Below are 72,089 nucleotides of genomic sequence, written 5' to 3' on the forward strand. Positions count from 1 at the left end.
TGATGTTCTCCCAATAAATAATTCGAAGTGTCGTGACTCCGTGAACGCATCTACCTAATCAACCTTGACATACAGGATACAATAGATACAGTCACGTCTGTCTAAAATATTGTCTTTCATCTCGAAATGACAATGAGCTTCGTTTGAAAACTGCATTTTACGACAAAAGAGATGAACGCCTGCATATGACGTATATATCTCACAGTTGATACGATATTCTAGTTGCTTGCATTTCATATCATGATTTTGTTGATAGAGGGTTGCTACTAACAAAGAAGCTATTAAAATGATAAGGCTGTTCTCAACCTACCCTCATTGTCAATTTCTAGATATAAGTCAAAATATGAGGCAAAAACAACTGTATCTGTTGTATCTTTTATTTCAAGATCGATGGAAAAGATGCATTTAAATGTTTACTAAAATTAAAATCTGATAATTTCAATTTGAGTTAATAAAACATGATGAATCGTAAAGCATTTAAACGTTTAAACATTTCACATAAGTTTTTTTTCACTATTTCTTTATTATATGCACGACTTTCCAATATAACATTCATCAGGCACGATCAAAACCTAATGTTTGGGGAAAACAAATACATAAAACATCAAAGGGAATTTTGAATGACGTGCCCAATAAGAACAATATCTACGATCAACCATGTTTGAGAACACTGTATCACTAGCTTTAGTAAAATATCCTTATGTGTACACCGACATTTCATGTAATCAAATCATGCTAATACTAGAGTTGTTAAGCTAAAAATACCGTTTCAGTGCTAAAAGTAGTAACCGTTGAGAGCAATTGTCATCTTGATGACTGACAATCAACCTGCATCGAAACTAACAAATTGGCCGTAGAATAGATTTATAATATTGAAAGCGAATACAAGAGCACATCATAACCTAACATTTATACATCATGACGTTATTTTGTTTTTAGGTTTGCGTGGTCCTGATGAAGGTAAATAGAGGAAAGCGCTTCGGACGCGAGAAAATAATAAAGTGTGTTATTTCATCTCAATTATCATGAGAAGTTTCAGTCCGTCAAAACGTTTTAGAGTTTGAATTGTTTTCAATTTATTTGACGAATTATGGCCTTTATATTAATACATGCCCCTTGTTGGCGTTTTGACAATGAACAATATAATATTATGTGCTTTTAAGATTTCAGTACACATATCAAATTGTAATGCAAATTAAAGGATGACAAGAAGGCAACAAGAACTGCGTACTTTTCGAACCACTAGAGTTCTTCAGTAGGTTTAAGTGGTTTTCCTTTAGCTCAGTCTCTAGTTATATGTTGATTTGTTCTTTTCGTCTTTTGTTTCGTTCGGCCGTAGTATATGTTTTTCTCTGGCAAATGATGCACTTTGTATCCTCATATTTTCCCTTTTTGTCAATTTAAGGATTTGCTCACCAATATAACTATTGAACTTGGTGACATGAATGATTCAGATTGTTATCAGTAATTCGTCAGGGACACAAACATTCATTTACTGGACTACATATATGTTGACCTTTCCTTATTTATTTGTTTCTAAGTGAGTTCACCTGATAAAACACCATTATGGATAACTTATTGATAATAAATTTATAGGTAAATATCCAATTAACTTCACAGACATATTTACAGTTGACATTTAGTCCCTCCTTGCAAAATTGTTATTTAATTATTTCAACAATTTATAATTTACTGTTTGAATACGGAGAACAACAAACATCTCTTTTCTTGTGATGTTAATAACATTCCTATTAAAAGTTACTACGAAAAGCAATTTTATTTGCATTAGATAGCATCCGAGATAAAATATTACTCGAATAGCGTGACAAATTCCTGTAGTGACAATGCTTGATTACACAATTTTTACCTGATTGACGCTTTATGACATCACTGTTTTCATTCGTACCCGGCTATATTTTTAAATTTGTCAAGGTCATGTATTTTTTTGCAAACTGATGACTTCATCTTTTTCATTACTACATAAAACGGTTCCAGGATATTTATTGCTGTGTTACATGCAATCACGCCGAGAATGATGCAACGGCTCCTGCTGTTGTTTGCATGAGTGTTTACAAAATTCAATATTTGCCCGAACAAATATACTCACAGAGTGAGAAATGACCGAGTTTGGTCACAATGACGTGTTCTTGAATACGAAAACAAAGACTGTACTGAATTTAAGACAAGAAGGAACCTTATTACAGAACATACGAAACTCACATAAATCCATAATACGAAGAAGTTGGAAATTAAAAATACACACTTGCATTCAATGCTATCGAAAAAAATGTCATGAGAAATAGAAAATTGCAATTCGTTTCTTAATATATTACCTGCACTACACATGATACAAACACACGAATAGATACAGAAATAAACAAACAAATAAATGATAAAAAATAAACCAACAGGAAATGACAACTAGATGATTAACAAAAATACTATGAGAGAACTCATAATATACAACTATACACGAAACATAACCAAGATTAATGAAAAGATAATGTGCCTATGTGTGACATCCGTTTAATTACTAAGAAGTAAAACTAGTGGTCCAGTAATGGTACATATGATTTATATCATAATAGAATTATCAGGAAATTTTTTTTTTATCTCTGATACTTTATGAGCCATCTCAACCTGTACCTGACCGACTTGCTAATAATCCAGTCACAAAATAAATCAAAGGTTAACTGAATACAGTGCTCAGGCTCTCAGGAATCATGTCACCGATTATTTTTGAGTCACTTTTTGACACCGACCCATTCATTGTCGCTGTCCTAATACTTATGTAAATGACATTAACTTAGGCTTTACAGACATGAATTAATAATAAGATTGTGGTGTACCGTATTGTAGTATGGGGTGTATGCAAAATATTCATGCTTTGCCAAAATGTTGTTTATATCGTGTTTGTTTCAATATATGATACAAATTATAGATCAACAAGCTTTTAGAAAATGAGTGGAATACATAGGGTCAACGTGCTTTGTGTCTTGCTAAAAATAATATAGAACAATTTCTTTTCATTTCTTTTTAAAATTGAATTATTTAAGTTATGTCGCTGTATACAGATTGGTTTTTAGATTTTTGAAACAATGATATATATTCCGTATTTGTAAAACAGTCGTAAAGATAAGATACAAGTACATATTTCATTTCATTTAAATAAAAAGTCTGACAACTGAATTGCAATCCTGCTTCAAAATGAGCTTATTTTATTATAAACAAGGTATTTATTGTTCATAAAACATATGTCAACATGAAAGATTTTATAATTAGTCTCCAGTTGATCTATCTGTCGTGTCGCCAAATAGTTAGTGTGTTATAAAGACACCGAATTGACTGTGTAAAAAGAGAAACTATAATGACGGATATCCATAACAATCACAAGATCCGATACAATCCCATACAAGGCAACACTATTTTGTCCAATTCTAACGCCTACATTATATAGTAAGAACATCAAGTGTTCCTGAATGGAAAGTACATCTTGCCAATTGTGGATTGAGTGGCATTTGTCAGAATTTAAAGTCATCAATCTGATATATCCGGTAAGGGAACAACTTTGTTGTGCCTTTAATTCACCGAGCTTTAAACTCAGTAGAACATATAATTGTATTGGATATTAAGAAAAAAGAAATTTCATGATTTGCACTATACTTTTGAGCAAGCGTAACTATCAGCCGAGTTTTAATTACAACGTGGTAAAAAAAAAAACGCAATTTTATATAACCGGTATAAAAACGACAGAGAAAATAAGACAACATTATACCATTACGGTTTCGAACAATAATCGTATTTACTGAAAGCAAGTTCAAAGTATATAACTTCATTATATCAAAATAATGTCATCTTACACTCTACTATCATCGGTTATATATTATATGCAGCAGCCCACAAACAGCGTAGTGAAACACGATTCTGCACAATTTTCAACGTATTTGTACACAATTTCAAAATGAAAATTGTATTTTATCTAAAAAAAAAGCAAAGGGAGGTTTTATTGTTGTTTTTAAATAAAAATATGCGAATTGATAGTTTGAATATAGATTCGTGTTAAAAAAATAAGATGAAATAAAAAAAAAAAAAAAAAAAAAAAAAACAGAATGTTTGAAAACAACATCATAGGTATAGCCTTTATGGATAACTTTATTAAGCCAAAAGATATATTTGGAGGGTAATTTCTATAATAAGAGTAACTTCTATCACAAGCTGGGTATGATTTATCCATTTTTATCAAAATCCGGCAAATCAAATTATACTTCCTCAATAAATGTGTATTTGTCCGAAAAAATTTAGTAAAGTGTTTTCCCAATTTGATTTTGATATGCTATCACTAACCATATTTTAAAAGATTTCGTTAATGAAAATATTATGTGCATTGTTATCGCAGACACAAAAATTTAAACAGGAGCATATGAAACCAGCCGGACAATTTACAATAAAAAAAGAGTTTATATCACATCACATCAAGGAGAGAAAATTTTAATATGAGCAAAGGAACGTGATCCAGTTTGTTATAATTGAGAAAAAATAATATTACCGTAAGGAATTTCATTATTAAAGAGAGAGAGAAGATACCTAGGTGGTAATATACATTCATAAGTCCAATAAAAACAGACAACAACATGGCCAAACCTAACAATGACGAAAAGACTCGCAGCAATAACAAAACATTTTACAGAGCAAAACTAGTCCAACCAAAAAACCGAGAGTTAACTCAGGTGCATTGGAAAGGTAAGTAGTTCCTCCTCCACATGTGGCACCCGTTCGTGTTGCTCTTGCAAGTACACATCGGTGGTAAGTCTCATTCGGGAATATCACACTCGAGGAAAATAGCACGGAATTGTTGTTATGACAAGTGTAGCATATCCGTGATCATCTGTGTTTTACAGATATTCAATAACGGTAAACCAAATCATTATGGCGCCCGTAAAACATTCAAAGTAATGATTCCAACTTCGACATCAAAGTATCAAAATGTAGAATATACAAAAAGAACGGTTTCACAGTTATTTCGTTGCATATCCGCTTCAACAGATAAAGTTACAAATGTTTATCGAAAGATGGAAGCTTTCTGTTTGAAAAGATTATATGGTAGTTTTGTATACAGAGTAGATAAACCGTAATTATTAATAGAATCGTAAATTATCAAAGGTTTTCCATATTATTTCTCCAGACATTCTTTCTAGGCAGAAGAACTTTGAAAAGTATGTAGCCTGTGCAATAAATGCCTTATTTGGCCCCAAATATCAATTCCATTATTTCAAGATAAAAAGTTAATTAAACATTTAAGAAAGTGATATAAAACGATTCTTGTCGTATTTTTCTAATGAAACGTTGACATCTACACCCCAAATAGTCCAAAATTAGAAATTTTGATAAAATTAGTCAAAATCATCTGAATTTCAACCGAAGGTAGGACCGAAAAACACAAAGCGCAATGTATGGAAAACTAATTATTCATGTTAAATATATCACTTGTTATAACGAACATAATGTTTCAAGATCTTTTTGTCAATGCATTCACTATATATGTTTATGGCCCTACAAATAAATGAATATTCGCTTGTTTTTTTTTTTATTTTGAGAAATTTGAAATGGATGCTAACTGTGACGTCGTAAAAGAACGCCGATACAGAAATGTTAAAATAGGGACACTTGGCATTGTTTTAACTATGATTCAATGTAATAATATCCAATACTTGCTCATTTGAAATTCTAGCTCAAAATAGGAACCATATAAAGGTATTTTTTAACAAACTTTTTTGTATGGTTTCATGTATAATTTAGGAAACCAATCCATAGTGTGGACCTTATTATGATCGGTAGAAGCATTGAGTTCAGTTAAAAAAAAACAACAAAAAAATATTTGACATGTTATTTATAAGGTGAACGATAATTTGTATACAAAATTCATAAGATATCGTTCTTGGTCACAGATAATACATGATGGTCTTGAATTATAGTTTCTAGGTTCTGACATTGTTTATCATCTGAATTACGTGTTATAGTGTTCTTTTTATTTGTCTTTGTATATTTTTTAACCTTGTCCAATTTTGGTAATATCATTTTGAAGTGGCTCGGTATTTATAAATCCCGCCATTGTGTTATTGTGAAATGGTCAATTTTTGTAATCTTATCTTTCATTTATGCTTATGTGCTTTGTCTATAGAGTGTCTATATACCATTTTGTTTTTCTTTGTTGACATAGTTGTTTGGTTGTATAATGATTAAGATTATAACACAATGTTTACTGCTGTACCCTCATTTTTGACATTTTTACTTATTATGTCTGTTTGTTTTGCTCACACATTGATGTCAATATAATGCAATTCTATGCGAATGTCATACAATTGAGAGGTTTAGCTAGCTATAAAACCAGGTTTAATCCACTATTTTTCTACATAAGGAAATGCCTGTACCAAGTCAGGAATATGACAGTTGTTTTCCATTCGTTTGATGTGTTTGAGCTTTTGATGTTGCCATTTGATAAAATACTTTCCGTTTTGAATTTTCCTTGGAGTTCGGTATTTTTGTTATTCTAATTTTTGGACAATGTTAAGGTATGGCCAAATGAATCAGAAATAGATAAAAAAAACTTGAATTATCAGTTTCATGAACTAGGATTGTTGTTTTCGATATCGATATCGGAAATAATTGAAATATATTAGAAAATTCCATTTTTGCTGCGGTTTTTTGTAAGTGTTCCGTATAAACGAGGCCCAAGCCTATAAATATTGCAATCTTTTAAAACAAGTCATTTATTCATTCACAAATAGAACAGCAGAAATAACAACTTCTGTCCTGTCCATATTAGGAAAAAACTAATAAAACAATAACTCCGATAATTTCTAAAGGGCATTGAAGAAAATATATTAGAACAATCTTGTAACTAAAAGTTGGAAGTAAACTATGTACTATGAGTATGAAACTGTGTTTACAACTTTTTGTTTTATGACAGTTAGGAGATTGATAAATCAATTATATATCAGGCCTGTTATCTTTGAAGAGTTTTTGTAACTACGTAGAAAGTAAGAGAGGGGATGGTGTAATTTCAAGATACCACAATTATAGACTTCGTTCATGCAAAGAGGAAACAAACCAGATATGCATAATGTTTCGTTGCGTTTAAAGTTCTAAGTAGCTATTTATCATATGTTCCGGGTTCATATCACGTGTGGTCAGTCTTAGAGGGTTATAATTTTTGACCTTGATAATGTAATTAAGTACCAATATAGATGAAAGGATGATCTACTCGTTCGATAGCAATGTTGAGCAACAAAGCAATATATTGGTATCAACATGGAAATGAAGGAGTGAAACACAAGCTACAAAATTATAGCTTAAATGGGTATATATTGGACAAGATCACATGGAACATCACTAGAAAGATAGTCTACTAAATTCCGGAGGAGTAGGTGAAAATTGAACAAAATCGAGTGTATTCTTAGTCGAGCATTAAGAGGACAATTGAAGACAATTACCTAGATAGAAACACATTGGGACTTTACAATTTGATGTGTGTTGAGTACAAATTGATAAAAATTCACATTTTTGACTATCAAATGTAGTTTAATCCATTGTTTTGTTGTTGCTGGAAAAAATATAATATCCAGAGTATAAGCAGGTCCGCGTGTAAAGTTGTATAACATTCATTCATTTAATCTTGTCTTTGGTAAAGGTCATGTATTCTTATAAATTTAATAAAAGTATTAAGTTAAACATATCATTGCATCTCATTTTGGACAATTTTTCTTATGTAGATTCAACATATATTGTATTAATGCACGTTAGTACTCCCAGTCACAATATGTGCAGTATCATACTGGATAGTCTCAGGTTTCTTAAATTAGATATGATTTTGAGAGTCCTGACTATTCAACGTTTGCATATTCGGAAATTGGTCGAATACATAATTTGTAATATATATTTTTGAGTAAACCTATCAAACTTACATTTTTTTATTTTCCTCATTATATTTAATCCCTTGTAAGATTTTGCTATTATGTATTCAGTATGGTTGTTCCAGTTACCGTTGTTGGAAGAAATAGACACCAAGATGATTGTTTTTATCTAATGTTTATAACGCTTGAGCATTTCGGCTAGAGGATAATAGGATTTATCTAATGTATATATGTCGTTATACATCATCCTAAACTCATATGAATATTTTCCAAATCATTTTTCAGAATTGTGGATGTTTCTTGTTTTTAATATAAGTAACAGTTTTAAATGATGGAAATAATTCAAAGCGAGCTTCAATGTCTTCGACTAAATCATTTATGAATGTAAAAAAGGAGAGGGACATGTTACCAGAATTTTAAGTGTTAAATACTACCTCTTTGTCTGTTTGACATTTAGAAAAGTTAAAACACATATTATTGTACAGTAAAATACATTTTTTCGAATAAGGATGACGCTGCATGTATATATGAAAAAAATCACTGGTTATAACAAAAATATAATAAATAAATGATTACGGTTTATTCACTTTTTACGTTGGTGAATAAATAAATTTAGTTATGGAGATTTACAAAGGTGCTATTTTCAGTCATAATATAAATAACCTGGAGAGTTGTCTCATTGACACTCATACCACATCTTCGTACATCTATGTACTGTTGCTGAATGCCATATCAAGTTAATTTTCTAAAAAAAACTGGAATTCTGATTTACTGTTAGATTACACTTGAGCAAACAGTAGTCTATCGATGTTCAAATATCATAAAACCATTTAGAAGATACAAATCAAGGTGAAAACAAATACTGATGGAATACTGATGGAATAAAAAATGTTATTCAAATTTTGTTTTGCCATTAAATTTGAGCTTAGACCTATTGCTTCTTTGTTGTCCATTCGGAGATTATTTCGACGATGAACATGATTATTAATGTTAAAATAAACGATTCCATATTTCTTAAATATAGATACCGTTTTGAATTTCTCTTGGAGTTCCATATTTTTGTTATTTTACTTTTTTCGTATCTCATTTGGCTTTTTAAAAACGTTTTTGATTCAGGCTTCACTAGTGAATCTTTTGCAGACGAAACGCGCGTCTGACGTACAAAATTGTAATCAGGGTATCTATGACGAGTTTTTTTGGACATTTAAAAAAGAAAGGAAGAAAAAGTAGAAGCGGGAATAAACCCTTATCGGTTAAATGGCTTTTATTTGCATAAATCTTTTTGTTTATTGTTTAATAGCAAAAATCATGGGAGCAATCAAATTTTATACACATAGGTCATGGTCCATAAAACCATTTCTGAATGGTTTTTCAATCTATTTCTACAATTGCAACAAATTAAATCCAGTACTATTTAAATAACAATGCAAACGGTTGCGAAACTGTAACTTTAATGGATTGGTTCGGCTGTGATTAAGTCAATAAAAGGTCAACTGATACTTCACTCCTACAGTATCATACTTATCTACATGCAAGGAGAAAATACATAAGGTTGGTAAAACTGTAATATCCAGAAAGTTCAAAGTCGAAATTTGATCAAGTGGATGTTACTCATTGTGTATATCCAACTCTTGGTTATTACACTTCCCTGTGTTTAGCAGACCGTTTTTTTTGTGTCAATGCAATGCTTTTTCACGTTATAGCAGAAATTATTTCAGCGACGTCAAAATTTGAGATCTTTAGCCCCGGGGTAAAGGACTATTTCTAAGGGAATAAAAAAAAATGACCTTGCTTTCTGTGTATATATCGCAAAATACCATCTATTCGACACAGTGTAAAACATTTTGGACCGATATGTACGCTCAGTGGACAAACTGCTTCACAATCTGATCTGACAAGGCATAATATTGTACGCTATAAATGTATAGAAAACCAAATAATCTTTTAGAACTGTGAACTGAAATAAGCTACACATTAACAGTGATAACCCTACTTTTTTGTCTGTGTGTCTCTATCTTTAAATAATGACGGTGACCATATGTTGTTTATTCAGCGGAAATGAAAAAATCACAACATATATAGGGGACAATAGCTGTCAAAATCATGTTCACCGATTTGACTCAAATTATCATATTTGATTTATAACATACTAAAACGCATAGTAGTATGCAAAGTTTAAAAAGTCCAAATGAAACAATTAATTATGCGCGTACTCGTTATAATGTGTCCGAATTCCGTGTTTAACTTAGACTAGACGCCAACTTATTAACCATCGATATAAACCCCGTAGAGTGCCGACGGTTTTAATGACCCCATGTAAATATAAATATGAAAAATACAGACAAGCACGTGAAATCGTATAATGTTGATTTTCCAGGTCTGTTTGATGTCATGTCATAGTTTCAAAAAATGATTCCATTATCGTTTTACTGCATAAGATTCTTAAGGGCATAATCAATCAACCAAATGGCTCACTTGTTTCACTTTTAAATCTTGATATTCTTCTCTTTCTTATAAAAAATATATATCTCTTATTTTTCTATACGAAAATGCTTAGCACATGCGTATTCCATCTAAAGCTAAGTGTCAAATACAAGGTCACAGGAAGACGAATTCAAAGGAGGTTGAAGATTGACTTACAAGCCAATAATACATAAGCGATGTTTTAAGTTTAATTTGACAAAATTGAACCAAACTGTAGTGGGATATTATTTTCAAATTTGCTTTTATAAGTGTTTGAAAAGATATCTATTCTGATTTTTGTCTAAATCTTAGCTAATGCCCCTTTAAGTAAACCCATTGAAGACTGTTGGTGCAAAATCAAGTACCAATTGGTTCAGCCGTTTCGACTTTCAAGTTGAAAATGTATAACCACAAACTATATAAGCCAGTTGATAAGAAAAGAAAGTTTTCATATGTTTTTAACGTTAAGCAATTAAAACAGATAAATCTGTCCATTACGTCAGGCGAGCTTACATATCAGCGTACAGAATACTAAAAGTATAATCGTACATTTTACATTTTGCTAGACTCTCTTGACCTTAAATGTGTACAATTAAATACTTATTTGCTTTCCAGTAAACAAACTGCCCACTGAATATTTTCTTTGACTAAGAACATGACGAAACTCGGCTGGTGGCCAACTAAAGCTGAAAGGAAATAAAAATCAAGCTGTATAAAACGCAACTTCCTGTAAACTTATTTCAGATGTACGTTTCATGTTTGAATTGTATGAAATCGATTAATAGATACTGAGTTTGCATTTTATAAATTACTTCATTTAGCACCTGAGTAACTTAAAGTTCTACCTGTTTTAAACGATCCTGATTCATTTGCTGTTAATGACTAATATAAAAATATTGGGAAAACATCAAAAACAAGTAGAAATTGACATTTGAATGTAGGTCGTTCACAGAAAAGATCTTGTCATTGCATTGATCTTGGGGTTGTAAACGTGATACTTGCAAAAAAATTAAGAATGTTATGTAAGTTGCATCATTATTTCAACTACGAAAATATATTAAACATTAGAGATATAACATTTAGAAAACCTTTCAGGAAAGGCCAATATCTTATTGATACATATACAAATTCTGGAAAAGGGTTGCATATTTTAATGATTCGTTGAAAAATGATAACAGCTTTATGGAGTTATAGGATAAAATTCTAAAATTTCAACTGTATACCACTCTATCATAACAAAAAAGACACAAACGACTCTCAAACAACCCATATAAGCACTAAATTCTGCATGGAAGTAATTGCAGTGAGAAACTAAGAAGAGGTATAATTTTTTTTTATTAGTTGTTATTGGCTTTGAACTAGTTGTCAGTAACTGCGAGTACTCTCAGATCTGTACTGTTTGTTGTAGGGATGTATAAGTACCCGTCCACATACACTCTGTGTTTTTGTTAGATGTATTTCTATTTGTATCCATCTGATGAGTTGAACTTTTTTCAACTGATTTTTATAGTTTGTTCTTATGTTGTACTGTTACACCACTGTCCCATGTTAGGGGAGGGTTGGCGCCTTCAAACTAGTTTAACCCCGCCACATTCTGTATGTGCCTGTCTTTGTAATTCAGTGGTTGTCGTTTGTTGCTGTGTTAAATATTTGTTTTTCGTTCGTTATTTTGTACATAAATTAGGCCGTTAGTTTTCTCGTTTGAATTGTTTTACATTTGTCATTTCGGGGACTTTTATAGCTGAATATGCAGTATGGGCTTTGCTCATTGTTGAAGGCCGTACGGTGACCTATAGTTGTTAATTTCTGTGTCATTTGGTCTCTTGTGGGAAGTTGTCTCATTGGCAATCATACCAGATTCTTTTTATATAAATGTGTTTCCTCGCTTTATGCATTTCATTGTGTACAAAGTATTCCAAGTCCTTTTCTCACCTGATAATAATTAAGCCCATTTATACGTAGTCCAACTTTCTTAAAAATGGGATACACCTACACCGCTTACTGCGAAACATTGGTTTTTATATAAAAATGAATTCTAGTCTTGTGCAGTTATATTTGAACAGTTATTGAAATGGATAAGGTATGAATTTAGGTAGGTACAACGGAACCGATATACACCAAGCATACGATAAACATAATCCGGTATAAATTATCTACCTTGAACTATGTATACCAGGTTTTCTTAATAGGCGCTCGTTGACCTAATGAGTTATGGAAATTACAGTTATTTGTTATATGCATAACAGATTATTTAAATGTGGACTCTGTTGCAAAGTATAATTTAGTACACTTTCCATATAAGAATCAAGCAAGAATTAATAGGCCGAAAAATGTTTCGAAAGTTTTATGAAATGCATTTACCACATCCTTAAACAATATATAATTCAATAAGAATGCTGTGAACTATGTCTGACGAAAAATATAATTCCCATTCATATCATAATAACCTCAATTTCTCTCCTTTAGAAAAAAACATATGCAGACATCAATCTGTATCTGAAATTTGTTTTCTCTAACATAATTGAGGAATAATTTTTACAAATCTTAAAAGAAAGGCATACCAAATTATCTTTGGTAAGTTTTTCCAACCATTGGTGTTGAACGTTTCGTTCCCGATGGCATCACCGGCCCAGTAGTCAGCACTTTTGTTTGGGCATGAAATATTCTTGATATGTTAATTTTCTTTAGATTTACTGTTCATAATATTTTAAATTATTCGAAGCACTAAGGATTTTCTACCCTTAAACATAGATTGCCTTAATTAGTCCTATTAGGCAAAACTTTTCACCATTTACGGTTATAAAGCCTTCAAACTACGTATTTGATTGTGGCTGTACAACTATTTTGATTCCAGGGTCACTGGTTGATTAGTCTTATGTAGAGGAAACATGCATCGGCATCCCAAATCATAAGCCTATTATCTTTGATGAGTTTTATTTCAATTGAAGATGGTGGGGGCGTCGAGTCTGGATGATGGTTGTGATTATTGTGAGAATGTCTGTTATTTCTTTGTTTTGATGCTGTCGTTGCAGCAGGTTTGCTTTTATTTTAAGTTTTAAGCAATTTAATTTAACAATGACTCTTAGCTGCTCCATTCCTGCTCATTTATGGAAGTGCTTTGTCTATAGCTGCTGCTCCTGTCACTCGAGGATAGACATTGTTGCTGCTGCTTGAGGACGGTAGATTGCTGTTGTTGTTTCTGCTTGGTGGTTGGAATATTGCAGCCGCCTCAGCTGCTCTTATATTGTTTGCAGTGTTGCTATTAATATGACATTAGTATTGTTGGTGAGATGCAGTTATAAGAAGTGATGAGGTAGTGATAACGAAGGTGATGATGTCCATTTCCTTCGCTTATGTTTTCTTCCATAATACTTTTCTTTTCAACTAATTATTCTGTTTCTATATATTTTCCATGCACAAATTCCAATGAAATTAAGGTTACTCCATATGTTTTCCACCTGTTCGAAATCAGTAAACTTATCTCTATCAAAATTCTTTTTTCATTATTCATCTATAATGATCACTCGTCGTTGAAAATGCCAATTTCCGTAACTCATGTTCTTATAGTTGATTTTTACAACGTTTCCCCAGGCGACTGCAACCTGATCCTGTTATGTTTCGGGTTGCCCCAGTCTGATCCCGATATTTTTAGTTGATCCGGTATCCTTCCGATAATTTCTAGTTGATCCATGATGTTCCCCATACTATTTGCTCTAGACTTCAGGCTTCTAGAGAAATATTACGATTGGACAGATGGTAACAGGTTGCAGGATGACTTTTGTAGATAACTTATATATGCTCTATTTGAAGGAGCCAAGACACGTTATGACCGCATTTCCTAACGACCTTACATCAACAGTATAATGCCTAAAAGCAAAAAGTAAATTTAACAAAAATACCGAACTCCAAGGAAAATTCAAAACGGACAGTCCTTTATCAAATGGCAAAATCAACAGCTCAAACACATCAAACGAATGGAAAACAACTGTCATATTCCTGACTTGGTACAGGCAAGAGAACATTAACTCATAAACTGAATGATACATGGAGTTTCATGAAATGACCCTTTTAATATGATGTATACGGATATATATGAGAAGGCAAACATACGAAAATAATCGAGCAACCTGGAGCTATTCGAAAAATATCGGCAACAGTCTGGAGCAAGTCGAAAAATATCAGGAGCAGCCAGAAGAAAATAACAAGATATCGGGATCAGACTGGACAAATTCGGAAAATTTGGGAGCAGGTTGAAGTCCCCGGCCAAAAAAAAAAAAAAAAATAGCAACAGTTTAAATTGACATGGGAATAAACATTAAAAAACCAACTAAGATACATAAGTCGGCATTTCAAACTACAAATGATAAGACACAGAAATATGTAAGTTAATTAATAAAACCATGAATGAATGGTAAACAATCGAAGTTTCATAAAGAATAGTAATTCAACTGAAAACACACAATTAAAATTATTAGTTGAAAACATAATTAATGTTTCCAAGGGTTATAACTCTTTTTTTTTTTAAATTGATCGGCACTAATTTTTGAAATCGTCAGAGACATTACTGATATTAAGCTACAATATAAGTTTCATAAAAATCTGGCAAGACTGGAAACACATGAGAGTGCTAACGATGCAATTTTTCATGTAATTAATGTTTCAAAGGGGCACAACTCTTTTAGAAATAATTAATCGGCACTGATTTTCGAACTCGTCCGAGACATTGCTGATATAAACCTACAATATAAGTTTCATAAAAATCTGGCAAGAATTGTACACATGAGAGTGCTAACGATGCAATTTTGCATATAATTAATGTTTCCAAGGGCATAACTCTTTTAAAAATAGTTCATCGGCACTGATTTTCGAACTCGTCCGAGACATTGCTGATATAAACCTATAATATAAGTTTTATAAAAATCTGCCAAGAATTGTACATGTGAGAGCGCTAGCAAGACCGGACGGACGCCCGGTATTTCTATGTCCCCCGCAACGCGTTGCGCGGGGGACAAAAAGTATGCGATGAAGAAAACCTAAGGGCAGAAGGAACGTGGCCCTATTGACTTCGATATCACTATGCAGCAACTTCTTATAAATGTCAAAAGCAAAAAGTTAAATCACAAAAATACTGAACTCCGAGCAAGCACAACCATCAATTTACATCCGAGAGGTAGCGGCGGAAGCTATATGCCGTCCCCAAGCAGCAACAATCCCTTGCCCTTAAGATAAAGCAGCTATTTCTGTCCTCTCAACAGCAGCAGCAGAACTTTCCTTTTTCTTTCAAAACAGTCACAGAAATTTCAATAACAAACATCTTTTAAAATGATAGAAATTATCATTTAAAACTTTAATTCTATGGTTGAACCATACTGCATAGCAAGCTATAAAAGGCTTCGTAATGACTAATGTATTATCATTAAAACAATAAAACTAACCACCAGATATATGTACCAAAAATAAGTAGGCTGTGCTTATTATATATATATATGGAATGAGCATCTAGTGCAATTAAATGCGCACCATTAATTTATTTTCATAGATATGAAACCAGTCTGAAATTCCAAAAGTCATTAAAAAAAATTCAGAATTTGGTCATATATTTTCAAGGATTGTTGGACAAATTGGTTGTTGGATAAATGGGCTGCAAAATCAATCCCAACCTTCCTATTGCAGTATGGAACCTTGTGCTAAAATTTCATAGAGATCCATACACTCATACTCAAGTTATTGTCTGCAAACCAGAAAAAAACTTGTGTTTTACACCTTTTTGACCCTTAATTACTAAATTACTACGACAACAACCCCAAAAATCAATCACAATCTTCCTATTGTGGTATGGAACCTAGTGCTAAAATTTCATAGAGATCCATACACTTAAACTCAAGTTATTGTCTATGAATCAAAATGTTTTTGGCCCCTAATTCCTAAACAATTTGGGCCATGACCCCCAAAATCAATCCCAACCTTCCTTTTGAGGTATGGAACCTTTTGGTACAATTTCATAGAGATCCATACACTTATGCACAAGTTATTGTCCTGAAACAAGAAAAATATTTGTTTTGGCCCCTTTATAGCCCCTTATTACTAAACAGCTGTGACAATAACCCTCAAAATCAATCTCAACCTTCCTTTTGTGGTATGGAACCTTCTGCTAAAATTTCATAGAGATCCATACACTTATACTCACGTTATTGTTTGCGAACCAAAATGTCCTCAGACGACGACGCAGACATCGCCATAGCATAATATGAATGCAAAAATTTTGCGATCGTATAAAAGCTTTAGTAACACTATGCATTGTTTCAGTCAGAAAGAAAAATCGTAGAAAATTGGACAAGACAAAAAGAATGTTGCCTCATTGATATCTAGACCACTTACACCTTAATTATTATATAATAAGAAAATTGACACTGAACGACATTTTATTTATTCTACAGAAGTCATGCAAACAAGCAGAATCACACAATCAACAAAGCACAAATAATATACATGTCTTTGTAACAGCACATAACAAAATTATTACCATGATATATAATAATACAACCATTTTAATCAGTGAATTAAGCTACACTTCATTCATACCAGTAGTCCTGCAGGGTAAAATTCAGATTGGGTCTATTGGTTATAGAATGACTACCATTTACTTTGATCAATATGGTTACAAGTCTGTCAGTCTGTCAATCAATTTCTGTTGTTTTGTTGGTAAGAGTTAGTGTGTTTTAACCTTTATTTTAGAATAATTTTAGTATGTGATATTATAAACTTTTACTTTCATAAAATAATGAATGTGTCAGAAAGACTTTTCTTGATTTACCTTAAGGAACACTCAATATGAATATTTGAAAGCCAAGGATGTATAAGAACCAAAACAGTTGAAGTGTTTAATGACCAAAAAGGATGTAAAAATAATAGCCAAATCCATCTATGGTCAACTTTGCCAGAGGATGTTGAAACCTTAGTTTCCTGATGATTTCTAAATTTATAAACGGACAATTTTAGAAAGGTTTGTTATTAATCATGTCAGTACCGAAGTACTGACTACAGAGACTTACAAATTCAAAAACTGTAAAGATGGCTATAGGAAGGCAGTGCCCAAAAATTATTTTTTTAATTCTTGCATTAGCCATTTGTCATGTTCCAACTACATTGGATAAGCATGGAGTTAAATTATACATCCAAAGGATGTTTGTTGCTATATCAATTAATATCTACAGAAAAAAATAAGTTTAAGGGCTCAGTTAATGGTAATAAATAACAAATCAAAATGAATGGAAGTTTTGCATTACTATTTGTATTAAATAATGTGGTTATAGTAAAGTGTAATTCTGAGGTTACAAATAATTACAATTCTAAGGTATTTCTAATGTTTACTTTTTCATCTCAGCATAAAACAAAGAAATTGAATATATGTCACTTTAATATTACTTAAGAAATTTCTGTTTCCTTAAATATATTGATACAATAAATTAATATGCTATCACTTACACCAAGTAGACTAAACTGGCATATTATTATGAATGAACAAATATGTAATAGCAACTAATTCAATCAAGTCACTTTTTAGAATATTTATTAGTTCTTGTCTTTATTTTAGAATCAATTTCTTTTCGCTTTGCTTTCAATTCTTGTCGGCCATCTTTGTACAATTCCTTAAAGCTTTCTCTTTCTGCTGGTTTGACCATTTTTCCAGATCTCTGCAGATATTTGATTGTTAAGTTAGTTCCAGCGAGAGTTACAGTGTATCTAGCAGGTGTAGCCAACTTGTATAACAAATATGCTACAGCTATTTCTCCAACATGGGATGATTTAAAAGGCTTCAGTATGGTTTCTCCAGCTCCCATTCTTTCTAACAATGGTACCACATCAATACCACTGAAATGAAAAAGGAATTTTCAAATAAGAAAACAACAAGAATGCAGGCATATAAATTAGGCCGTTAGTTAACTCAATTGAATGGTTTCATATTTTTCATGTCGGCTATGTAGTATGGGTTTTTCTTATTGTTGAAGGCCGTACAGTTGCCTATAATTGCTTACATCCACTTCAACTTTGGTGGATAGTTGTCTCATTGGCAATCATACCACATCTTCTTATTTCTATATAGTTGTGTTGAGCATATATGAACTAGTTATTCAAATTATCTGAAAACAGGCAGAGGTGTAAGACAGATCTAAAAAGTGCTCAACCATTACAACTCATCACTGTCAAGCTGCTGACTAAATACGAAATTGTTGTGTTTAACAGTAACTGAGAAAAGTTGGATGAAATTATATTTGTTAGACAAACAGAAAGAAAGATGGACAAACAGGTGATTGCAATACAGTAATCCTTAAAGGATATACGGATAACAAGATGAAAAACAGCAATTCTTTCACTAGTAAACGAAATTTAGTCTGAAACGTTCATTTTGATCTGAACAGCTCTTCAAAGACTGAACAACAAACTATTCTATCTTTTTCAGTTTTTCAATCAATTTTCAGACTTATCTACTGCGGTAAATACTAAATTCAGTACTGTTCAGACTGTTCAGTGGTTGTTATTTACCTTTACAGATCAACAACATACTGAATTATCTGAATTAAAAGCTACTGAACAGTACTGAATTTACTGCAAGGATTTGTCTGAACAATACTGAATTTAATGCAGTCGATAAATCTGTAAATTGATTGAAAGACTAAACATGACTTAATTATTTATTGTTCAGACTTTTCAGATGATGTTCTGATCAAAATTGCCATTTCAGACTAAAATTTGTTCACTTGTGTTTGATTCAGATTAAAGATTGACTTGAAGAGTTTAAAGAGTCTTGACCCCCAAATAATCTCAATGTATTGCTTATTTTGATCATAATCTTCTTATCTAATTAGATATAATTTTTTTTGTATGATAAAATTACCAAGATATATGAAATTATGCAAGGGGAGACAACTTTTATTTTATCAAACCAGCAAAATAAACAAATATCTTGATTTCTCTACATCTGTAATGATTTTTTGATAATGCTATTATTTGGAAACACATGTATTTTAAACATAATTGAGGTAAGCTAAGGAATTCTATTTTATAGCAAATCCACATTGAATTAGCCTTTTGACTACAAAATAAACATAAAAAAAATGAAAAAGTGGCATCCAAAAAACTAAATAACTATATATATATATGTTAAAATATACTTTTTCACTTTTTTGGTCTTTTGGAAAATGTTGTTTGTGCTGTATTTAGACCCCTCTAACAAGAAATTTGTTTTTGCATGCACACGTATAAAAATTGCGGTTTTTATCCAACGCAATCATAGGTTTGAACGTTGTTTTCAATTTAGACTTGTTTATATATATATATATATGTATATTAAAATTTATACATACCTTAATGCTAAATAATAAAAGGAACCAAACCAGAAAGTGGAAGTCACCAGGTGTACTCCAATAAGAACTTTTCCATGCTCCTTGTATGCTTTTTTAAATCTTTGAAATATTGTCAAATTTTGTTCAACACCATCTGAACTCTCTGTTTTGTCTGTGATTTCACTTTCAGCTGTTTCCTTGTCTTTTGATTTGTCTTTCTGAAAGTCAGCAGCACTTGTTGAAAATGATTGGTAAATAGTTGAACATGGATATATTTGAGAGCAATGCTGACCATTTGTCACTGAAAGACTGGAGCTTTTTACTATGCTACATGTAACTGAAAATATAAATTGCAAATCATATAGAAATTAAACTGTAAACAATAAATTCAAAACATACTAAAATAAACTGTTAACAGAGTGATATGTCTCACCTGTATATAATTGTGATAGTAGAATGTAAATGTTGAAATAAAAAATAGCAATACTTCAACATGTTAATTATGCAAACTCATGAAAATACTCAAAGTCAATGAACCATGACTGAAGGAACAATGCTAAATACTTTCTCAGATATTAGATATGCCAATGGTAATATAACTGCATATTAAATATCATTACTCATCACAAGTGGTTCCCTTAAGGAATAACACCACTAATTACTAGCCCCTTTGCCTCTATTCATAGCTACAACATATATTTTGTCTTAAGTTTAAATAAAGTGGCTATCATTTTATGTCAAAACTGTACCTTATCCTGACTTGTTATTCCTATAACTGAAAATCATGTGAAATTCCAACTAAAGAAAATATACCTTCAATGACTTTTTACTATGAAAATTGGTCACATTTGTTAGTAATGATGTTACATCAACTTTTTGTATGAAAAAAATATGCTGGTGTCAGATCACAGCTCTCAATCTAAAGGGTATTTCAGCCTTAATTGGTAAGTAAGCATGCAGGAGCAAACATTTTCCTGCAAGTTTGTATCTGTGGAGCATATGAGTCGCCAAAAATTTATATATATCCAATTACTGAAAAGTTTGATGAAAAAAAACATGTGCAAGATTTGCCTTCCAAGATTAATCACTGTACCAGCCGGGATTTTAACCTAGAATCCCTGGCACAGTAAGCCACTGCTCTACCAGCTGATCTAAAGGAGTACTCCACTAGCACAACTTAAGGAGGGCAGTTATTTATCTACGTGCCTCCACCTCAAGAGTCACGATATCTTCCATCACTTAATACATGTACCCTGGTTAGGTATAATTTTTCTAACAATGGATTTTTTAGTAAAGGACCAGTTTTGTTACCATAACTCTACCAACTGAGCTAAAGGAGTACTCAAATCGGCATCTATAGAAAAAGTCAAATCAGCACCTGGTCAAATTGGTATTTGGTTAGAAAATTTGACACTTAATATTATTTTAACCTTTAATGAACAATAAAAAAAATAAGAAATATGTTTGTTGTTTAAAGTTTTCTCATTATATTCTATTATTAATGTTTTGGTCCGTTTTCTTGTTAAATACTTAATAACTTAATAAACCTGTTTGTTATTTTAACAATTCTCCGTTACTTTTTGTTTTATATTTTAAAACCTTAAACAAAAACAAGATTTTATTGACTTACCCTTTTTGAATTTACCATGGAGTTTGGCTACATTTTTGTTAATACTTTTTTGTAGTCAATTAATTAAATTAATTAAATTGGCACCGATATTTGTATGTTTACTAGAACTGCATCTGCAGTATACTATCCATCTAATACTGATATTGTCAGAACAATCCTATGATATACTGTCAGAACAATCCTATGATATACTGTCACTGACATGGATAGTATTATGAACCTTGCTAGTAAACATACAAATCTTGGTACCAATGTAAATTATTGAATATAAATACATTGTAGACTGGTAGATAAGAAATACAAAAAAACAAAACAAATTAAATTACAATGATTTAAAGTGTTTTTATTCTCTTACTACAGAATCCCTGTATTTTAATCATGTGAAAAGTAATAGAGAGGCAAATTTTGAGTTATGGTATCTCTATCACATTGTCAGACGACAACTGAATAAAGTGTAACATAGTAGTTAGACCAAGTTAAGAGGCACTTCAGTGTAAAAAGTACATGTTCAGGCTGGCAGCACAGAACCTGTAACAGAATTTCAAACTCTACCCCAACATTATTATATTTTCTCTGTATTTAAACATGTTAAACACCCCATTATTCTTTATGTATTGTTTTAAGTGGGTCTAAAGTGACAATTGTAAAAAATATGAAAAAACAGATTACTCAGGTCCTAATCTAGGATTTTGAAGAGGGAGAAATGACTTCTCCTTCCACGAGAGAGTACAGAGAAGTGGTCAATTTCTTGGAGAAATGAAATTCCATTACCGTTTCGGTTGCATAGTGTTTTCGTGCTTATCACTATGGAAATTGTTTTATCATGTTTATATATGCAATAAAAAATATACTTGCAGTGTTTTTATATGATATTGTAAAAAACGTATGTATTGAAATTCTTTATAAAAAAAGTTTACAGAATATAGTTGTTATTTATTTATTCATACCATTTGTACAGTCAATTTGAATTTAAGTTTAAATGAAATTTGTTGCTTGCCTAGTAATATTATCATGCATTAATCTCATGTGCATCTGCCTCAATTTATTTTTAAATTTCTAGAAAACTATGACTCCCAGTTTATCTGATGACTTTTAAATGACTGGGCAATTTAATGTACATGTATATCACCACTAGTCATAATTTTGTAAAACAGTATTGAATGTCCAGGACATCATGTCAGTTGTAAATAGAGATTCTCATGAAAGATTGTTAGCCTATAAATGAAGATATCTGTCACCACATATTAATTAACCGATAAAGAGCTTATTTTATCATAAAAGATATATCCCTTATTAACAATTTGGTTTGTGAAAAAAAACACACTGCTGATGACAAGTTGGCCATGTGTCAAACGTTTGCATTCACAATATCCATCAGCAGTCTTTCTAGCTTTTAACAATCACCCGTTTATTCCCACTCTAAACCTACCGAATAGTACAACTGATCACCTCGTAATAAATAAAAATAAAACAAATCAGCTGAGTGATTATGCAACATCCTCAGATGAAAATCATCATAAATTGATAACTCAAACAGTCGCTCAGCTTCCAGTTTTAATAGTTTTGAATGTTAAATCCAAGGATGTTCAAATTTGCCATTGCATTTATTTCATTTAATCATCAACAGTAATAATCCTTGTTTGTTTCGAAAATTTTGAAAATCTCGATTTTCCTTGTCAATCGCCATTATTGTTTACCTGTTTGACTTGTAAATTTTAAGTTGTCTCCCTGATACCGATTTTGATAGCGATTTGACTTCGCTATGAAGTCAGTAGGCTGGCGAGTTTTATCGATTTGCAAAATTCTTTGGCAACTTATATTGTCATTTCGCCGTCAAGGTTATGGCCTGAAACAGATTACTTTACTTATCAAGAATCATGTTAACCAATGATGTATAAATAACTACCTTGGTTGCCAAATTAACCAGGTGCCGATTTGTCTGGGTACCAAATTTACTATACTGGGTGCCCAAATAATTATGACGTCTTGAAAGGCCATTTTATTTTTGCTGTGAGCCTTCCAGCAATGTGGCAAGAAGTCATCACATCAAAACATTAAAATAGCTTTTCAAGTCATCATAATTATTTGGACTAGATTAAACTATGACTATGTGCCATATTGCTATTTAAAAACTAGGAAAGGGGAAGCACCTATTTATATATAAGTGAGGTTATCAGGAAGCACCTGCCTCATATTATTTGTATTATTAATTACATTTTTTCTGGGGTCTGCAAAAACATTGCGACGAAAATGATGAAATATGACGAACTCTTGCAGGGCATGATGATTGCAGCTTCCCTAGTGATACCAAAAATCTGTGGCAAATTTCCACTTGTTCATGATTTCTCCGTCTAAAAATGGAAATACAATTTCCAGTCACGGTCTTTCTTAACATGACACAAGGAATAAAATCAAAATTGTTGTATAAATTTGACGGTCAAATCCAACGTGCTCATTTCTAAACCGGAAGTTGACAGACGACACATTACGACATGAACATTTCATGCGAAGATTTAGGGATCGCCATTTACAAATCAAATGGGATATGAGGTTACAAATTGCAACTAAAATTCGTTCAAAATATTTCAAAGTTCTTATTTTTTGTGTCTTAAAAGAATTTTGCGGTAAATACGACTTTCTGTTCGGAATACTTATTTCGTATTCTCTGGGTTTATCCATATGAATAAGCAACAGTTGAACGAAATGGAAATGGAAAGCAAGTAGAATTTTTTATTTTCCAGTTTATAGGATATGTGTTACTCATTGCAGTTTCCTCTCATAATTAAAAAAACTGTATTTAATTGCAAACTGTTTAAGTATGCTTACACCAGTTGCTACTGACAAGACCATTTCAGCTCCCTTTGATCATTTTGAGAGCTGTTAATATAAATTATGTTCAACATCATGTTTCTCATGAAAAAAAATATAATAGTAGACGGTATTTCTAACCCTATACCTTCATAAATAGGACTAACACATTGAAAAAATTGATACATTTCAACAAGGGTAAAGTTCAATACTTTATCAGAATTAAAATGTCCAAATAATTACATGAATTATGACGTCTTTAGTGTTTCCTGTAGCTTTTGAAAAGGGCAGGGTAATTTTTTTTCTGAGAGGGCACTCTAAGCGCGATTGGCTACCATTACTTTAAGGGCACCATTTGCGCGGAGGACTACACTTTTAGGGCACTCTTTACATAGATATAAAGGCACTGTAATGCTGATAGGGATTTAATCGAATATACCATGGTTTCATATTTATTGGTAAGAAATAAAGATATGTATATTAGGTTGTTAACTTAATTCTTTTTTGTAATGAAATTATCACTTCTAGACTCAGCTAATAGAATCTTGATCATGTTCATTGTGCAACTGCCTCATTTCAATCAATAACTCCAGTTATCATGGTGATAAACTTTAATACTGGATCACTGAGACTGATTGTCTAAGTATGTGTTGTGAAAGTGAACTTTGTATGACCAAGAGCATATGTAATGCATTGCTTTTTAGATGCACAAAAAAAGTGCCAAATACCTTTTGGATCTCGCATGTTTATACCAATCAATAAAATTGAGAATGAAAATGGGGAATATTTGTATAGCAAGATTTACTATACATATTCTTCTGCTTTTCATCTTTTTCCACCTGTGTTTGTTTGTTGTTTTTTTTATTGAAACGCTGTTGATTAATTTTTTTCGTACTATATAAAACTACATCAGCTATATTCTTAACTTTAATAAATTAATTTTATTAACCCTATCGCCGACGAGTCACGGTTTACCGGGATTCACGCTTTAGACAGCTGATGATGAGTCCCGTTTTACTGGGTTCGGAATACCTCTTTTACATTTGCCGCTCAAAACTTTGCAGACACGAGTTATTTTTTTTTTATTGAATACCCGGATGAAAGTGTAAACATGGCGCTTCCGTTTGTTGAAAACCGTGTCAAAATCAGATGAAATTTACGGAATTTACAATAATTTGAAATAAGGGAAAATTATTTTTTTTTAAATATGGAAGAATTGAAGCCAGACTAGTATACTTTTTTGACATAAAATGCCGTTTTATGTACAAAAACACTTGGAATGGACATCGTTCAGTGTAAGGAATTTGTACAGCATCATTGAATTTTTCAAACTTTTGCCATTTTGGCATGTTTGGGTTAAAAGATTACGATTTTGGATCAAAATTGGAATTTTGAGAATTTCATTCAAATAATGACGAAAATTTTACAATTTTGAATTTGTTTGAAGAAAAAATTATCAAAACATGAACAAAACTACATGTACATGGTGTTAGTGAGTAAAATAAAGACAAAAATAACAACAGACAAGCTATTATTGATATTTATTATGATGATCTCCCACTTGAGTCATCCAGGGAAGCCATCATCTCAGAGTAGCTTCTGTCAGGGCAGCTATCAGTGAAAGGGTTAAGATAACAACAGTATGAAAGCCGTTGTAAATTCACAACCAATTCGACTCTCGACCGTCTCGATCGACTGAATAGTATAAATAGAAAATATAAACAAACATCATATTGTTTACATAATCAGTGTTAATGTCAAATGATCGCATGGTTCCCCTTTAAATTGTCTACATTTTAAATTTGTAGAGGTACAAATCGATGTTGTCCCTATTAGATTCAATCATGGATTGTATTTGTACTCTGTCGCTTCATAACTGTTCAAACATAATAACGAAATTCAATAAAATGTCGGCCATTAAAATTTTAATTTCGTTCTAAGGGAAATAACTTGAAATGGTCTTGCTAAAAGATGAATCGCAGAACAGATTTTAAATTACAGCGGGGCGTTCTAAAATACGACGGAAAAGGGGCATGGTGCCAAGTTTTTTTCCTAAAAGCGGCAGCGTGTCAAGAAAACATGGCTGGGTGCCATACCACGCAAAAACCACCTGCAGGAAACACTAGTCTTGAAAAGCTATTTTAATTTTTTGCTGTGACGAATGCAGGAAGCGTCAAAACAAAAAATTAGAATAGCCTTTCAAGACGTCATAATTAATTGGACCAAGTGAAAATATGCAGGACATACACCTGTAAGTCCTTATCACTATTTTTCTGCCTTTACCATACCTGCTAACTTTTGAAAATCCCAAGTGGGGTTTTAGTGCGTGATAACAATTTCAAAGGTTACATTTTTTTGCCGTGTTATTTGCCTGCACTGTTTTGTGCTCTAGAAAAAAGTGTCATACCTTTTTTTTTTATATGGTATACTGATGATGAGCTTATAATATAAAAATAAGAAGATGTGGTATGACTGCCAATGAGACAACTCTCGACAAGAGACCAAATGACACAGAAATTAACAACTATAGGTCACTGTACAGTCTTCAACAAAGAGCAAAGCCCATACCACATAGTCAGCTATAAAAGGCCCTGAAATGCCAATGTAAAACAATTCAAACGAGAAAACTAAGTTAACGGCATAATTTATGTACAAAATAATGAACGAAAAACAAAAGCAGCAACAAACGACAACCACTGAATTACAGCTGGCTCCTGACTTTGGGACAGGCACATACAGAATGTGGCAGGGTTAAACTAGTTTGTTGGCGCCTAACACTCCCCATAACCAGGGACAGTGGTCTAAAGGCACAACATAATAAAAAACTATGCAAAACAATAAAAGAAAAACAAATATGACTCAAATATGAGAAACAGTAAAAAACCACAACCACTAAATTACAGGCTCCTGACTTGGGACAGGCACATATAGCATGTGGCGGAGGTTAAATTAGTTTGAAGACGCCAATAAGCCTATTTCTTCTTTTTATTTGCATGAATAGTCTAAGGTGAACATGCACTTCTTCCTGTCAGTTTCAGAAAGAGAAGTCACTTTTCTATAATTCTGTAAGAGTACATGTGGTATACAATGTATGAGCCCTGATTGTTTATAAAAAGTTGCTTCCAGTGGTAAAATAAATGTTTTAAGATATTTTTTACAATGCCTTCCAGACATGTATTCCAGTAACAGTGGTTGAGAAAAAGTCAACAAAAATAAATAATTTCTGCTTTCATGAATTATACGAGTTTGTCACATACAACATGTACAAGTTGATTTGTTAAAACTGATTTTTCTTTTCTTTTAGGTAAGAAAGAAGTGGAAACACAAAAATCCCAAGGTCCACAAGTAAGATTATTAAATGTGGTCATTTCTGTTACTGTGGATTCATTTATTTTCGTGGGTATCAATTTTCGTGGATAGAGAAAAAAAGACATTTCGTGGTATACGTAAATTCGTGGATCGCTGATTACAAAACAAAATCAGATACGTAATTCATGGATTTCTTTTTGATTTAGGAGATCATATAACTTCCTTGGTTTGATCAATAATAAAACAAACAAAAAAGAAGGAATTCATTGAAAAAGTTTTGAATTGTCAAAATCCTCGCTCATTCTAGGGTAAAATGTTCATTGAAAACTTCTTTTACAATAATGGACAGAGACAACTAACTATTTGTTTGTTTTACAATTTATAAATTCTTGTTGGAATTTTAATAGGTATTCAAAACTCTATGATCATGATGATTGAAAGCTCATTTCCTTTATCACATATAATAAACAGTCATATAAGTAAAAGGTTAGAAAATAAATGTTCCTGTCATAAACAATATTACCTACGGGCAATATCCCCGTACTTAATCCTATTGATTTTTAATCACCAGTAAACCAAACTATGACACGGTAATTAACAACTTGCAGTTATTTTCCATGAACAGTTTTAATCAATTTTAAGTGCCAGTCTTCGTAAGAATCAGGCAATTTAGAAAAATTTCAAAACATGGCAGAAAAAAATCCACCGACCAATCTATCCTATTTTGAAGTTACCCTCATCCTGAGTTAGAAATGGTAGGTCTTTTGTTTCTGCTGTTCTGGTAATTCGAGAAATCTCTAGATAACTTTTGGTTAGAATGATAGCAAATTACAGAGTTATCTCCCTTTAATTGTTAATTTCTAGTGCATTTCAACCAAATTATATCTTGAGTTACATGAACAGGAAGAGGAAACGAATGTTATATTCGTGCACCATGATACAATTTGAACATAAATTAATGTCAACTTGAGTGGGTTTTTTTTGTCATGTTTTCACCACTGCCTGATTCTTAGGCAGATTGTCACTTAAAAAATAAATGATCACTGATATTCGATATATTTATTATTGATTTAATCAAAATTCTTGTATATTTTTTCATTAAAAACACATGTTATGTTACAATGTTTAACGCTAGTAAACACTATACTAGAACTGCATAACATAACCGGACATCCGACTCCATACACATTTCTCGGGATTATTCTTCGTTGAATTCTTAAATTTGTGGTTCACTGTGACCCACGAAACCCACGAAAATTGGTATACCACGAATAAAAATGAATCCACAGTAGTTTATTTGTAGAATATAATGCTAATACATCATATACATGTATTCATAACTATGTTAACATCCAATTAATTGTTTAAAAAATGACCACTTTTTCCTTTCACAACAATTTAACCTGTCTGAACCTGTTACCATGGTTACTAAATATAAGTTCTGCCTGAATTTTCCTTACAGTTTATATTCTTCATGTTCTTGATGAAAATATATCCAGTGGCAAGTACATTTGAAAATGCTGAAGGGTGAATTTAACAAGATCAAAAGTAAAAAGATAAAAAAGACAAAGGACTATGAATGATATACAGAACACTTAACTATATATGAGCAACTTATGGCTTCAATCTTTGCAGTCCAAGTAAAAACTGCAAGTCTCAGTTGTCAAAAAAGCGTCATTTTGAGATTTTGTTATTAATATTTGATTATGATCAACAGCCTTCTCTAAAAAGACATATTTACTTCAAGGTGTCTTATGCAAATATGTTGATTTAGGTAAAGTACCTATTTAGGTAAGGCTTTTGATCATATTTTATTTTACCAGGTACTCTGTCGGTGTAATACTGCAAATTTAGGTCAAATAGACCAATTTTGACATGTTTAAAGTCATGAAAGTGTCACAAGACACCTAAAAATGTTCATCTCTGTACTTACAGGACTAGATCATCCCATTTATACTATATCAATGTAATTGGCATAATTCTAAAAGGAAGTTTTTACTTTTTAATAAGTTTAGAGGCTAAACTAATTGACCTTATGCACATATACTCCTTTCTCGAAACTCCATATAAATTTAAAAATGAAAAAAAAAATATGACAGATATGAACCAACGACAATCACTGAACTACAGGCTCCTGACTTGGGACAGGCACATAAAGAATGTGGCGTGGTTAAACATGTTTGCGAGCGCTCAACCCTCCCCCCTAATCTGAGACTGTGGTGTAACAGCACAACATAAAAACAAACTATAAAAATCAGTTTAAAAGGCTTAACTCATCAGATCGATACAAAGCAGAAAAAACATCAAACATAAACACAGACAGAATGTGGCAGGGTATTTATCCATCCCTCATCCTTAACATCAAAAAGGACACTAAGTACAGAGATGAGAGTACTCACAGTTACTGACAGACAGTTCAAAGCCAATAACAACTAATAATAAAAATCATGTATCTAAGACTAAAATATCAATCAGTACACATCCAACATCCAATGAATTTAGTGTAAAGATGTTATTAATGCCGATGTCCAATGCCAATTTAGTGTTAAATATTTTAAATCAGTCATATATGTACAGGTTCTATATATTTGTAGGCTGTAGATCTAACTGGAACAGTTGCCAAACATTATAATGAGTTACAGGAAGCAGGCCTAGAAACAAGGAAAGATAGTCGAATTTTTTTCTTAAGGAATTTTAACAACTGGATCAAAAGTGTTGTAATTGGTAACTAATATTTTATGAAATGAAATAATTCATTGTAAAACAAATATCATCATGATCCTAATACATTACAGTATGCATGGTAAATAATTTTTTAAATACAAAAATGAACAGAAAAAACTTTTGATATTGGATTAGTAACTGACCTACATGATTTTATAATACACAATATGCCATTAAAAAAAATGTAGATATTTTAGTGACTTTACAGAAGATTAGATTATAGTTTGTCCGCCTTGGTCACTGAATCTGCTCATTTGAAACACATTTCTGGAAGAAGATAGAAATTATATTGATTTACTATGTTTACTGCTCTTCAGATCATTTTGTCTCCTGCAGAGTCCTGACAATTTCTTTTCTGTTAAATCACTATTTTTAAATATTTATGATAAAGCAACACAAAACTTTCAAGATGATAAGGTTTTATCATAACAGTAGAATATTGTAAACTTTCAAGATGATAAAGTTTTATCATAACAGTAGAATATTGTAAACTTTCAAGATGATAAGGTTTTATCATAACAGTAGAATATGGTAAAAAGAGTGCCAGCTATTAGATGTATAAAGATTATTCAACCTAAAGAGGTGATTGCATTACACAAAACAAAATCATACCTTAACTGCCAGGTTCATTATATTTCATCTAATTTAAGTGAATGAGTTCAAAATATTTTTGTTTGTTTCAGGTGAAACATTGAACAGATTAAGAGATGAAAACACGTCAGATCTCAAAGTGTCTGTTTTAGACCTATGTGCTGGTAAAGGTGGGGACCTTCTCAAATGGAGAAAGGGGAGAATCTCAAAATTGATATGTGCAGGTAATTAACAACCTATAATTACAAGTCATGTCTTCTTTGACTGTCCATGGTGTTAAAACACTAAATCCATGGGATGTGTTGTAGTTGATTTTAGTCTCTGATGCATGATTTTTTATTATTAGTTGTTTTTGGCTTTTAACTAGCTTTCTGTAACTGTGAGTACTCTCAAATCATACTTTCGTGTTATTTTGACCTGTTACATAATTTGTAATGCATTTTTATTATTCAATGTTTACTTATTTTGTGTTATATCTCGTCTCACTATTTTTAATATGTATCACCTTTGATAAGTATTTAGTATGACGATAAATTTTCACTGCTGTTCTCGTACTATGAACAACAAATTATTTATTTTGTAAAAAATATCTCCGTACCAGGGCTTCCAAAATTATTTTTAGCCAGCCGGACATTTTATATATTATCCCGATTTTAATCCCTTAAGACTAAATAAACAAAAGGTAATTATGGTATTCAGTTGCCGAGTTAGCCATCCCAATGATTGATATTAAAAAAAACCGATATTAAACTTTCTTTGATTCAAATTCGAAGTTCTGACGTAAAATGTTGACTTGGCAGTGCATCATTCGAAGTGTGCAACATCAGCGTACTTATATCTGCCTTAGACTCTTTATTTGTGCAAAATAACGTTGTCAAAAACTTTACTTTCGTTTTTAAATCTAATACCGGATGTTATCTTGACAATGGTAAAACATGAACCAGAGACGGATACGTAAATTCCGTGTACGTTTGCAAAGCATGAATGAGTGTACGTATCTCTTTCTACGTTATTTCTTCAAGAAAATATTTGAAATAAACGTGAGATAAAGGTGTCAATGACAATTTAAGCATTTTTTGAAGAAATTAGGATGCATAATTAAATTTCACACCTGCGCACATGCGCACACGTGTACTAGTTCAAACAGAGACATGTCTCTGGTTCAAACAACGTGGTTATGACGATTTTTCATTTTCACCTTTTTAATTTTTTCATCAAATCATATTTGTGTAAACGTATTTCTGATAATTTAATTCTTTTTGACTAAATTAATTAGATGCAAACTGCTGAAATGTAAGCAAATAACTTTGTATAGACCGATCAATGTCCGGTTCAAAATAGTTTACCTGTCACCTGAACAGGTAAATTTCAGCTGTTCGACAACTAATTAGCCTTGATTAAAATGAGAAGGTATTAAAGTAGGGGTTGTTTTGATAGTACTTAATGATCATGTCACTTTTATGACCGGAAATGTGTGGCTGTTAAAGGCAAAAGATCGCTAATTATGTAAAAATGACCGTCTCTTAAGAAAGCCTTGAAAACTAAAAAGTAGATGACCGTTTCATGCTTTGCCCAGCCGGACTTTTACCGGACATTATACAAATGTCCGGAATATATGACCGTTTTGGAAGCCTTGCTCCGTATTCCTAACAACAAAATTATTATATTTAAATTTACCTGTGTACGTTATTTTATTTAACGCCATTTTGTCCAAGGTTATATTTGACACTTTGACATTGTGACTTTTGTGTCATAGATCAAATTTATTCCTTCACTGTATGCTTACTTGTTTTTAGCTCACCTGGCCCGAAGGGGTTCTCTAGAAGAAGTTCAAAATGTAAAAAGTTAACGGCGTCGTCGTCCGTTGTCGGCGTTAACTTTTTACATTTTGAACTTCTTCTAGAGAACCACTGAATGGAATGAAACCAAACATGGCATGAATGTTCCTTATGAGGTGCTGACCAAGTGTTGTTACTTTGTAGCCGATCCATCATCCAAGATGGCCGCCAGTGGGGGACTTAGTTTAACATAGGACCCTATGGGAAATACATACAAATGTCTTCTTTTAGAGAACCACTGAATGGAACGAAACCAAACATGGCATGAATGTTTCTTATGAGGTGCTGACCAAGTGTTACTTTGAAGCTGATCCATCATCCAAGATGGCAGCCAGCGGGGGACTTAGTTTAACATATATAGGACCCTATGAGAAATACATACAAATGTCTTCTTTTAAAGAACCACTGAATGGAATGAAACCAAACATGGCATGAATGTTCCTTATGAGGTGCTGACCGAGTGTTGTTACTTTGAAGCCGATCCATAATCCAAGATGGCCGCCAGCGGGGGACTTATTTTAACATGGGACCCTATGGGAAATACATACAAACGTCTTCTTTTAGAGAACCACTGAATGGAATGAAACCAAACATGGCAAGAATGTTCCTTATGAGGTGCTGACCAAGTGTTACTTTGAAGCTGATCCATCATCCAAGATGGCAGCCAGCGGGGGACTTAGTTTAACATATATAGGACCCTATGGGAAATACATACAAATGTCTTATTTTAGAGAACCACTGAATGCAATGAAACCAAACATGGCATGAATGTTCCTTATGAGGTGCTGACCAAGTGTTGTTACTATGAAGCCGATCCATAATCTAAGATGGCCGCCAGCGGAGGACTTAGTTTAACATAGGACCCTATGAGAAATACGTACAAATGTTTTCTTTTAGAGAACTATTGAATGGAATGAAACCAAACATGGCATGCATGTTCCTTTTGAGGTGCTGACCAAGTGTTGTTACTTTGAAGCTGATCCTTCATCCATGATGGCTGCCAGATGGGGACAATGTTTAACAAAGGACCCTATGGACAATACATACAAATGTCTTCTTTTAGAGAACCACATACTGAATGGATTGAAACCAAACATGGCATGAATGTTCCTTATGAGGTGCTGACTAAGTTTTGTTACTTTGAAGCTGATCCTTCATCCATGATGGCCGCCAATGAGGGGACTTCCTTTAACATAAGACCCTATGGGAAATACATACAAATGCTTCTTCTAGAGGTGCACTGAATGGAATGAAACCAAAACATGGCATAAATGTTTCTTATGAGGTGCTGATTAAGTGTTGCTACTTTGTTGCCGATTTACTGTTCAAGATGGCCACCAGGATTTTTTATTAAATTACAGGACCAATATTAAACCAAATTTGGCCTCACTCATTATTAGGGTATCTGTTATGATTTTAATCTATTTTTACATGATTTCCAAAACCAAAGTAGAATCAGGTGAGCAACACAGGCTCTTGAGAGCCTCTAGTTTTTGTTAATATGTCTTTTTGATTGAGTTAAGCCATTTCAATTGATATTTCATAGTGTGTCTTTCTATGTTGTAATGTTACACTACTATTTCAGGTTAGGGTGAAGGTTGGCGCCTTTTAAAACATTTAAACCTGCTGCATTTGTTTGCACCTGTCCTAAGTCAGGAACCTGTTTCAGTGGTTGTCGTTTGTTGATGTGGTTCTTAAGTGTTTCTCGTTTTTATACGCCTGTCAAAATTTTGATGGGATGTATTATGGTATACAAATGTCCGGAGTCTGTCTGTCCGGCGTCCACATGTCGCACCGTAACTTGAGAACGACGTATCCAAATTTCATGAAACTTAAATAGTTGTTTCTTATGATGGTCAAACGATCTGTATACTTTTTGGTGAAAATAAGATTAAAACTTTTTGAGTTACAGGACTTTGTAACTAAAACAGGGGGGGTGTTTTTTTCACATGTCGCACCGTATCTCAAAAACGATTTATGATTATTGCTTAAAACTTTACACACTTCCTAATTATATTAATCTAAAGATCTGTATACTTTTTGGTGATGATTCAAAATTTTATTTTAGAGTTATTGATTTTTTTATAAAAAAAGGGGGGTTTTCACATGTCGCACCGTATCTCAGAAATGATTTATGATTATTGCATAAAACCTCACACACATGACGATGGGCGTATCATGCGCTCATGGCGCAGCTGTTTATTTATATAGATTAGACCATTGGTTTTCCTGATTGAATTGTTTTACACTAGTCATTTAAGGGCCCTTTATAGCTTGCTGTTCGGTGTGAGCCAAGGCTCTGTGTTGAAGGCGGTACTTTGACCTATAATTTTTTTCTTTTTACACATTGTGACTTGGATGGAGAGTTGTTGCATTGGCACTCATACCACATCTTTTTATTTCTATACATATAGATTGTTACTTATCCCTCTCTTTATTGGTATCCCTATCATTCATGTCATCACCACTTTATCAGCCAAAGGCTTTAGCATATGATCTGTTATGTGGTTGAGGGGTGAATTTGAGAGGATAACACAAAATTGAAAAATGATGTGTCATTGTCCTGCTTTTACAAATTTTTATGCCCCACCTATGATAGTAGAGGGGCATTATGTTTTTCGGTCTGTGCGTCCGTTCGTCCGTCCGTCTGTTCGTCCGTCTGTCCCGCTTCAGGTTTAAGTTTTTGGTCAAGGGAGTTTTTGATGAAGTTGAAGTCCAATCAACTTGAAACTTTGTACACATGTTCCCTATGATATGATCTTTCTAATTTTAATGTCAAATTAGAGTTTTTACCCCACTTTTACGGTCCACTGAACATAGAAAATGATAGTGCGAGTGGGTCATCCATGTACTATGGACACATTCTTGTTATTAAGTATATCAACAGCAACCTAATGACACAAAAAAAAACAAAAGAAATATAAAGGTCAAAATTTGGTCTTCAACAACAGACAGGTGTCTATTCAATATGCAAAATTTCAAGGTCTAAATCTAACTAAATTTATTAAGAGTATCAAAGATCTGCCATCAATACCAAATTCCTCAAAATGGCAAAAAACATTTAAATATGAGATAGCCAATCACTCATGGGGTTCCTGACTTAAAGACAGGCAAATGAAGTGAAGTAGAATTTTACAAGGATGAAAACGGAATGAATTTTTTGTGCACTGGCTATATGGAGCTTAGACAAGTTACTTTGACTCTACCAATAGATCTTTTTCATATCACTAAAGAGATTGCCTAGAATTCTCATATGACACTCTTCTCTTGTTTTTTTAACCAAAGTCTTGTTTCAATTACAACAATTAATTATCCTGTAATAGGAGACGGTACTTTAATCATGAAACAGGGAGCTTGTGTTTTTGTGCTTATTTATGCAAAATAAAACTACTTGGTTGTAAAATTGAAAGTGTTCATGTTAAGAATTAAGAAGGAATGAAAAATGTTCAAATTTTCTCCAAATATAGCACCTTTTTAAAATTTATTTATTTAAAATATTAATAACAAGTGTGTTGAAGCAGTAGGTCATTGATTCTATTTATTTTAGTATTTACATGAGAAACTGTTTAATGGCTGAAATCTCTTTACAGATATAGCTGAGACATCAGTTGAACAATGTGAGGTCAGATACAATGATATGGTAGACAAGAATTCTAGAGACAGATACCCACAACAAATTTTTAAAGCTGAATTCATTGCAGCAGACTGCACAAAAGTAAGATAGCACTCATTAAAGTTTCTGCCTATATGTCCTTCTGTGATGTCATATCAGTTGCTGACTGCTTGATTGCACCTGAAATCTAAGTGAATAACTTTTTTTTTCATTTTAATTACATTCTCTATTTGTCTCAAAATAATGTAAACATATGTTTTTGTTTGCTTTAAGGGGGTACAGAAAAACCTAAGGGAGTTAACTCTTTAAAAATCAGCTGAATGTTTTAATCACATACTATAAGTAAGGAGAAATTAAGCTTCTCAATGATCAAAATTAGTGTCTTTCAAACTAAATCAAAGTGTTGTGTACACCCTTAATATTGAACATAATCATAATTAAATTGAATTGTCCCTAATTACAGTATTTAAATGGTGCTTTAATATCTTAAGGTAATCTTTGCCATTGATATCACATTGATATCACAAATGAAATCATGATGATTCAATTTGATAAATAAAAACAGGAGTGGTCTTATGGACTAAGAATATTGTGTGTTGCCTAGCTTGTTCAGCCTACAGCCTACAGACATGTAACTATATGAGGTGGTATTTTTTTTTGTATTTGTCTGTCCTTCTCATGAAAATTTTGTCTCTCTTTTCTGAGAAACTACAAACCAGAGCTTCTTGAAATTCAATATCAAGTTTCATCAGGGCATGCTATACACATAATACTTAGTGGCTATATAATCATAAAGGTGTAATACCACCATTGTTTTTTTCCCAAATTAGTCTTTGTTAAATTTGCACTTTTCAAAAAATTGTTCAGAATATATCTTTGTTTCAAATGAAGAAATTCTTGGCATGAATAAAGTTTTATCCTGTCCAGTACTACAGACAAAATTTCACATAACATTTCATTGCATATAAGATAATAACCATCACTGGAAGTTAACCAATCAAATTTCCACCCCTTTTTTCCTGTGTACAAGCTTTAGTAACCATGTAACCTCAAGTTTCCAAAATATTTTATAGAAACACCAAATAAAAAAAGAATGGTGCTTTTAAAGTTATATGTTATGACTCAGAAATTTTTTACTGCAATGAAATATAAGAATTAATTTCCTCCAACTGTCAATTTCAAGGGAATATTTTTTTTTTCAACCCTTTTTCGTATGAAACTGGATATTACACCTAAAGAAGACTTTTTTGTTGAATAAACTGAATGTGATTTTTCTCCTTTGTAATACTGGTTATTTCAAGCATTCCTGTCAAGTTTTGTCATAATCAGTTCAATAGTTTGAGAAAAATCTAGTATAATGTAAGACGACATCTACAGCGATTCAAGCAAAATTTCTTCGAAAATTCCAAACTAAGCCGCATCTTGATGGAATATAGTGTGGACCAATAAATGATCAAATAATTATCTCATCTGCCTACAAACAGTTGAATATGATACAAAAGATGACTCTAGGATGATAAATACCACTAATGGACCTCTTTGTCTTCATTATAAGGTCCCTTTTGGTCCATTCATACCTCCCATTTTCCTCATAATTTCAACTTTTTAGGCCAATAATTCAAAATTTTAGGGTAACTTTCACCCATCTATGCAAGAAATGTGAGGGACATAAAATGCTTCCCTTTTAGTGAATAATTTGTTGTTACTGCTTCAAAAGTAATTTCATTTACTTATACCTGTATATTTATTAAAGTATTACTTAGGAAAAAGTTTTCCATTATAGCAAAATATAAGAAATAAGGAGAAAAAGTCAGAAAAAGCTCCCCAAAACACTTGAGATGACTTGCTCTGTCTACTAATATTCATGGTAGAGTCCTGAGATGACTTGCTCTGTCTACTAATTATATTCATGGTAGAGTCCTATTTCAAGGCAATTTTCTCTAAAAATGTGTTTTTGAGACTCAAACCACTCAGAATATTTTATTTTTTCAATATTTCACTGGAATAGCATGAAATTTTAACAAATGAGAGTACATACAAGGTCAAAGGTGCAGCTTTCCATAATAGATGTAGTACCACCATTGTTTTTCCTCCATTAGTCTTTGTTAAATTTGCACTTTTCAAAAAATTGTTCAGAATATATCTTTGTTTCAAATGAAGAAATTCTTGGCATGAATAAAGTTTTATCCTGTCCAGTACTACAGACAAAATTTCACATAACATTTCATTGCATATAAGATAATAACCATCACTGGAAGTTAACCAATCAAATTTCCACCCCTTTTTTCCTGTGTACAAGCTTTAGTAACCATGTAACCTCAAGTTTCCAAAATATTTTATAGAAACACCAAATAAAAAAAGAATGGTGCTTTTAAAGTTATATGTTATGACTCAGAAATTTTTTACTGCAATGAAATATAAGAATTAATTTCCTCCAACTGTCAATTTCAAGGGAATATTTTTTTTTTCAACCCTTTTTCGTATGAAACTGGATATTACACCTAAAGAAGACTTTTTTGTTGAATAAACTGAATGTGATTTTTCTCCTTTGTAATACTGGTTATTTCAAGCATTCCTGTCAAGTTTTGTCATAATCAGTTCAATAGTTTGAGAAAAATCTAGTATAATGTAAGACGACATCTACAGCGATTCAAGCAAAATTTCTTCGAAAATTCCAAACTAAGCCGCATCTTGATGGAATATAGTGTGGACCAATAAATGATCAAATAATTATCTCATCTGCCTACAAACAGTTGAATATGATACAAAAGATGACTCTAGGATGATAAATACCACTAATGGACCTCTTTGTCTTCATTATAAGGTCCCTTTTGGTCCATTCATACCTCCCATTTTCCTCATAATTTCAACTTTTTAGGCCAATAATTCAAAATTTTAGGGTAACTTTCACCCATCTATGCAAGAAATGTGAGGGACATAAAATGCTTCCCTTTTAGTGAATAATTTGTTGTTACTGCTTCAAAAGTAATTTCATTTACTTATACCTGTATATTTATTAAAGTATTACTTAGGAAAAAGTTTTCCATTATAGCAAAATATAAGAAATAAGGAGAAAAAGTCAGAAAAAGCTCCCCAAAACACTTGAGATGACTTGCTCTGTCTACTAATATTCATGGTAGAGTCCTGAGATGACTTGCTCTGTCTACTAATTATATTCATGGTAGAGTCCTATTTCAAGGCAATTTTCTCTAAAAATGTGTTTTTGAGACTCAAACCACTCAGAATATTTTATTTTTGCAATATTTCACTGGAATAGCATGAAATTTTAACAAATGAGAGTACATACAAGGTCAAAGGTGCAGCTTTCCATAATAGATGTAGTACCACCATTGTTTTTCCTCTATTAGTCTTTGTTAAATTTGCACTTTTCAAAAAATTGTTCAGAATTTATCTTTGTTTCAAATAAAGAAATACTTGGCATGAGTAAAGTTTTATCCTGTCCAGTACTACAGACAAAATTGTATCCTACAACTGTCAAATTCAAGGGAATATTTTTTTCTACCCTTTTTGGTATGCAACCAGATGTGACGTACTATGATTTGGTGGTATTACACCTTAAGCACAATGTACACACATAAAACTAAAAACAGTGTAAAAATAAACTATTTCATGTTATCAATAGATAAAGGTTTGACATTTGTATCAATGAAGTGTTTTTTTTTGAAGGATATGCACTTCTCAGTTGCGGTATTATCCATTGCTTAATTTTCTTGGGTGTCAAATGTTTCAAAATAGGAATTATGATACGTTTCAGTTTATTAGGTATGCATGTATTTCCTATATGGATAATTTTACTTTATTGGTTAATTAATAATATTTCCTATCTAAATCATTTTTGTTGCTTGCGATGAAAGTCTCAGTATGCGAGACATAGGTATTACTATCCGGCGGATGCATAAACTATTTGTATAAAGCTTTATATTTCAGAAGGTAGAAGACATGGATGCTTCATGTCTTGTATGACGATACCTTATAATACGAAGTTTCCGTCAATCATATGTCCATTGTCCTTGACCTCATTTTCATGGTTCAGCGACTGCTTGAAAAAAAAATTTAAGTTTTTTTGTCATGTGAATTTCTCACTTGTTATGAGTAATAGGATAACTATATTTGGTATATGGTTCCTTGCAACGTCTACATGTCCGTCAGACAGAGTTCACCTGACCGCGACCTCATTTAATAGATCAGTGATCAAGGTTAAAGTTATGTGATTAGGTCCGTTTCTCAAATACTATACTGTGGATTCATTTTTAATCGTGGTATACCAATTTTCGTGGGTTTCGTGGGTCAGAGTGAACCACGAATTTAAGAATTCAACGAAGAATAAATATGTATGGAGTCGGATGTTTATTTTCGGTTATGTTATGCAGTTCTAGTATAGTGTTGACTAGCGATAAACATTGTAACATAACACGTGTTTTTATTGAAAGAAGATACAAGTATTTTGATTAAATCAATAATAAATAGATCGAATATCAGTGATAATTTACTTTTTAAAATTGATTAAAACTGTTCATGGAAAATAACTGCAAGTTGTTAATTACCGTGTCATAGTTTGGTTTAATGGTGATTAAAAATCAATAGGATTAAGTAAGGGCAATATCCCCGTAGGTAATATTGTTTATGACAGGAACATTTATTTTCACACCTTTTACTTATATGACTGTTTATTATATCGTGATTAGGGAAATGAGCTTTCAATCATAGAGTTTTGAATGCCTAATAAAATTCCAACAAGAATTTATAAATTGTAAAACAAACAAATAATTAGTTGTCTCTGTCCATTATTGTAATAGAAGTTTTCAATGAACACTTTAACCTAGAATGACCAAGCCAGGATTTTGACAATTCAAAACTTTTTCAATGAATTCCTTCTTTTTTTTGTTTTATTATTGATCAAACTAAGGAGGTTATATGATCTTCTAAATCAAAAAGAAATCCACGAATTACGTATCTGATTTTTTTTTTTTTTTTTGTAATCAGCGATCCACGAATTTACGTATACCACGAAACGTCTTTTTTTCTCTATCCACGAAAATTGATACCCACGAAAATAAATGAATCCACAGTAAGTAGTATGTCAACTATATTTGATTTGCCACTGGACGCTAAGCAACCAACAATCAATCAATCAACTATATTTGGTGTATGGAATGATTGTAAGGTGTACATGTCTGTCTGGAAGGTATCATCTGACCTTGACCTCATTTTCAGGGTTCATTGGTCAATGTTAAGTTTTTGTAACAGTTTTAAAATTTTAATTATTTAAAAAGCTCGGCAAGCCTCGTGCTTTAAATATTAAAATTGAACTGTCTCCAGTGGAGAAATATCTTAACACACTTGTTGCAGTGGTGAAATCTATATATATAGAACACCTTTCCCATTGCTGTTTTGATTCACATAGTCCTTTACTGTTATTTACCTTGTAAAAAGATTACTTTAGCAAAAATTCAGGAATGAATTGTCAAGAGTTTGTAACCTATATACACAAAGATACACCTGGAAAAAAAAGAACATATTTGAAAAATTATATTTTTTATGAGTTTTTGCAGAACTCAAACAGACTTTAATCATATTAGATAATTTTAAACAATGTACATTCAGTGAGGTATTTTTTTTATTTTTCAGAAAAGATTAAAAGATTTATATAAAGACCCCAGCACAGAGTTTGACTTGTGTAGCTGCCAGTTTTCTTTCCATTACTGTTTTGAAAGTATACAGCAAGCAGAAATGATGTTACGAAATGCTTGTGAATGTCTCAGACTTGGTGGATATTTTATAGGAACAACACCAAACTCATATGAAATTTTGTTAGTATGAAATGCTAGAGCATTTTATATTTAGATAGATATTATAACAAGTGCCATACATGTAGTTCATGTGCTGCCATGATCACCATCCAAACCTTTTAATTAATTTACTCAGATCATGTTAAACAGACTGACTTAAATTTGGTTAGAAGCTTGAGGGACAATGAAAAAAGTGTGAAAGAAAGTGCAAACATAAGAAATCATGCAGGTATGGCAACGCTGTTAAAGCTGCTGAGATTGTTATGATTGTACTTCCATTTGAAACGGAGGAAGCTGTTGGATGGATAGATATGTTATACAGTCAAAATTGCCTTAACAGTCACCTCGTTTCAGTGGTCACCTGCCTCTAACGGTCACTTTCAGACCCTCCCAAACGTTTTCTCTATATAATTTAACTGGTTTCAGCGGTCACCTGTCACATAATTTTTCGAACAAATGCATAATTTCAACTTTTAATAACGACCATTTTTAAATTAATGTTTTTAACTACCAAATATCTTCATAATGAAAAATATATGTTGTCAATATCGAAGTAAAAATTTAAATCGAAATCAGTTTGCAAACAAGATCGCTTAATACGAGGTGAATTTATCAACTCCCCATGTTCCAACTGAAATTCAGTTTACATTCAAAACCGTATCACCGACTTATTTCTCTAAGATTCTTAACATATTTTGAATTTGTCTTCACATTTACAGCACCGGAATCCACCATTTTTTATTTCACTGCTTGTAAGGATGATAACTCTACTGATTGGAAACACTTAAACAATTTGCCCCGATCCCGCTCACGGGCGATGTCGGAATCAGACTTTTTTGGAACCTCATTTTACAGGTCACATCTCTTGAGCAGTCACTCATGATACTTCCCAAGAGTGACTGCTTAATACAGGTTTGACTGTAATTAGAAAAGAGGATTAAGAATTTTTAAGTTTGAAAGATACTCTTAACAGAAGAATGGAAGTAGTGTGCTCTTATATAAGTGTGCTAATAAACTTCAATGTCAAATAGAGAATAGAAAAGAATATAATAGAATGCTTGATTTAAACCCATAATACATTTGTAATAGGACACTTCTGGCATATGCAATGTATTCAAAAAGAAAATTTACAAATAAATAACATACATTAACAATTTGGATCAACTTGTCTAAATATGGTACAGAATTAAATAAGAGATGATCATTTTCTGTCTCTCCGTCAAATAAATTGTATACACAAAGAAATGATAGATTACTTCCCAAAATCACATCATGAATGTCAGATAAAGTTGACATGATCTTTACATTTCAGAACCTTTTCTAGCTTACTATGTGGTATGGGTTTTGTTCATTGTTGAATGCAAAGTGATCTATAGTTGTTTACTTCCATGTCAAGTTGTTGTTGGTTGAGAGTTGTCTCATTGGCAATCATCCCACATCTTCTTATTTTTATATGATCTTTACCTTGATTCAGCATGGATTGTATTGGGAAAAGAAAGTGAATATGAAAGCTATCAGCCAATAATTATCTGAATTTTATAAAGACCTTACATATTACTATATTACAGGCACAGACTGAGACAGACAACAGATCACTCGTTTGGTAATGACGTCTACAGAATTACATATCAGTCAGATGACATAGAAAACATTCCTCTATTTGGTGCTAAATATAATTTTCATCTGGAAGGCGTTGTTGATTGTCCAGAATTCTTGGTTAATTTTCAAGCATTAGAAAAGTAAGAATTCAATTTTTTCATTAGTCATTTACCATTTTCTGTAACTGCACAATAAAAGCAAATGTCTGGCTGGTTTGAACTGATTTTTGGAAACCTTTGTTAAAAATCTAGTGAAATTGATGAAATAATGTGAAAAAAAAGTAGTTTTGAACAGCAGTCATTTAACCGAATGACATTATATGCATAGAGGAAGCATATTTAAATGTTGGATCATCTTTGCATCCCATCAATTACAGACATTGTGTAGGCAGTTTATAGAATTAGAATAAAGGAATTCATTTTCTAGTGACCTTACTAGTCAGTAAACTTTGTTCTAAAAGTTATACTTCTTTTTATTTAATAAATATAGATTGGCAGAAGAGTTTGGTATGAAGTTGGTACTGCGGAAACCATTTGCAGAATATTTCAAAGAAAAATCAAAACATGGTGACCACAGTTCCTTGTTACGGAAAATGAAAGCTCTTGAAGTAATTACTATTATTCTTTCCTTTAACTGATATGCTTTCTATTAATTACATCGGATTAAAATTATATATATTTAAAACATGTATATTTTTCTATAAAGACACCATATGTAAACAATGTAATAACTGCTACTATAAATACTGTTTTAGTGCCACTGATTAGTCTTATGTAGAGGAAAATTAAATCTTGCATGCAAAATCATAAGCCTGGTATCTTTGATGAGTTTTTACAACCACTGGGTCGATGTCAGTGCTGGTGGATGTTTTGCCCTAGAGGGAACACCAGACCAGTAGTCAGAACTTTTGTGTTGACATTTTGAGATGGAATATCATTGATATGTTCATTTTCAGTAAATTAACTGTTTATAAAATGTTGAATTATTCAAAACTCTAAGGTTTTTCTTCCCCCAGGCATAGATTGCCATAGCCATATTTGGCATAACTGTTTGGTATTGATTCTAATGCTCTTCAACTCTGTATTTGATTTGATCTTCCAACTATTATGTTTCGAGTGCCACTGAGAAGTCTTATGTAGGCAAAATGCAAGTCTGGTGTACCAAATTATAAACCTGGTATCCTTGATGAGTTTTTAGATGATTTCGCAGGGGAGATCTTCCCTGCTTGGTTACATATAGTATATTGTTAATTCATAAATTTTAGTGATTTTTTTAGTTTTTGTGAAAATTGTGATTAGATAGGTTTTTAGTCCCCTACCGACTAAGTCGAAGGGGACTTTAGGTTTGCACTCTGTACGTCTGTCTGTCCGTCCGTCCATCCGTCAGTCTGGCAAATCAGTTTTCCACACTTTTTTTCTTCATTCTTGAATATATTGATATGATATTTGGTATATAGTTTTATCATGACAAGTTATAGATCAAGTTCGAATTTTGTTCCGGTCTGATGAATTAGTCCAGAGTTATCATGGTCCATATCTAATGTTAGAGTACTACATTTTTGTATGTTAAACCATATTTTTTGTACAAAGGGAGATAACTCATTTTTTAAAAGACATTCTTTGGTAAATTGTTTGAAGTGTTTGTTATTTTGTATAAACTAATTTTCTGAATGCTATATATATAAAAAAAAATTATGAAGTGAAATCCTTTAATTAGATAATAATCTATTTTTATTAAGGTATATATTTCATTACATTTACATTGTGTATAATAGATAAAAATTGTTGACATTTTATAGATAAGTTACAAATCTAAATTAGTTTGTGACAAATGAAAGAAAAAGTATTTGGAACTATTAATTATATTTGATTATAATTTGAAAATAGATATACATTGTATTACATCATATCTAATTTTAGAGAACTATTAACCATATCTAATGTAAAGAGTGTTTTCCACACTTTTTTTCATCATGCTTGAAGATATTGATTGATAATTGATATATAGTTTTATCATGACAAGTTACAGATCAAGTTCAACTTTTGTTTCGGTCTGATAATTTTGTGCAGAGTTATGGTCCTTGGACTTGAAAAATTCACTCATATAATCCGTTTTCCCCACTGTTTTTAGTCATGCTTGAAGATATTGACTTGATATTTTCTTTTTGTTTACACCATGACAAGTTATAGAACAAGTTAGCATTTTGTTCCAGTATAATGAATTTTTACCCAGTAGGGGACTATGTATTGCCATGCAATACTCTCAGAATGCTTGTATAAAAAACAAAAACTTGCGTTATATATTGTGAACACATTATTTGTATGCAGCATGTCTTGAAATTGCAATTATTAATCTGGCATTGTTGTCCATTGTTCAAAAATCACTATGATAAATGCGCACAAAAATTTCTGAATTTGCAGTGTTTTATTTTAAATTATGAAAAAATATCTTTACATATGGTAATTTGTACTTAACAGACATACCCAGCTGAAAGGGACACAAATTTAGTCAGTGAAAAGCCTGAGGATTATAAAACTGTTGAAGCTTTGGTAAAACAACTTCAGGAATCAGATGACCCAACAGACGACAGACACAGACGACCAGTCAAAGTGGTAGGATGATATTGTTATATGAAATATATTTACACTTAAGTCAAAGAAAAATTAGTTTTTATGCCCCCACTGTAGCGGATGGGGCATTAAGTTTTACCCTTGTCTGTTTGTACATCTGCCCGTCCATCTGTCCGTACGTCCCAAAATTGGTTTCCGTTCTCTAACTTAAGTTTGCCTCAACCAAATGTTATGAAACTTATACACAATGCTTATTACCACAAAACACAGATCAAGTTTGAATTTGGGTGGTGTCACTTTTACTTTTCTAGAGTTATGCTCCTTTACAAATTGAAAAATTGCTGAATTTTTCGTTTCCCTTCTCTAACTTAAGTTTGCCTCAACCAAATGTTATGAATCTTATACACAATGCTTTTTTCCACAAAGCACAGATCAAGTTTGAATTTTGATGGCATCACTTTTACCGTTCTTGAGTTATGTCCCTTTATAACGTTATATGCAATGTGGGTATCATCTGTGTTGCAGGGACACATTCCCCATTTCCCCATTTATTTTCATTTAATTTACTGGCCATAAGGGAAAGGACCATTTAACTTTGATTGGGGAGGGGGGGGGGGGGGGGGGGGGGGTTTGGTACCATGCAAGCATCAAATTATTTATTATTTTGTTGTGTGAAGACAATGGTGAAAACTTGAAAACTTGCAATCAGGAAATTTTAGAAAGTATCTAAGAGCTGCTATTCTTTTGCATCCACCTGTAACTACATCAGAGTAGGCATTGCAATCTGTAAATCTGTGTAAGATGTGAGACAAACCAATGCACCCAACTAACAACATTAAAATAGACAAATAAAAAATATAGTATATGCCAAAACACATTATTAACAGTGCCTGGTGATGATCCATAGCCTGACCTGTTTCACTCCTTCACGGACCTTCCTCAGAGGCAGAATGGTGCATTAATAGTTGCACCCTATTTATATAGATACGGTATCTGGCAGATAAGAGTTATCTGGTGGAAAGTAGTTATCCGGCAGATAATAGTTATCTGGTATCTGTCGGATCCTTTCAACTAAGAATCCAGTGAAATTTACATTGGTTACGGTAAACTTTATATAATGTTACGGTAAGCATTTCACCTAATGGTATAACCCAACTTTGGGCTTCTACATTGTGGTACAGGGTGTGTCATTGTAATTTAAGTACATGGTAGTCATGCAGTCTTGATCTTTGGCTTATGATACATCTAAATATCAAATCTTATAATATAATAGTATTACATGGTAGTCATGCAGTCTCGATGTTCAAGCTTGTGATTGGCCAAAATATCAAGTCTAAAAACTATTACCCCCCCCCACCTACAATGAAGACAGCTAGGGCTAGCAATTACCTGAACTTGATGAGCATATGTAATACCTGAATTAAAAACCAAAAGTGTTTAAACTCTTTAACACTGATGATTAATATACTATTACCCTTAACTTTAAAAAGGGAGTATGGAAGGCTGTAATAAAGCTTTCATTGTTTAGAACCCCCCTCTCCAACAAACATTTTGTAGGGTTGGGGGGGAGTAATAGTTTAGACACTATACTCACAACATCATAAACGACATCTATAGATGTCTATAAGTATGCAGTCTTCATCAATAGACAAATGTGTATAAACTATGTCAAACTATATAAATCCCTGTGAGTCAATACAAGCTAAGGTGTTCATGACTTTTACAGAGACTACAAAACTTTTCTCCTTACACCACATTCTATAAAGGACAAACATACTAAGATATAAATAAATACAACTGTTGACAAATTTCTCTTGATTGGTACTGGTAACATGATTTTTTATAGAAAATACAAGACAATTTAAACCTCTTGTGTACTGTTTTCTCATTCAGGAAAATTTAAGCAAAAATTATAATCATTGATAATCGGATACATGATCTTTACATGTTTTAGACTCTATATGTTAATGAATCTACCCAATGTTGTTTTCTTGGAATAAAAACAGGCTTTTCAAACATGAATATGTTCTTAATGATTCTGCCTGAATCACATTAATCATACAATTGATGCAAACAACAGAAAGAGTTTTCTATAATCTAGGATGTTGGAATACCATACGTGACTTTTCTGGCTTATCACAAAATCTGCCAGACAAGTTAATATCTTCCAAGTACTTGTATGGGATAAGTAATTTCTGTAGTAGAAATAGGGATAAGTCAAAAACATTTCCAGGGAAGAAGATTTTTGTATGATACTTTTCCTTGGACGAGTGAAGAATTTTAATATTTCCACATGCTGATAACTTTACAGCAATACTGAAAATAGGGGGATATTCTCAATACCTGTTTTTATTTTTTGTTGTTTTATTTACAGGGAACCTTGTCTCAGGCAGAGTGGGAAGCCACAAGTAAGTTTATTTCTTTTTTTAGACATATTTCAAAGCTGTGACTCTGTGACCTATTAGTTCAAATATCTTCCCACAGGAAATTTCTATGGTCATTGTTTTCATCACCATTTCAGCCATAATCCATAATTTTGCATTATGTCATGACAGCTTTTCTGTTGAAATGGATGTGTAAAGCTAGGAAAGAGACTACCATAATCTCCCTTCAACTGAAATACTTTGAATAGTTTTGCAGACATCAAATAGACTTGCCAATTTCCCTGCTTACCTTTCTACATTCAATTAAAAAGAATAGCTCTGAGTTGGAAATATACTTCATTGAAGATGATATAAACTATCATGCAACGAACAAATATTCTTTACTTACACCTGAAAAACCATAAAGTGTAGTTGTCCATAAGCATTTGTTTACTTCTTTATTTTTTGTCTTATTTTTATTATGCAATAGTCAATGACAGGTTACAATTCTACTTTTCAATTATCTTTAAAAAATCACTACAACTTGTCTGACTTTCTGAATATCTCATGGAGGTTTTCTATTTAGTCATCTCAGAGTTAAGGGACTTAGATCATACAATTATGATGACATTGTTTATGTCTTGCACTAACTTGAGTATGCCTTAAAGGATTTTCCTGTCTGTTTGGACAATTTTACTGTCATTAACATACTTATTCAATATGCCACACAAGTGCATTTACTATGTCATTCAGCAAAGATGACATCAAGTGACAGTGGTAGTGGTCAAACCACACACTTGAAAAATTGCTATTTGCTTCTAGTCTACATTGCATGCAGCAATGAGGAGTACTATTTAAGACTGGTCTGCTCTAGGTCTAAATAATGTGTAGGTTGATATGTCTTCCTGCAGACTATTACCTTGTAAACAAGCTTCTTAAAATTTCATTGAAGTGTGTTAGTCTAGTGAAAAGCAGGGTTCATATTAACATGTTTTGTCCTGATATGCATGTAATATTTGTAACTGGACATTAAGCACCAACCCATTATCTTCATTCAGCTTAGAAACACAACAAAAAATCAAATCATTAAATTTGTTCTCACATTTCGTTAATGGCTGTGCTTTCTTACAAGCAAATGTTACAACATTGTATTTAATATATTGTCTGATACTTAGCTTGTTGTACATGTTGTATGACATTGTATTTAATATATTGTCTGATACTTGGTGTATGAAATGGTAGCAGAGGTAATGAGAATTGATAATTAATAATAATTTCTTTTTTGATTAACTTCTTTGTTACCTATCAATCAGATATATCAGAACAATACATATTGAAAAGAGATTTTCCTTTATAATTTACAAAAGTATCTTAAAAGTCATATGAAACTTCAAATTTAAAAAAAAAGCTGAATATGTTTAACTTGGATAGATAAGTTTTACTATAAAACAAGTGTACATGAACTTTCTTGTAAAAGAAAATCCTTTATATTCATGATATTATCAAAATCTTCATAAATGTACAGCTATTGAATTATTGTCTTCCCGTATACTAATTAGCCAATATTTTCCGGTATGCAGTGTCCTTAACTGTCAGACCTCTCGTTAGAACATCGGCCTCCGCACAGCGCAAGTGCTAGAGGAAAACCATGATGAACAAATGTAAACAAAAGTGCACTGGAGGGTAAATAGAAATATCTGATTCTTAAAGAACAAATTTAATGCAACATATCATTTAACAAATGTTCAGGAAAATATATATAACAAACGAGAACGCATGGAAATAATAAAAAAATATCTCACGGCTCTTTAAATTCACTTATTTGTCATGTATTTTTTTTCAATAGTATGTTATAGATTCCTCATAAATATAAAAAATGTGCATACAGGACTTAGTTTAGTATATGCATGCATTGTACTTAGTTTACTATATATGCATGCATTGGTTCAATAATTTCGATAACGTTAAAACAACAAGAAACTCGTTTCATATGACTTTAATGGTATTTTAGTTCAGTTTTATCCTGGAAGTTAAGGCAGTGTGGTCAGGGTTATTTTATTATCAATCAATCAAAGTATTGTTTTTTTCTGTCTGAGAAACATACATTTTGTAGTAAAAGTTTAGGAAAATTTATGAAATTTCAATTACAACGCACAATAATCCCAGCCAATGTTGCCAAGAACGAAAAGGGAGAAGCCATATCACTTAATGACAATAAAGGCTGAATGCTACTAGAAAATAAAACCAGGGTTTAGATTAATTTTATATTTATTTAGGGCAGGAAAGTGTCAATAAACATGAAGACTTATTGATGTGTTCAGAAATATTTTTTGTTTTGTGATAACTACATATATGATTATCATTACAGCCATCTATTGTGTATTTGTGTTCCAAAAAGTAGTTGACAAAAGGACTGGTCAAACTTTTACACCTAAGAAAGAAGAAACTCATAAGCGACCAGCTGGTGATCAAATTAGGACTGATGAATCTGAAAGCAAAATTCAAAAAGTGACATAACAATTTTATCATGTTGTTCATTTTTGTAATAAAATATTTGAATGTCTGATACATACATTTAACATTAATATCAAATGTTATCTATTTAATTTCTTTTCCATCCTAGACCTCTTTCCAGGGAGAGACATTGTTTTTGTAGTGCCATTTCTGAATTTGTGAACATCTTGTTGACTCTATTTTCTAGTTTAGAATTTTATTGCGTCTGAAGACATTTTGGATCGCAGACAATAACTTGTGTAGTATAAGTGTATGGATCTCTATGGAATTTTTGCACAAGGTTCCATACCACTAAAGAATGATTGGGATTGTTTTTGGGGGGAATTGTCCTAGTGGTTTTGTAATTAGGGGCCAAAAAGGTCAGTTTTACTGGTTCATAGAAAATAAATTGGTTTCTTAGACAATAACTTGAGTATAAGTGTATTGATTTGTATGAAATTTTAGCACAAGGTTCCATACCACAATAGGATGGTTGGGATTGATTTTGAGGGTAATTGTCGTAGCTGTTTTTGTCTCGCCTGCGACGTAAATTGCAGTATGCGAGACATAGTTATTACTACCTGGTGGCAACGGCGGCGTAAACTATTTGTATAAAGCTTTATATTTCAGAAGGTAGAAGACCTGGATGCTTCATACCTTGTATGCAGATACCTTATGTTACGAAGTTTCCATCTGTCATATGCCCTTTGTCCTTGACCTCATTTTCATGGTTCAGTGACTGCTTGAAAAAAAATTATAGTTTTTTTGTCATGTGAATTTCTAACTTATTATGAGTAATAGGATAACTATATTTGGTATATGGGTTCCTTGCAACGTCTACATGTCAGTCAGACAGAGTTGACCTGACCTTGACCTCAATTCATGGATCAGTGATCAAGGTTAAAGTTACGTGATTAGGTCCGTTTCTCAGATACTACAAGCAGCAGGTCAACTCTATGTGGTGTATGGAATGATTGTAAGGGGTACATGTCAGACTGGCAGGTTTCATCTGACCTTGACCTCATTTTAATGGTTCATTGGTGAATGTTAAGTTTTTGTGTTTTGGTCTGTTTTTCAAGTACTGTAAGCAACAGGTCAACTATATTTGGTGTATGGAATGATTGTAAGGTGTACATGTTTGTGTAGCTGGTGTCATCTGACCTTGACCTCATTTTAATGGTTCATAGGTCAATGTTAAGCTTTTGTGTTTTGGTCTGTTTTTCAAGTACTGTAAGCAATAGGTCAACTATATTTGGTTTATGGAATGGTTGTAAGGTGTACGTGTCTGTCTAGCCAATGTCATCTGACCTTGACCTCATTTCCATGGTTTATTGGTCAATGTTAAGGTATTGTGTTTTGGTCTGTTTTTCAAATACTAATAGTAACAGGTCAATTATAATTCGTGTATGGAATGATTGTAAGGTGTACATATCTGTCTAGCCAGTATCATCTGACCTTGACCTCATTTCCATTGGTTAACATTAAGTTTTTGTGTTTTGGTCTGTTTTACAATTACCATAAGCAATGGGTCAACTATATTTGGTTTATGGAATAGTTGTAAGGTGTACATGTCTGTGTAACAGTTTTTATCTGACCTTGACCTCATTGTCATGGATCTTTAAAAATTAAACCAAGCTATTAAACCAAGAGTTCCAAATGGTGAAGTTGAAATCATCCCTTCATAAATTTTACGGACGCCATCACGAGTTGGTTGACCGTTATGGAATAACCGTTTCACAGATGATATAGGATATGTTCCTTATGTCGTAACTACAATACCCTTCCCTTTTCACGAATGTGACCTACCGAATTAGACTATTTACCGGATTTGTAATAACATAAGCAACACGACGGGTGTCATATGTAGAGCAGGATCTGCTTACCCTTCCGGAGCACCTGAGATCATCCCCAGTTTTTGGTGGGGTTCGTGTTGCTTAGTCTTTAGTTTTCTAGGTTGTGTCATCTGTACTATGATTTGTCTGTTTGTCTTTTTATTTTTGGCCATGGTGTTGTCAGTTTGTTTTCGATCTATGAGTTTGACTGTCCCTCTGGTATCTTTCGTCCCTCTTTTATGTGACACTTGTAGTTAAACCTTTATCTTTTAGACTTTCAACATAAAATCAATTGTCAGTAAAACGGGGGAGACATTACAGCGTGTACACTCTTGTTAATTTTGGGGCTTGTTTTCAAATTGGTCCACATTAAGGTCCAAAAGGTCCAAAATTAAACTTTGTTTGATTTTAACAAAAATTGAATTTGTGGGGTTCTTTGATATACTGAATCTAATGTGTATTTAGATTTTTGATTTAGGGACCAGTTTTCAAATTGGTCTACATTAAAGTATAAAGGGTCCAAAATTAAACAAAAATTGTATTTTGGGCCCAGCTTTCAAGTTAGTCCAAATTGGGGTCCAAAATTGAACTTTATTTGATTTTAACAAAACTTGAATATATGAGGTACTTTGATTTGCTGAATCTAACTGTGTATTTAGATTTTTGATTTTGGGCCCAGCTTTCAAGTTGGTCGAAATCAGGGTTTAAAATTAAACTTTGATTGATTTCAACAAAAATTGAATATATGGGTTCTTTGATATGTTGAATCTAACTGTGTATTTAGATTTTTGATTTTGGGGGCCTGTTATCAAATTGGTCTACATTGAGGTCCAAAGGGTCCAAAATTTAACTTTCTGTTCGATTTCATCAAAAATTAAATTTCTGGGGTTCTATGATATGCTGAATCATTTTGGATATTGGACCATAATAGGTAAAAGTGCAATTTCAAAATTGTTAGTTCTTTGACCACATTATTCTGTGTCAGAAACCTATGATGTGTCAAAATATTTAATCTCAATCCAAATTTAGAGCTGTATCAAGTTTGAATATAGTGTCCATACTTGCCCCAACTATTCAGGGTTCGACCTCTGCAGTCGTATCAAGCTGCGCCCCGCAGATCATTTTTTTGTAGGATAAATTGAGAATGACATTTTGAAATTGATTGAAATTTTAATGGACTGTTTTGAACCACTGAAGAGAAGCATTTACCCAAAATGTTTTTAAAATTTAGCTAGATTTTAATCCTTTATTATATAAATTTATGTTTTCATTCCTTTCCAAATTTAACTGAATTCTTGTGGTTTGTTTTGTTTGTTTGTCAGCAGCATTCCAGTGAGCACCCGACTGGAATTGAAATAAAGAAAAGACAACATGCAAGTTAGGTCTGTTTCAATGATCATTATTTCACTCCACTCCAACTTCAAACTAGTATCTGAGACAAAACGTGACAATTTCAGTTTCCTATTAACAACTTCATATTTATAAGTAGTAACATCTCCTCTGCCCATCGTATGATGTTTTCATATCTTAATTCACACAGTACGAACGTGCAAGTTAACATAATAAGGACCTTATCAACATGGATGTGCTCCCTACACAAAATCCTCCAGCAGGTTTTGAGGAAGAACGGTTAAAATTGACACTACACACGTTTTAACTGCAACCATCAATTCAACGAATTTTTTTCCTGGTCTTGGATCACTGGTGAGGCTGCATAGCAGGAAACGCTTGCCTTATCGAGCATATGGTGTTGCCTCGTTTAGAATTCATGCAATTTCCTCACTTTTTTTTGTGATTTATATTTTATTAAAAATGGATCTACTGTTGACTCTAACCTATTGGAGTTATTGCCCTTCATTGACCATTAATGCCAGATGAAAGATATTGTGAACAGCAAAGTCTGTAACTTAGTGAATTTTATATCATCTTTTTTTAGTTACCCGTTATGGAATATCCGTGTCACAGATGACCGCAGGTATCTATGTGGTAGCCTCAAATCTATTCTTTACTTGTTCACGAAATGCGAAATATTACTGTAATTTCCATGTCAAAGTGAATGAGGATATACTTGCCCTTCCGAAACACATGGGTGCACCTGTAGTGTTCTATTTGTGGGGCTCGTGTTGGTTTTGCTTTTGTATCCCTTGTTGGTTTTTGATATGATATTTTTCGATATGTTAGCATTGTTTCTTTCTGACATTATCTTATAAATCCTTGAACAATTTCGTAACCCTATGTTTTTCCTCAAATGTGACCTACCGAATTCAACTTATCACGGGGTATGTACTAACATAAGCAACACGAATGGTGCCACATGTGAAGCAAGCCTTGCTTACCCTTCACGAACAAATGAGGTCAACCCAAGTTTTTGTTTGGTTCGTTATGCTAAGCTTTTAGTTTTATATGTTGTGTGTTGTGTACTGTTTGTTGTTTTGTCGTTTTTCGTTTTTTTTTGCCATGACTTTGGCAGTATGTTTTCGACTTATGAGTTTGGATATCTCTCTGGTATGGTATGTTTTCTTTTTCTTTTTCGTGTTGCGCAATATTCAGTATTTTGTATAGTTTGTTTATGGAATGGTGTTATTAACAATGTTGTTCGTTGATAATAAGTTTTCTCACAATAATATCCCACAATCATAATGTGAAATTTTTATTTCTTTAATTTTTTTTAATATATATTAAATATATTATTCCATCTCACTTAGTACTGAAATAAAAATGTAGAATAAATCAGTTTTAAGGAAACAACATTGAACAATTAATAATTGTCGATTGGATGAATGAATAATTGTTGCTTAAAGAAAAAAAAAATCTTGAAAAAAAGGAAGAAATTAGAATCAACAAAAAAAACCATCAAAAACAAGTGATACGCTCCCAATGGTTTTAAGTCTTGCTGCATCTGAAAAAAGGTTCTTAAACGTACATAAAACCTCAAATTCTTTAAACACGGCACACCTTGATCTATTGCTTTTTCTTTTGTTAGACATCTATCTAAGTAGTCGAACTACTGTATCACTAGCCTGTCAATACTGAGGTTGTGAGTTTGCATCCCGCACGTGGCAGGTTCACCCGACTCCAATCTTAATTGACTAGGATTGTCAGTTTCCTTCTGATGGTCGGTTGTTCAATACGGGATCTCCGGATTCCTCCACCGCAAAATAGCTGAAAATGGTGTTAAACACCAAATAAATAAATCAATCAATCAATCAACACCAACCATTTGTTTCAAGAGGAAGCGGCACTATAAAAATCCTCACTCATTACCATATAGATTATTTAAAAAAAAATTTGTTGTTTAAGTTGATCTTCATAGTCAGTATAATGTTTCCTTATTATGCATTCAGAACGTTTTGTTTTTGAGTAAAGTTCATATTGGACAACGCAATAGGTTTAAGTGTGCGGTGTTCGGAGAACTTTCCTTTCCGTGCGTTTGTTGTGATGTACTTTTACAAAAGGAAAATATACGTAATTAGGAAAATTAGACAGATAAAACCATATCTAAAATCTGGAGAATACTACAATTAATAAACTTTACAACTGCGTGATATTCATATTTCAAACTGTGCAAAAGATGGCTGATCACACATTTTCCTTTTAAAAATGAACTGGAGTAGATTTATCACTTCCGGTTTTGAGTAAAGTTCATATTGGACAAAGCAATATGTTTGAGTGTTGCGCTGTTCGGAGAACTTTTCTTTCCGTGCGTTCGTTGTTTTTCATTTGTGTTCTATTATAATCCTCTGTAATTAAGATTCAACACAATTGGTTTGGTTCGCTATATCTATTATTTAAACATATCTTTCACTACAATTCTTAACACTTACTACTGTTGCATTCACAGATACTCACACACATGGACATTCACGACGGCAAGCTAAAACTTGATGACTGAAATAAAAATTATAACATTTTCAACTGTTCGACTTCTGTCATGGACTTTTGTTTAGGAAAGTTATTCGTTCCTTGCCTAACAGTCATTTAAAATGTTTTGAAACAATGCTGTTGATTTTTAATACACACATATTTGCCTTTTAATAATGATCAGTGACAAATCCTTTCACGAACAACTCAGCTTATATATTTTACGTTAAATTGTAATAATACAGAGAAAATGATATAATTACGCACTGCTTTTATACTCAGCAGTTGTTTTGATTATTTCTTTGAGGTTGGTGACTACTGCCGGACGTTCAATAGGTTTATGAATTTTTGTGTGATATAAAACATGGAACAACGTTAAAGAGAGAGACAATAAACCAGCTTAAAACAAACTCTGTGATATATCTGGTACCTTATGTTTTATTAGTTGAATTTATAAACAGTGTATTGAATGCACAAGCATAGCTTTCGCTTCGCTTGTTTTATGCCTATAAAGTACAGAAAAACAATAATACATTTACTAGTGATATTTCTTATTATATTATCAAGTTTGATCATCCAAACATCTTTGTCAATCTTAAAATCGTCTGCAGGATAGTAACCAGTTGCGAAAGTCAGCGTTCAAATAGTGAGCACATTTTCCTGAGAATGTTTTGGGTGCAACAATCGGCGAGAAATGACCAAAAGGGATAAGCACTGATGCACGTGCATAATGATTAACACATAGACCTTGATCGATATGGTCGTTAAAATTTACACTTTTGCTCGCAGACATCAAAGAAAAAGGATGATGATGAAAGTGATAAATGACTGTTAAATATCCAACCGTAAATTATATACAAGATGGTAATGTGATATGATTATATACCCTGCTTTGTAATTCGTTCTTTATGTAACCTTTAAAATGTTTTTGATTTTAGCTCATCTGGCATACAAAATTGTAATCCTGGTATCTATGATGAATTTATTGTACTAGACTGAAACGTTAAGTCGGATTTTTAACACGCTAGTTATAAGGAAATATTCCACAGAAAGACATTTCACCCTACCGGGACACATTTTCCTGCTTCCGAGCCAACCAGTCTGCTCTTACTCCTATATGCTGCAGTGTGCGTAACGGACAGGCAGCAAATACCAATTTTAAAAATCTTTGGTTTTACCCGCCGGGATTCGATTCCACGATCTTCTGTAAATGGGGCGAGCACGCTACTACACAACCAGCATGGCGGTGAAAAAAAGGAAATTGAAATCAATTTTGTAAACCTTGTATTACCATTTGTTTGGTAACTACCTTTATGACCTTAATTTCAACAAAAGAATTATTTTGAAAGCTTAACTGAGGTTTCAACTTCCTCAGGTAAAGTTGGCCTAAGATGGATTTGACTATTTTTAGGTACTTTTTGGTCATATAGCTCTTCAACTGTTTCGGTTCTTATACATCCTTGGCTCTCAAATATTCGGCTTTGAGCGTTCCTGATGAAGGTAAATCCAGAAAAGCGCTTCGGACGCATTAGATTTATTTTTTTGTGGTGGGGTGAGGGGTATTTACTTTTAATTTCGGTTACAATAGATTTTATTTTGGAGTAAAATTTGCAATGAAATGACTTGCATTGGATTTAGTGTTCATAATCGTTTTTAATTTTTAGCAACAGTAATTTATCATGCAATGTTCAAATCAAGGTAACAAAAAAAGGCTAAGGGAATCACCTGAGCGAGACCGCGTTCTTCGACAGGGAACATCAATTGATAGGCATGTCCCTAATCAGCAGCATGTGTTATTCAGATATTACTATGATTTAGCTTATAAGATTACACAATAACATGCATATGATGGTAAGGGAGGTATTCTGCTGACAACCAGATTTCTATGATCTTAACTAGATCGACCCAACATTCAATCAATTTTGCAGTCTAGCTATAGGTATATATGTACTGTGGATTCATTTATTTTCGTGGGTACCAATTTTTGGGAATACTCACATGTTCATGGCTATTTAATTTCGTGGTTTTACCGAAGTCTGCATACATGCCTATAGAAAATTTGTCATTCGTTGAACATTCAATTTCGTGGTTCACCTGTACCAACGAAATCCACGAAAATTGGTATCCAACGAATAATAATGAATCTACAGTATATTACTTCAGAATTGTAAGAAAAAATATGCTCACCAAGACATAAATATTCAAGTTGTTAAAAATAACTTGTGAAAAGAAGACCCATTCATGTATTTAGCATTCAGTTTATCCCAGCATGCATTATTATATACGTCACGTCTAACTTCGGGGTTTGAGTAAATACTTATTTTATAATATAGAATAATATAAGGTATAGAATGAGAATTTTCGTTTTTTTTATATAAAACTTACGCGCAATGAAGGCAACCTTCATTTCCGTGAGTCTCATTAGTTGTGGAGCAAACTGGATCCACGTGCGCCGTACAAGCACAATCATGTGTAGAATACACAATATCTTAAACGAAAACAACGCAATAATAAAACATTTCTGAAAAACTGACAGAAGTCTTTTTTTTATTTCAATAATTGAGCATTTCCCTATGACCTTCAATAGTTTCTTTTGGCGACAAAAACTCATAAAACACTGAAAATAATGTATGCAATGTCGAGAATATGTTTAGTAGGTAAGGTTAATATGACACTTTATCTCATCTAAACAATCCGAAGAATTATACCTGTCATGGCTTTTTTTAAGAGGGTGTATAATATCCCTGTATTTATACGTTATCATTAAATTAGAATAGCAAAGTTACAGAAAATATAGAAATATCATTACTTGGTTAAAACTTATTTAAATTTTATTTCAAATATAGAGATATAGTGTGAAAGTATGTAATATAAGGAGGTTTTAGCCAGCTTTAAAACCAGGATTAAACAACCATTTCGTTCGGAAAATGAGTGTTCCAAGTCAGGAATATGACTGTTGTTTTCCAGTCGTTTGTTGGTTGATATAGTCGAGCGTTTGAATTTTATTCCGAATCAAGTCACCCTTATATGTCTTTGTCCATCTGTTTTTGTAACTTGCCTGCATTCTCCATCCAGTATAATTGGAAAATATGTTTTAGGGATTTGTTTTTCATGTTAAGGCTTTCTCAAAAGCTTCCTAGTAGAAGAGAAAGTGATATTTATAAAAACAAACCCTGATAAAACATGAAATTTAATGAACATATGTGTTGAGGACCGCACAAACGGTTTGACAATATTTTGTATTTTACCTACTAAAAATATTTTTTTTCATCACCGTCCAATAACGAGCGAATACGTTTAAAGACATCGCGTGCAACATCGGGTTGTTGTACTAGTGTTTCGATGTGAATATACATAAACAACGAATGGGTGGATCAAATAGATTATCCAGACATATTACCTAAAGTTATGAACAGCATAAAGACAATCAACATCAGATTCTTCATAGTGTCTTCTTTATAGGTCGCTTTGGTAATTCCTTTAACAATAAAAATACAAAAATGGGAGCCTTTGATGACAAAACGAATAATAATAATAATAATAATGATAATAATAATAATCAATTAAAAATAATACTATTGATAATGATAATAGCAGTAATATTAATAAAAATGATAATGATAACAAATAAATAATGATACTAAAGATTATGATAGTACTGTTAATAACAAAATAATATTTATGATGATGACGAATGACTGCATACATAAATGATTAATATAATTTAAATGAAAAGAAAATCGAATAAAATATTCAGCCAACTAGCAACAATTGGCTAAGATATGAAAGATATATGCGTTATACACCTTTCCCTCTCCTATCAATCATCAATGAATTAACCAATAATATGGGGTACATTTAACACGTATATAAACATTTGATAGCAGCACAGATTGTCAGCCATAACTTCGATCAAACACTATCATTTAGACAGTAAATTTGATCCAACATTTCTTTAAATTTTCACAAATAAATTGTCCATATTTTTGTTTTTGGGAATGCAATAAATGTAAGAAGGAAGGTCAAGTTGACAACTTTAAGCAAAATATGGAATTTGAAAACTTCAAAATATCATAATATGGACGCAAAAATTTACAAAGATATATAACAAATTTGCGTTTCCCATTATAATATTTATACAAGAACTATTCCATGTTTTTTTTTAAAATCAAAACATTTTAGAGGAAGTGCACTGGCTCCTACCTTAAAATTAATCTGGAGGGTTATAAAACCGCATTACAATGAGATGTAAATTAATTAGAATTACTGATCTGAAAGTCTTTATGAAACGGATTGATGTAGTGAATATAATATTTGTAGTCTTTTTGGGTACAAGATATATAAAAATGACAGGGATGAAACACAAATATTCAATTTAAAAGTATGCTAGAATAGATGCTTCATAAAAAGTTAAGATGATTTGTCATATTTATATACAATTCTAATATGACTCTGGTCTTCTGTAGGAGGAGTATTTGCAGATTGTACTTAACCTTTTTTTTTAATATATATATATATATATATATATATATATATATATATATATATATATATTACAACAAAGGAAAAGAATTAAGAACTTTTGGATACATTTCAATTTGAAAAACGGGTCATGCAGTACTATGTGCAAATATTCCTTTAGAGGTCAAGGGTTGTATATACATTTAAAAAAGACAAGTACAATAGAAAAATATTCCTTTATACAAAGATTCGAATAATTATATTTTATCGTTATATTTTACTTAGTAATAAGAATTTAAATCATCCTTAAGTTATTTTTGGATATAAAAACAGAAAATCTGCCAAATGTTATTTGATAAATATCTAAAAGGTACTGGCGCAATGATGCTTGTTTTACAAGTTGACCCATGCTGTGTTTACTATATAGTGAACATACCTATCGGCTTTCATTAAACATGCTGAATTAAACCTGTAATTTATTATCATAATTTATCATTTATGTAATGTATTATTCTATATCTTGTTGTAAAACTATATTTCCATGTGGGTAATTCAGAAGCTTCAAATCTGCAATATTTTAATTGTTTTTTTTATTCAGAATAAATGGACAATATATTTCTTTAAGATCTTATACATTCATCGCGAATGCAACGCAAAAGGAAATCAATTATCTGAAAAAAATTTTGCTCCCATTTTACATTTGCTAGAACAAATTATTTACCCTGTTATTATTCAAGGTTCATAATTACCGCCATTTTCTTGATAAGCTTGAGTTTGGATGCTTAAATGCTATGTGTTGCTAAGGGGGCGTGCATACAAATGAATAGTGGAAAGGTGTATTTCAGTCCTTCTGCAATTAAACAAGCTGATGAATTGAATGCCAATTACAGTAAATAGTTCATAACCATTTTCCGGCTTTGACGGATCCTGGGAATCCAATGCAAAAGACTGCTTCCTTAACACTGCATTGAATTTAATTCAGCAAAATCAGTAATGTTCAGAAACTTTTAAGATAATTTAGTATGATGTTAATGTGTACACATGGTACAGGTAAATAACAACTACTGAACAGTCTGAAAATAAACTGAACAGATCTTAATTGACTGCAAGCAAATTGTCTGAACAGTACTGAATTTACCGCAGTGGATAGGTCTGAAAAATAAATGAAAGACTGAAAATGACTTAATGCTTTTTGTTCAGTCTGTTAAGAGCTGTTCATAACAAAATGACCGTTTCAGGTCAAAATGTGTTTACTAGAGAACGTTTTTGATTTATTTTTAATTTGTTATCGTCCTGAATATGCATGAAACATTCCCACTTGACATTAAACAAAAAGCGATCAATCAATAAAATTCAAATCTCATAATTTTTTTTTTCGTGCTTAAGTAAGATCTCACTCACAACCACAAATAAGTCGCTTATCGATATCACGTTCTATTTTCAAGCATTTTCCAATTCTAAACGCAACTACCACCCGAATGAATAGTCCAAATATTTTCATAAAATGTTCCAGAGGCGGGAATTTGAAGTAAAACCTTTGTTAAATGCGCAAAAATAAAGCTTGAAATCAAACATATGTCAACTCAGCCGGACAGGCGAAATATATAATAAACATATTAAAATCTGAACTGATCTTCTCAAAAATAAAATCATCTCCAGATATTTGGATCAAGATTGGATTTTAGAAACACATATAACGCCAAAACGAGATCGATATTTATATGATTAAATGAGAAGTACAAGGACAAATCGGGGCGACATGCCATTGAGAAGAACTTCAAGAAATCATCTGCGAAGTTTTGAATGATTCAATTTACCTTTCATTCACAAATACATTATGTATATAATTACTTTTGGTTTTGCATAAATTTGCCGACATTAGTTACATTCACTTTAAATTGTACGTGTCGACTTACCTTAAAATGTAACTGAACTTTATGTTTAACAATAAAACATCCCCTCATTTATATACATGTATGAGGAAATTATTTTATAAAACATTAAAACAGAGAAAATTAATTGACAAGGAAAATTATCTTGACAATAGTCAAAGGTGCATTCATTTGTACACAACAAACAGATTATGAAGGAACAACAGGAGGATGTTAAGTGTTTCTGATTATATAATATATAATTTCCCTACTGCTAGTTTTCCTTGAACGTGTATTTTGTTGTAATTAAAGCGGAGAAGATAAGTGTATTAAAAGCTTCGATATATTTGATGAACACCTTGTCGACGTCTATAGACAAATCAAAATGTATATATAAAATGATAAAGAGAAAGAAAATGACAATAACAATGAATAAACAAATGCAATGCTAAGTTTGTCGCAACGATTTGTCTTTGAATCATGCATACAGCATTTGTTGTAATTTAAACATAATTATAAATGAACCAATGGAATCAATAGTATCTTCCTGTTACATTTACAGACACTTTATATGATGGTGTTTTTGAATCGTGGTTGTGAAATAACCCTATATAAGTAAGGTGATTCGTAGGTATATGTCATATTCAGTAGAAACAAAGGGATTGGCGTTAAATTTTCTGTAATCTTTGACTACTATTCTTAGAGAAAATAACGTTTATCGAAGTACTGACTAAACAAATGCGCAAGTACCAAATAAAGGTTCTGATAAAATTTCCTAATTGCGAGGAATGATTTGCTTGATGAAGTACAAAACAGGCTACAGAAACAGGATAAATGCAAATCACATTGTTAGTATGATACGATTTTATTTACCTGATGTTTGAAGTGCTTGAATATATACTTTTGTTGGCAAGATTTGCCATCAAAACGAAATACTCCAAATAATCAACCACATTCAGAAATGACATGAAACAATCACAGAAAAAGATCCTGTGCTTGAACAGGTGAAAAAATACACACGTGCTTATTCATGGTAGAAAAACTTACCTGTTGTATCGTTCCTGAATTAGATCGATTGTTGGTGCACGATTGTTAATATATGATTTTGGAGCACTATATGTGCTTGTTATCATGCAGCTTACTGAAATAGAAAAACAAAGGATATGGGGTATCCATCCATGACACAAAAGCAGTACATGCACAGCAAAAAATATATACACAAAAAGCAAAGGAACAATGCTTTTATTGCTGTTCTTCTTCTCGAAGTTATAGTGAGGTCTTCAACACGGAACAAAAAACTCTCACCTCACTGCAAGTTTAAGACGACCCCTAGCACCGGCTTAAACGGAATTCTTTGCACAAATAATTTGAATAGACTTTGCAAGATGTAACACCACAAAATTGGGCCCGGTCAAAAAAGAACATACTGGAAAGTAGTACAGACTTAAAACAAAAAAGTTCCTACGTATAGGTGTAAATATAAAACTGTGTAAAATGTATTTTAGTAATTAAGGTATCAGATGAAAGGTGGAGGACTGGTGATCCTTGTAGAACATATATTGACTGATAATTTATAATAATACAAAAATGAATGAATGAATTCCAAAATTGAGGGCACATATTGCCTATTTCTCAGATATTTTGTTCCTGGTTTGGTGTATTCAAAATTCCGGTAACCAGTACGATGTGATGCATAAATAACTGTATATTGATCCCGCTCCATAAAATGTTTGACAGTGAAAAAATTAACGTGGATCGGAATGTGGGCCAAGAAAATGTGGTGTGCGTCTTATTGAGATTTTAGTACACAAACTGGTCTAAAATTGAGAGAATGATGTGGCACACATAAGAGAATCATTTTCAATATTTGGTAAAAGCACTGTGGGGAAGAACTTCGCTTTCGAAGAGCGCATGTAGTGTACAAAATTAGCTTGTTATCTTTTTATTTTATTTGGTGTGTCTTAAAAATTCAAACCCATTTGTTTGGTTGTCCGTGCTAATTGTAGTAGTGGACAATGTTTTTTCCTTAGATAATTGACTTGGTTTTCTGCACATATTTTAGTGTCTAATCACAAAAAGATGATGGATATACAACAAGAAAATATTCAATGGACATCAATTGTCCTTACAAAAAGCATTTACTTTTCGTTATTTGACTAAGAACGAGAAAATGTACTTTCATATTGCAGGTAAAAGAATGCATGGAATGATTGGGGATTTCACGAGGATAAGTTACATAATTCTAACATTAATTTAAAAAAAATTCTGTGTAACACGTGATATATTAGATTAATCATTAAGTAAAACCGAGAAGGAAAGGTGGTAAGATCAGTATAGTTAACAAATTCTTAATTAACAGAAAGGATCAAGAAAACATACAATATTTTAAATAACAAACTGCAAGATAAATAGGATAATTAAATAAAGATAAAGAGACATGGTAAACATGATTCATCACACATTTTATGTCGTGCTTAAACATGTTAAAGCGAAGTGTCTATAATAATATAATCCACCGACTTTGTTTTAATTTAACATATGAATTCTGCTTGTAAAAATGCACCAGAAAATAAAATTAAAAAATGAGGTACTAGTAACTGTTAAGGTAATAGTACCCAAATTGCAGCGGAAATCGTACAAATTTTCTTAGGGATGAAACAATTTGTATTTTTATGATTTCACATTATGCACGTCTTTCAACAATGCTAAATATATTAAGATATACACAAAACGGTCACAGTATGTATTAACAGATGACGTATTCATTGAAAAAGTAAAAACGACGGAAACGTGGCTATGCGACGTCCACAAAAAGTCACCTTTTAAAAAATGAGCAATACAAATATGTCACAGACATGCATTTCTAAAAAAATGAATAACATGCATAGACTATTGTCAAATTGTTCTAAATATTTGTGAACTAAAATGAAACTTTAATTATTTGATTTTTATGTATGTGAATTTAAGCATGGAAGCAAATTGGGTACTCCTCATTACAGAATCATGGGTTGTTTGGAGGTAGGTTCAAACCCATTTTTCCATGATTCAGTATGGATTCAAAATTGAATTGGTGGAACTATATAGCAAATAATGATACATCTACAAAGTGAACACAGGATGCCAACTTTTGTCTGGATCATATATAAACGTAGGTGAAAAAACTGTTAAAATATGTGCAATTTGGGTACCCTTACGTTACAGAGTTTAAGAGACACAAGTTTCGAAATTATCAGCATGATATGCAAATATTACAAAGACTTTATAGGAGAATCATTAAAATCAGCAGGTATTTTTACGTTGTTAGGCTTTTCTAATGTTTTAGTCCACACGACGGAAAGTCCTTTATAAAATGGCAAAATCAAAAGCTCAAATGTTCAAGCGTTTTGAAATGTTAAAAATTATACTGATTGATTTCCAAGAACATTATTTGTTTTCCATAAATTCGCTGATTGACATTAAGAATAAACGTTCTGCAAGTGAAAAAAAAATACTTCCGGCTTTCAACAGTGGATTTCAACTTGATAACGTATTTTCCCGTATAGTCTATTTAGTTAAACCCTTAAGATAGGTAAATTGATGTTTGTATGCAGGTTCGCAGCAAAAACTCATTTGTATATAAATGTTTGCTGCAGATTTACAGGAAGCACTCATTTGCATGGTTAATTGTTTGCGCAGACCTGCAGCAAACATAGGGGTTACTAGTTTGCTGTATAAATTACTATGCAATCACCTTGAAGGGGTTACGATTGCAGTAAACAAGTGTCTTTGGTTTCTGTGTTGACCGTTGTTTTTTTTGTTTGACCCCCTATTTGTATTTGATATTTCGGAAGTATTTATGAAAAGCAATTCTCTCATTGAATGTTTATTATTTCTATCGTTTAATATTTCTTAAATAAGGAAAAGTTAGGTTTCCCCCAATGTAACCCCTAAAAAATAACTGTTAATTTCAATAAAATTGAGAATGGAAATGGGGAATGTGTCAAAGAGACAACAACCCGACCAAAGAGCAGAAAACAGTTTTAGGCCACCAACGGGTCTTCAACACAGCGAGAAAATCCGGCACCCGGAGGCGGGCTTCAGCTGGCCCCTAAACAAAATGTTTAATAGTTCAATGAAAATGTACTTCACACTTAACTCCAAAACATATAAATGAACAAAAATAATAAAAAAAAAACATTCAAGATTAACAAAGGCCAGAGGCTCCTGACTTCGGACATGCGCATAAATGCTGCGGGGTTAAACATGTTTTTGTGAGATCTCAACCCTCCCCTATATCTCTTGCAAATGTAAAAAAAAAAAACAATTACACAGCAATACGCACAGTAAAACTCAGTTTAAAAGAATTTCGAGTCCGATGTCAGAACAGGTAACAAAAGAAACTAAGCAAAATAACAATGATAAATAAATGTATTTTAACGAAAAAAGACTGTGACTCCAAGGCTTTATATTAAAATGTGATAGTACATTGACCCAAAAGTCTTCTGCATTAAGACTCCCCAGCTACCTTAAAAATCAAAAACATTTAGAAATCATTCTAAATTAAAGAACATATCTCCCTTATGCAAAGCCCTGATTTCTTGTTCAGTTTTGGCTATACTTTTGGTCCTTTTGGTTGATCAGCTCTTCAACGTTTGTATTAGGTTTTGGATTTTCAAATGTTTTGGCCTCGAGCATCACTGAAGAGACATTAATTGTCGAAATGCGCATTTGGTGCAGTAACATTTGTACCGTTTATAATATTACTATAACTGGGTCGATAACCTCTGCTGGTGGACTGCTAGTCCCCGAGGGTATCGCCAACCCAAAAGCCAATACTGTGGTACTGGCATAAAAATACGAACGTTGTTTTGATTGAAATTTACTGTGGTAAATTTTAGAAATCATTTAAAAATCAGGAATATATATCCCTCATGCACAGTTTCGATTCCTTTCCGGTTTTAGCTAAACTATAGGTACTTTTGGTGAATAAGCTTATCAACGTTTGTTTAAGGTTTGGATTTTCAAATATTTTGGCCTCGAGCATCACTGAAGAGACAAATAATTTTCGAAATGCGCATCAGGTGAAGTTAGTTTTGGTATCGTTTGTATCATTAATGAGAATTGCATAAAACTGTTAAAAAACCCAGGAACAAATGATGATGATGAATGGCTGTTTAACGTCCAGTAGCAAATTAAAGTCCAGTAGCAAATTAAAGGCATATTCAGGGAGAGAAAAATGTAATGTCATATAAATATAAACACTGCTTTTTACTAGATCGACACGCTGAGCAGGATGTTTAACCTGTTAGGTCAGACGGTAGATGTCCACAGGAAGATATATCACCCTAACCGGACACATCATTCTGACTCCGAACCGACAAGTTTATGCTCTTACTCCTATCTGCCGTATGCTTAGCGGAGAAGTAGCAAATACCAATTTTCAAGTCTTTAGTTTGACTTACTCGAGGCGAACAACCGACAAAATAAAACAAAAAGAAGACATCTAGAAGGCAAAAAGTCTTCAACAGAAGATGGAAGTTAGTTTTCATAAACATAACAAAGTATCGAATGACATCTGTCATGGACTATTTATAGGAGAGTAATTAGTATCTTGCCTAACTCTCCTATACTATGTTTTGAAACAAATGCTGTTTATACATACATATTTGCCTTTGAATAATTTTCTGTGACAAATCCTTTCTCAAATGGATCGAAGCAGAAATTGTATATACGTAAAATTGTAATAATTCTGAGAAAATAATATAATTACACATCAATTTTATACTTAGCAGTTGATTAAATTATTTGTTTTGAGATAAGTGACCACTGCATGACTTTCAATATGTTTATAAATTTTTGTGCGATATATAACGTCGTGAAATAACGTAAAAAGATATGTGGATATGCACGTTAAAGAGATTGATTGATTGATTGATTGTTGGTGTTTTAACGCCACTTTTAAGCGCCACATTTCGGCTATTTCGTGGCGGCCAGTTTTGATTGGTGGAGGAAGCCGGAGTGCCCGGAGAAAACCACCGACCTTCGATAGGAAAAATGACAATCCTAGTCAATTAAGATTGAAGTCGAGTGCACCTGCACGAGCGGGGTTCAAACTCACAACCTCAGTGTTGACTGGCTAGTGATTACAGTAGTAGAACTACTTAGACCACTTGGCCACCGAGGCCCCACACGTTAAAGAGATAGAATGTGAACCAGATTAAAATAAACTCTGCGATGTATCTGGTATCATATGTTTTTCTTTTGAATGTATAAGTAGAATATTGAATGCACGAACATATCATACTGCTTCGCTTGTTTTATGTATTTTTATATTAACAAAACAATATTGGCAAAACACAAATAACGACGAAAAGACAAACAGTACAGTTTGACCATCTTAACATTTTTGTCATTCTTAAAATTGTGTCCAGGACAGACGGGTGCCACATGTGGGTCAGAATTTGCCTACCATTCCGGAGCATCTGAGATCACCCTAGGTTTATTGTAAGTTTCGTGTTGCTCAGTCCATAGTTTTTCTATGTTGTGTTTTGTGTACAGTTGTCTGTCTTCTCGTTGTTTTTCGTTTTTTTGCTATAGCATTGTCAATTTCTTTTCGCCTTATGAGTTGAATGTCCCTTTGATATTTTTCGCATCTCTTTTTTAGTAACCAGTTGCGAAACTGAGAGTTAAAAAAGTAAGGTCATGTTCATGAAAATATTTTATGTGCAACAATAGATGAGAAATGACGAAATGGATTATCACTAATGCACGTGCATTATGATTAACACTTAGAACTTGATCAATATGATCGTAAATAATTACACTTTTGCTTGAAGATATGACAGAAAAAAAACAGATGGTTTTCCTTTCAGTAATAGAGCATTTCTCTTAGACCTTCATAAGTTATTTTGGGGGAACAAAACACATAAAACACTGTAAATAGTATATGTTTGCCTATCGTTACTAGACAGATTCGATAAATCATATCGGTCCACAATGACAGATGTTTCGCTAGATGTCACATTCTGATATCTATTAGGCAGAATACCAAATTTTTCAAAGATTTTTTTTCTACGCTTGTCTGACACCATAATCATTTCGACAACTCCATCTTATACTTTTTATGGCTATTTCTAGAGTGTGTATATTATCCCTTTCCGTTATAATTAAGTTAGAACGTCAAAGTTACAGAAAATATATAAATATCATTACATGGTTAAAACGTTTATTAAAATTTATAACAAATATAGAAATTTCGTGTGGAAGTATGAATCTGTCATACAAGTAGGAGATTTAGCCAGATATAAAACCAGGTTTAACCAACCATTTTCTACGGGAAATGCTTATGTCAAGTCAGGAATATGCATGTTGTGTTTCAGTCGTTCGTTGGTTGATAGAGTCGAACGTTTAAAATTGTCATGTTTTATGGACTTTTATGTTTGGATTTACCTTGAAATTCTGTATGTTTGTGAATGAAGTTTTTCAAACACTAGGAACTAAGTAATATTAAAAAAGTACAAACAAATTAGGAATTGTCCTATGAATTGTTTTTCTATCGCAATTAATAAGACATCAAGGCTATATAATATATAATCTTTCAATCAGTTTAATTGAGGTCTGGAGCTGGCATGTCAGTAACTGCTAGTAGTCTGTTGTTATTTATGTGTTATTGTCATTTTGTTTATTTTCTTTTGTTTCCTATTCTGACATCGGACTCGGACTTCTCTTAAACTGAGTTTTACCCTACGTACTGTTGTACGTTTGTTTTTTCTACATTGGCTAGAGGTATAGGGGGAGGGTTAAGATCTCAAAAAACATGTTAAACCCCGCCGCATTTTTGCGCCTGTCCCAAGTCAGGAGCCTCTGGCCTTTTTTAGTCTTGTATCATTTTTAATTTTAGTTTCTTGCGTATAATTTGGAGTTTAGTATGACGTCCATTATCACTGAACTAGTATACATATTTGTTTAGGGGCCAGCTGAAGGGCGCCTTTGGGTGCGGGAGTTTCTCGCTGCATTGAAGACCCATTGGTGGCCTTCGGCTGTTGTCTGCTCTATGGTCGGGTTGTTGTCTCTTTGACACATTCCCCATTTCCATTCTCAATTTGATAAATATTCTGTTACTTCGAACTTTTTCGATACCGGAATATTATCATCATTTTGTATCTCTTTGTTTTATTAAAAATATATATGTCATTATTACAGTGAAATATTACCTATAGTTATGAACAGTATTAAGACAATCAACATCAGTTTCTTCATAGTGTCTTCTTGACGGGTCGCTTTAGTAAAACATAGTAATTCCTTTAACAATAAAAATAAAATGTTGAGAGCCATTGATGACAAATAACAATGATAATCATAATAAGAATAATAATGATTATAATAATAATAAAAATAATAATAATAATAATAATAATAATAATAATAATAATAATAATAAAATAATAATATTTATAATGAGTTAAAAATAAGATAATACCATTCATAATGACAATAACATTAATACAAATGATAATGTTTACATATAAATAATGATACTAATGATTATTACTAATAATAACAAAATGATATTCATGATAATGATGATTGACTGCATATATAAAGCATTTATATAAATTAACCAAAAAGATAATCAAATAAAATATTCAGTCAACTAGCTTTAATTAAGATATGAAGGTTATATGCGTCCTTTCGCAACTTAATAAGCTGATGCATTGAATGTCAATCGCAGTAAATAATTCATAACCATGTTTCGGCATGGACGGATCCTAAGAAGCCAATGCAGAAGACTGCTTTCTTAAAGAGCAAAAACAAAAAAATATTTCATTTTAAAAAATATTTTTTTTAACACTGTATTGAATTTAATCCAGCATAATCAGTACTGTTCAGTAGCGCTCCAGACAGTTTAGTATGATGTTAATTTGTACATGTGAATAACAGCTACTGAACAGTCTGAACATAGACTGAACAGATTTTAATTGGCTGCAAGCAAATTATCTGACAGTACTGATTTTACCGCA

At 32.3% G+C, this 72,089-nt stretch overlaps 2 protein-coding genes and 1 long non-coding RNA gene across 3 annotated transcripts; 1 reads left to right on the top strand and 2 right to left on the bottom strand.

The window, feature by feature from the left end:
• Positions 1-16,777: 16,777 nt before the first annotated feature.
• On the bottom strand, positions 16,778-23,839 carry LOC127700944 (uncharacterized protein C18orf19 homolog A-like). Its single transcript, XM_052204680.1, has 3 exons — positions 23,562-23,839; positions 19,739-20,054; positions 16,778-18,245 (listed from the first exon to the last, which is right to left on the bottom strand). The coding sequence occupies exons 1-3, from the start codon at positions 23,740-23,742 to the stop codon at positions 17,927-17,929; spliced, it is 816 nt and encodes a 271-aa protein (XP_052060640.1). The 5' UTR covers positions 23,743-23,839; the 3' UTR covers positions 16,778-17,926.
• A 137-nt stretch (positions 23,840-23,976) lies between these two features.
• On the top strand, positions 23,977-51,157 carry LOC127700414 (mRNA cap guanine-N7 methyltransferase-like). The gene is made up of 11 exons (XM_052203859.1): positions 23,977-24,063; positions 27,460-27,500; positions 30,059-30,188; positions 30,872-31,003; positions 36,208-36,332; positions 41,880-42,061; positions 43,609-43,779; positions 44,129-44,246; positions 46,117-46,251; positions 48,584-48,617; positions 50,941-51,157. The coding sequence occupies exons 1-11, from the start codon at positions 24,027-24,029 to the stop codon at positions 51,087-51,089; spliced, it is 1,254 nt and encodes a 417-aa protein (XP_052059819.1). The 5' UTR covers positions 23,977-24,026; the 3' UTR covers positions 51,090-51,157.
• Positions 51,158-56,693: 5,536 nt separating this feature from the next.
• On the bottom strand, positions 56,694-60,233 carry LOC127700899 (uncharacterized). The gene is made up of 3 exons (XR_007981767.1): positions 60,159-60,233; positions 59,144-59,246; positions 56,694-56,785 (listed from the first exon to the last, which is right to left on the bottom strand). It is a non-coding gene; the product is annotated as an uncharacterized LOC127700899 (long non-coding RNA).
• Positions 60,234-72,089: the final 11,856 nt, after the last annotated feature.

Source organism: Mytilus californianus, unplaced genomic scaffold, assembly GCF_021869535.1.
Source record: "Mytilus californianus isolate M0D057914Y unplaced genomic scaffold, xbMytCali1.0.p SCAF_5, whole genome shotgun sequence".
Lineage (NCBI taxonomy): Eukaryota > Metazoa > Mollusca > Bivalvia > Mytilida > Mytilidae > Mytilus > Mytilus californianus.

Bases quoted from the DNA above. Each gene is read 5' to 3' on its own strand.
- LOC127700414 (XM_052203859.1), top strand. From the start codon at position 24,027: ATGAATAAGCAACAGTTGAACGAAATGGAAATGGAAA. The intron at 30,189-30,871 runs GTAACTAATATT...TGTTTGTTTCAG, and splicing joins GATCAAAAGTGTTGTAATTG to GTGAAACATTGAACAGATTA. The intron at 36,333-41,879 runs GTAAGATAGCAC...TTTATTTTTCAG, and splicing joins TTGCAGCAGACTGCACAAAA to AAAAGATTAAAAGATTTATA.
- LOC127700944 (XM_052204680.1), bottom strand. From the start codon at position 23,742: ATGTTAAGAAAGACCGTGACTGGAAATTGTATTTCCATTTTTAGACGG. The intron at 20,055-23,561 runs GTAATTAATAAT...TTATATTTTCAG, and splicing joins TTGCAGACCCCAGAAAAAAT to TTACATGTAGCATAGTAAAA. The intron at 18,246-19,738 runs GTATGTATAAAT...TTTTCATTTCAG, and splicing joins TTTTATTATTTAGCATTAAG to TGGTATTGATGTGGTACCAT.